The following is a 72,089-nucleotide window of genomic DNA, read 5'->3' as shown; positions in this document are numbered from 1 at the left end:
TAGTTTAGATTAGTTTAGAGATACAGTGCGGAAACAGGCCCATTGGCTCACCGAGTCCTCACGGACCAACATTAACACTATCCTACACACACTAGGTACAATTTACATTTATGCCAAGTCAATTAACCTACAAACCTGTACGTCTTTGGAGTGTGGAAGAAAAACCGAAGATCTCGGAGAACCCACGCGGTCACGGCGAGAACGTAAAACTCCGTACAGACAGCACCCATAGTCAGGATCGAACCCGGGTAAGCGCAGTGAGGCAGCAACTCTACCGCTGCGCCACCGTGCCGTTCTGGCCACTCGCTGTAAAACACTGTACATTCACTCTATTCCCCTCATGATTTTATACACCTCTATAAGGTCAGCCCTCATCCTCCTACTCTCCAAGGAATAAAGTACTAGTTTGCCCAACCTCTCCCTGTGGCTCAGGCCCTCAAGCCTTGGTAACATTTTTTTTTAAATTAAAATGAAAATTTGTTTAATATTCGTTGAAAACGTCAACGGGCATGGTGCCTTACAATGCTATGATCGCAACTTCTACTGAAGTGTGGATGGCCGTTGGCTTGCTTCGAGCTCATCCGCCCTATGACCGGCCTTGTTTTTGCTCCTGCTGGGGGTCCACACCTGGCAAATCAGGTGGGGGAGACGGTTTAGTCGCTGACTATCCAACCATGGAGCAGGTAGCACGGGATTATGGTACCCGTGGCAGGGGGAGCTGAATGGCAGAATAGACTTAATGGGCCAAATGGCCTAATTCTGCTTGTATCACTTATGACCTTATGAACACGAGGATGTAGGATTTATCTTGGATCTCCAAACATCCTTGTAAAAACGGAAGCAATGTTAGCATATATTTTGAGATATAATATAATACAAAATCAGGGATGTAATGCTAAAGTTTTAGTGAGAACTGGGCTGAACGCATTTTGAGTATTGGGAGCAATTTTGGGCCAAATATCTGATGAAGGATGTGCTGGCATTGGAGAGGGTCCAGAGGAGGTTTACGAGAATGACCCCAGGAATGAGTGGGTTAATAAATAATGAGCATTTGAAGGCAATGGGCCTGTACTCCCTGGAGTTTAGAAGGATGAGGGGGAACCTCTATGAAACTTACCGAATAGTGAAAGGACTGGCTAGAGCGGATGCAGAGAGGATGTTTCCATGAGTGGGTGAGTCTAGGACCAGAGGTCATAGCCTCAGAATAAAAGAACATTCATTTTGAAGGCGAAGAGGAGAAATTTCATTAGTGTGAGGGTTGAGAACCTGTGGAATTCATTGCCACAGAAGGCTGCGGAGGCCGTTAATGGATCTTTCGAAGGATGAGATAGATAAATTCTTGATTAGTACGGGTGTCTGGGATTATGGGGAGAAGGCAGGAGAATGGGGTTGAGAGAGAAAGATAGATTAACCATGATTGAATGGCAGAATAGACTTGATGGGCCGAATGGGCTAATTCTGCTCGTACCACTTATGACTTTATGAACACGAGGATGTAGGAGGGATGACTCTATCTTGTGAAGATCTCCAAATGCTGGGGCCAGTCAGTGTAAGTCACCGTCAAATACAGCAGTGAATTTGAGAGAGATTTTCTCACTGAAACAGCAGTGAGAGTGTGGAACGCACTGACTCAGGGAGAGGTCGAGGATGGGGTAGGTGTTCGTGGCCACGGGCGCCGTGGTTGAGGACGGGTCAGCGGTGGGTGCTGGAGATCGGACGGGCCACATGGGTATCGGACGTGCTGCAGAGAACAAAGTGGGTCATGCGGTGGGGGAACCGCAGTGAGGGAGAACAAACGGGGACCCGTTTTGGGGAAACTGCCGGGAACTAAGGGGGACAACATATGGGATGTGTTTGTGTTAAATGGAATATTTTGTGGCTTTGGCGGCACCCTTTATGTGGAGACTATTTACATACCTTGGGTTTGCAAAACAAGGAATCTCACTGTGACTTGTCACATAGAAACATAGAAACATAGAAACTAGGTGCAGGATTAGGCCATTCGGCCCTTCGAGCCTGCACCGCCATTCAATATGATCATGGCTGTTCATCCAACTCAGCATCCTGTACCTGCCTTCTCTCCATACCCCCTGATCCCTTTAGCCACAAGGGCCACATCTAACTCCCTCTTAAATATAGCCAATGAACTGGCATCAACTACCTTCTGTGGCAGAGGATTCACCACTCTCTGTGTAAAAAATGATTTTCTCATCTCAGTCCTAAAAGACTTCCCTCTTATCCTTAAACTGTGACCCCTTGTTCTGGACTTCCCCAACATCGGGAATAATCTTCCTGCATCGAGCCTGTCCAACCCCATAAGAATTTTGTAAGTTTCTATAAGATCCTCAATCTTCAAAATTCTAGCAAGTACAAACCGAGTCTATCCAGTCTTTCTTCATATGAAAGTCCTGCCATCCCAGGAATCAGTCTGGTGAACCTTCTCTGTACTCCCTCTATGGCAAGAATATCTTTCCTCAGATTAGGACATGTGAAAATAAAGTATTATTCATCATCATTCATTCAAGAAAACCATTTACCAGTGCCTGGTTTATAGCCAATAGCCTGAGTGAGAGACGTGATTGGCGTTGACTGCCATTTTTTGTCCGTGTTTCTCTCTCTTGAAAAGATGTCTCAACAGGTAAGGATAAGGAGTCAGCCCAGGTTGAAGGGTCGAATCCGACTAGGCTATTCTTAGTGTGCTTTACAGCCCAGTATTATGATGTGGCTAATGATGGCCATAAAAGCCATCTATAGTAAGAGCTAATGTCATTGATGTAAAATTAACTTAAATTGCACTTGCAGAGAGATTGGGAGGGAGGCTCAGGTCTTTTATCAGAGTACTATTAATAACACGGAAGGTGCAAACGCACAAGGGAGTTTGCATGTCACTTGGACTTTGTTCCAGGCACAGATTTTACGCATTAAAGTTAAGCTTAATCTCAGTAAATTGAAAGATACGACTTTTCCCAGACATGTCCTCTCAAATCCTCTCACGTTTTAATCTGCAGAGCCACACACAGCTTGGAAAGAGGCCATTCGGCCCAACAGGGTCATGCCAATCATAAGTTCATATATCATAGGAGCAGAATTTGGCCCACCAAGTCTACTCCGCCATTCAATCATGGCTGATCTATCTTTTCCTCTCAACCCTATTTTTCTGCCTTCTCCCCCATAACCTTTGATGCCCTGTCAAGAACCTGTGAATCTTTGCTTTAAAAATCCCCATTGACTTGGCCTCCACAGCAGTTCGTGGCAATGGATTCCACAGATTCACCACCCACTGGCTAAACAAATTCCTGCCCATCTCCTTTCTAAGGGCAGGTCACTGCTTTGATCATTGAGCCGCCACAGCTTGGATACAGGCCCTTCGACCCAACAGGACCAGGCCAACCATCGAGCAACTCATTCTTACTCTAATCCCAATTTATTCTCCCCAGATTCCCATCAACTTCACTCATAGAGTTGTCGAGTCATACAGCACGGAAACAGGCCCTTCAGCCCAACTTGCCCATGCTGATCAAGATGCTCCATCTAGGGCTAGTCCCACCTGCCCGCGTTTGCCCACCTATTCCACTAAACTTTTCCTTCCATGAACCTGTCCAAATGTCATTTAAATATTGTTAAAGCACCTGCCTCAACTACCTGCTCTGGCAGCTCGTTCAACACACACATCTACACACAAGGGGGCATTTTACAACGGGTCAATTGTAACCCGCACGTCTTTGGGATGTGGGTGGAGCACCCTGAGGAAACCCACACGGTCACAGAGAGAGCGCGCATACTCCACACACACATTCCCATATACACCCACATGCATACTCACATGCACACGCACCCACTCACACACGCGCGCTCACATGCACATACACACACATTCACGATACCATACGATATGAATGGTTTATTTATCCCAGGAGGGAAATTGATCTGCCAACAGTCATAAAACACAAAAATAAATGAAACATAAAATTAAAGTGACGAGTGGAAAGGATTGTGGATATGCAACACACACCCACACGCTCACACCCACATACACACTCTCACTCATACACTCACTCACACACACACACTCTCTCACTCACACACTCACCCACATACACACTCTCACTCATACACTCACTCACACACACACACACACACACACACACACACACACACACACACACACACACACACACACACACGAGCACATACACACTCTCACTCACACACTCACTCACACACACACACACACACTGACGAGCACATACACACTCACTCACACACTCACTGACGAGCACATACACAGTCTCACTCACACACACACACACTAGCTCTCACTCACACACACACACACACACGGACAAGCACATACACACTCTCACTCACACACTCACTCACACACAGACACACCCTCACACACATGCTCACATGCACCTGCACACACACACTCACTCAATTACCCACTCATAGTCATAGATTCATAGAGTGATACATTGTGGAAATTGTATCGGCCCAACTTGCCCACATCCGCCAACAATGTCCCAGCTACCTTAATCTCACTTCGAAGCCGGAACTCGGCCTCCAAACCTGTCCTAACCTGTCCTATCCATGTACCTGTCCAACTGTTTCTTAAATGATGGGATGGATAGCCCCAGCCTCAACTACCTCCTCTGGCAGCTTGTTCCACACACCCACCACCCTTTGTGTGAAAAAGCTACTCCTCGGATACCTATTATATCTTTTCCCCTTCACCATAAACCTATGTCCTCTGGTCCTCGATTCCCCTACTCTGGGTAAAAGATTATGTGCATCTACCCGATCTATTCCTCTCATGACTTTATACACCTCTAGAAGATCAACCCTCAACCTAATGCACTACATGGAATAGAGACCCAGCCTACTCAACCTCTCCTTATATCTCACACCCTCTAGTTCTGGCAACATCCTCGTAAATCTTCTCTGAACCCTTTCACTCACTCACACATATACACACTTACACACACACACACACACACACTCACTCACATACACACTCACTCACATACACTCACATACACACACACACTCACACACTCACATACATACACACTCACATACACATTCACACACACTCACATACATGCTCACTAACATACACACACTCACATGCACACTCACTCACACACACACTCACATACACACTCACTCACATACACTCACATACACACTCACTCACACACACACTCACATACACACTCACTCACATACACCTACATACACACTCACTCACACACTCACATACACACTCACTCACATACACACACACTCACACTTCTGAACCCTTTCACCCACTCACATACACGCTCACTCACACACATACACTCACATACACACTCACTCACATACACTTACATACACACTCACTCACACACACACTCACATACACACTCACTCACATACACACACACTCACACTTCTGAACCCTTTCACCCACTCACATACACGCTCACTCACACACATACACTCACATACACACTCACTCACATACACTCACATACACACTCACTCACACACATACACTCACATACACACACTCACATGCTAGCATGCACACTTGACCATAAAGGCCCATTGTGTTTCCAGGGTGCAGAGTACATGGGTGATATAGAGAGCAAGGCTATGTTGATATCAGCTCCCATCTCTGTATAAAGATTCACGTGAGATACAGTAAATCATGCCCCAAGAGATTCTCAAAACACATTCTTCCACAGCCTTGTTGTTCCGCTATCTCTGTACAGATCAACTGTGCACCAGCTAAACAGCCCTCCATATCTCCGTAACCATCAGTTGCACTCCAGTTCCATGCCCTTCAATGTCGTTCCAATCCGTTCCAGCTCCATGCCTCTCCCTATCACTGTCACCATCAGTTGTATTGCAGTTCCACTCCCTTCCCTCACTGCAGCCCCTTCAGACACACACACACCCTCCTATCTCTATAACCATCAAATGTACTACAGCCCTATCTCTCCAGCTCCTCAGCTCTACACACCTCCCCATTTCTGTTTGTTCTTCAAATGTCACGCCTGCCTGTCTTGATAATCTTTTCCAGCCCCAACACTCCTCCTCATCTCTACAGCCCTCTCCAAGCCCAACACCCCTCCCTTTCTCTATAACCTCCTGCCCCTACACCCCTCCCTATCTCTGTTACCCCCTCTGCCTTTACCCCCCTGCCTATCTCTGCAACTCTCTCCAGCCCCTACCCCCCTCCACATCTGTGTAACTGCCTCCAGCCCCAATACCCCTCCCTGTCTCTTTAAACCCCTCCAACCCCTACGCCAGAGTAGGTAGGTAGTTGAAATAGGTAGTTGAAGCAAGTACTGGAGCAACATTTAAAAGACATTTTACAGAGAGGGTAAAACACGATCTAGTCTTGGGAAATTGGGATGGGAAAGTAAATGAAGTGTTTGTGCAGGAACCTTTTGGGACCAGTGACCACTGTTTGATTAGGTTTAGATAGTTATGGAAAGGGACAGAGAGGGCCCTCCTTATAAAGTGCTAATTTTGGGGTAAGGCCAACTTTGAGGGTAGGAGAGAAAGTCTCGCTCAAGTTGATTGGAGCAGGTTATTTGAGGGGATAGGAACATCGGCCAAGTGGACCGTTCCCCCTCGCAACTCCCTGGTACCATCAGCCATCGCATACAACACATAATCCTCCAAAATTTCCGCCACCTCCAACGAGATCCCACCACCAGCCGCATTTTCCCATCTCCACCCCTTTCCGCCTTCCTCAGAGAACGTTCCCTCCGCAACTCCCTGGTTAACTCATCCTTTCCCACCCAAACCACCCCCTCCCCCCATACATCATACATCATAACAAGAGGATTTCAGTATTGGAGTAAAGAGGTTCTTCTGCAGTTGTATAGGGCTCTGGTGAGACCACATCTGGAGTATTGTGTACAGTTTTGGTCTCCTAATTTGAGGAAGGACATCCTTGTGATTGAGGCAGTGCAGCGTAGGTTCACGAGATTGATCCCTGGGATGGCGGGACTGTCATATGAGGAAAGATTGAAAAGACTAGGCTTATATTCACTGGAGTTTAGAAGGATGAGGGGGAATCTTATAGAAACATATAAAATTATAAAAGGACTGGACAAGCTAGATGCAGGAAAAATGGGGAGAAGGCAGGCACGGGTTATTGATAGGGGATGATCAGCCATGATCACAATGAATGGCGCTGCTGACTCGAAGAGCCGAATGGCCTCCTGCACCTATTTTCTATGTTTCTATGCTTCGATGTTTCCCCAGGTACCTTCCCCTGCAACCACAGAAGATGCAACACCTGTCCCTATACCTCCTCCCTCAACTCTGTCCAGGGACCCCGACAATCCTTTCAGGTTAGGCAGAGGTTCACTTGCACCTCCTCCAACCTCATCTACCATATCCGTTGTTCAAGATGTGGAGTCTTATACATCGGTGAGACCAAACGCAGACTGGTCGATCGTTTCACGGAACATCTTCGCTCAGCCCGCGTGAACTAACCTGATCTCCCGGTTGCTGGACACTTTAATTCTCCTTCCCATTCCTACACAGACCTTTCTGTCCTCGGTCTCCTCCATTGTCAGAGTGAGGCTAAACGCAAATTGGAGGAACAGCAGCTCATATTTCGCTTGGGCAGTTTACAGCCCAGTGGTATGAATATTGATTTCTCTCACTTCAGGTAGCCCTGGCATTCCCTCTCTCTCTATCCCTCCCCCACCCAAGTCACACTAGCTTCTCATTTTCACCCTGTTTCCTTTATCATCATTATTGTTTTGCTTATCTTTCATTCATTGTTCTTTATCTCTCCACATCACCGTCTATATCTCTCGTTTCCCTTATCCCTAACCAGTCTGTAGAAGGGTCACATTCCGAAACGTCACTCATTCCTTCTCTCCAGAGATGCTTCCTGTCCCGCTGAATTACTTCAACTTTTTGTGTCTATTTTTGGAATATTTTTAAAAGTGTGCTGACAAAAGCTCAGGATATGCACATCCCTTTTAGAGTGAAGGGCAAGGCAGGCAAATGTAAGGAAGCTTGGCTGACGAGAGAATTGAGGAATTGTTCAAGATTAAGAAGGATGCATGGGACAGGTATAGTCAGCTGGGATCAAGTGTATCCCTGGTTTCGGGAACTAAGGAGCAATGTAAAAAATGAAATCAGAAGGGCAAAAAGGGGCCAGGAGTTCTCTCTGGTAGATAGCGTTAGGGGCAATCCCAAGAGGTTATATAAATACATAAGAGGGAAAGGGTAACAGGAGAGAGAGTGGGACCCTCAGGAATCAAAGCAGTCAGCTCTATGTGGAGCCACAGGAGATGGGCAAGGTCCTGAATGAGTATTTCTCCTCTGTATTTACCGAGGAGAAAGACAGGAGGAAGGAGGAACTTGGGGCAGTCAATGGAAGTGTCTTGAGAGCAGTCAATGTGACAGTGGAAGAGTTGCTGAAGGTACTGTCGTGTATGAAGGTAGACAAATCTCCAGGGCCTGATCAGAGGACATTGTGGAAATTGCGGGAGGCTTAGTGGAAATTTACGAGTCGTCCTTAAATACAGGAGAGGTGCCGGAAGACTGGAGGGTGGCAAATGTTGTGCCTCTATTCAAGAAGGGCTGCAGGGAAAATGCTGGGAACTATAGGCCGGTGAGCTTAACATCTCACAGGGGTAAATACAGAGGAGAAATACTCATTGAGGACCTTGCCCATCTCCTGTGGCTCCACACAGAGGAAACCACTTTGATTCCTGAGAGGGTCCACTCTCTCTCCAGTTACCCTTTATCTATCTATCTATCTATCTATCTATCTATCTATCTATCTATCTATCTATCTATCTATCTATCTATCTATCTATCTATCTATCTATCTATCTATCTATCTATCTATCTATCTATCTATCTATCTTCTATACATAAGTAAAATTCTGATCTTGTTATCTTCCGGTTTGGCGGTCATTCTATTTGCGCAAAAATGGTAGGCGATAGCGCTACAATCTTTGGCCAGCTTACTCACCATTCTTCTCTACTGCGATTGCACCACGTTTTGTTCCGGTCAATGGAAACTGGTAAGAGTTATCGAGATTTAAAGATCTTAAAAACCGCGCGTGCGCAGATCGATTGCCTCTCCTGCCATTCAGCGCCGCAGGGATTGGTCCCTTCTACTGTCAGTCCTGCGGGAAGGTCCGCCCCTTCCTGCGCCATCCCGTCCTTACTGCAGCTGCGGGAGGCTCTGGATGGCCGGCGGAGGTCTCCAACTGGACACAATTTTCGGAGGGACCGGAAACGGCCCGAACCATCCCGACCCTGCCTGACCCAGCCCGACCCAGCCCGACCCAGCCCGACCCAGCCCGACCCAGCCCAGCCCAGCCCAGCCCAGCCCAGCCCAGCCCAACCTAACCCAGAGTTGGGGATGGCGCCAATGTCGCCAAACGGAAAGCGGGGACTCTGATCCCGGCGGAGGAGAACAACCAGCGAAGCGGCCAGTGACCAGCGCCCAGCGCCCGCTGTGAATCCCCATCGCACCACCAACCCCTTCCCCTCTGGTCCCGCTCGCAGGCTCCTGCCCCATCCCCCGTGGTACCACACTCTCCCCCATGGCTCTTCCCCCGTCATTTCACCGAGCTCTCTCCCGCCCTGCCGCCCTCCCCCCCACACCCCTCCCCTCTCCCCCACACACACCCCCCTGCCACACACCCACACATTCCTCCCTCCCACACACCCCTCACAACCACCCTTGCCCACACACACCCCTATCCCAAACACCCCTCCCCCCCAGAACCCCCCCGCCCACACACCCCTCTCCCCCACAATCCCCCCTCCCACACATCCCTCCACCCCACAACCCCCCCACCCACTGACCCCTGCTCCCCACAACACCCCCACCCACACATACCCCCTGCCCACACACACACCACTCCCCTTCACACCACCCCTCCCACACATACCTCTCCCCCAAACCACCCCTCCCCCCTACCACATCCTCCCTCCCCCCCACACCCCACCCACACAAACCGCCTCTCGCACATACCACCCCTCATACCTCCTGCCCCCCCCTCACAAACCCCTCCCACCCACAACACACCTCCCCTCCCCCCGTCCCCCCAACGGGTCCCACTTGGTCTAGTATATTTATAAAACCTCTTGGGATTCCCCTCGACATCAGTTTGAAATGTATTTTTCCTCTCTCCCCCCTCTCCTCGCCCCCCCCTCTCCCCCATCTCCCCCCCCTCTCTCCTCTCCCCTCCACACTCCCTACCCTCTTCCCTCCACCCTCGCCCCTCCCTCCCCCTCCCTGCTCCCCACCTCTCCCCCTCACCCCCCTCTCAGCACCCCCTCTCTCTCCCCCTCACTCTCCCCCTCACTCTTCTCCTCCTCTCCACCTCTCCACCCGCCTCTCCCTCTTGCCCCTCTCTCTGTGTCTCTGTCTCTCTCTCTGTCTCTGCCCCTTCTCTCTCTGCCCTCACTCTCTACCCCCTCCCCCTCTCTAGATGTGACTGCAAGTTGGGGTCTATGCGTCAGTAGATAAGGTGGTTATGGGGTAAAAGGAGCAAATTAATAATATTAATATAATATCAAGGGGGGTAATTAGCGTGAGTGCGGGGGGGGGGATAGTTAGCGTGTGTGACGTTGCATGCTGCCACCCCCCCCCCCCCCCCACAACCGCACGTTGGGGAAACAGACCCACTTGGTACAAGATAAAACTTTCATCTTGTTTGTTTCTATGCATGTGTGCATGTGTATGCCTATGTGACCCTGGAACTACGTCAAAACAGTACATGATAGCGCTACAATTTTTGCACCACCTTACTCACAATTGTTCTGTAGTGTGGTGTCTCAAGTTTTGTTTAGATTGATGTTATATTTTACAGGTTTTTCACATTTTTAACTTCACAAAACTCCAATTTGAGAAATATTTCTTCCCTCTGCACTGGCACTTACAGCTATGATGTCACAATGGGATTGTAGCCCTGCTCGCTACAATGTTGCTATCCAAAACACTGAGTCCTGCCAGCCCTAGCAAGCATATTTTTAAAGTTCCCTCCCCCCCCCCCTCCTCTCCCCCCCTCTCAATTTAAAATGAGGGAGGGTGAATAAGGGGAAATGAGCAGCCCCTGTGCAGTTGGGGGCTGTCGGTGACTCGTGGAATTTTGCGTTGGGTGAATGCGTTGCGTTGGGGGAATGGGCGAGTGGTGGAATATTGCCTTGAGGAATGGGTTGTGTTGGGGGACCAGGCCTCCCATGGGGCTGTGGGTGAGTGGTGGAATATTGCATTGGGGGAACGGGTTGCATTGGGGGACCAGGCCTCCCGTGTGACAGGGACCCAATGGGTCCCAATTGGTCTAGTATATATATAAAGCTTTCACATATGTAAAGGTATACATATTTTACTATAGTTATATGTATGTATGTATGTATGTATGTATGTATGTATGTATGTATGTATGTATGTATGTATGTATGTATGTATGTATGTATGTATATTTGTATGTATGTATATTTGTATGTATGTATGTATGTATGTATATTTGTATGCATGTTTGCATGTATGTATGTATGTATGTATGTATGTATGTATGTATGTATGTATGTATGTATGTATGTATGCATGCATGTATGTATGTATGTATGTATGTATGTATGTATGTATGGCAACATGTATGAACTTTATAATATATATTTGTGGGAGGAAGGGAGAGAGAGAGAGAGAGAGAGAGGGAACTATATAGCGTTGTGGGTTTTACCTTATTATGGGCTTTACAGAGTATTATATGGAATCAAACAAACAAACAGATAAATGGACGAATAATAATAGTGCCGTCAAAAATAATGCCCCCCAAATTTTACTAGTTCAGAACCTAATTTGTAGGTTGTAATGTTCAAGAGCCTGATGGTAGCTGGGAAGAAGGTGCTCCTGAACCTGGACGTTGCGGTTTTCAGACTCCTGTACTTTCTTCCCGATGGCAGGAATGAAATGGGAGTGTAGTCAGGGTGAGATCAATCACTTGAATTCAAAAGTCCATTCATTTGAAAGCAATTACTCTGATAATAAACTTTACATAGCAACGTCTGGATGCAAAAACAAACTCCACTATCAGCAGTTTGTGCTACTAACTGGACCGACGGAAATGACTGTCAAATTGAAATGATAATTTTCATCACTTTCCCCATCTGTTTAGCAAGCTCTGTTTATCTTCAAAGGCTAACATCACAGATAGCTCTCCTTCCTCCCATAATGGACAAATAATCGCCCAGAAATGAGAGAGTAAAAATCAGGTAATGATCTTGCCCTGAACCCCCCCCAACCTCTCCAGTCTCTCTCTTCTGTAGTAACGCACGTGAGTAGCATTCAGGCAGAGTAGGCAACAAATAATGGTTTAGAGCGGTATGAACCAAGCGCAGGCTGGTGGGACTAGTCTAGATGGGGCACCTTCGTTTTACATGGGCAAGATGGGCCAAAGGGCCTGTTTCTGTGCTCTGTGACTCTATGAGTCTAAAGCAATTGCAGTGTTGGCCTTCATTGAAAAGGGGATTGGGTCATAGATCCAGACAGGATGGAAACAAGCCCTTCGGCCCAGCTTCTCCATTGCGACCAAGGTGCTCTATCTACACTAGTCTCACCTGCTCATGTTTGGCCCATATCCCTCCAAATCTCTCCTAACCATGTGCTGGTCAAAATGTCTTTTAAATGGTGTTATAGCACCTGCCTCAACGACCTCCTCTGGCAGCTCGTTCCTTATACCCAATACAATACAATACAATACAATATTTATTGTCATTTGAACCTCAGTGAGGGTCAAACGAAACTCTGTTTCTACAGCCATACAAACAAAAAACGATTCATACTAGACACACAAACATCCATCACATTGAACCTCCTCCTCACTGTGATGGAAGGCAAAGTCTCTTCTCTCCCCTGCTCTCCATTTTTCTCCCGATGTTGAAGCCCCAGGCGGGCGATGGTAAGTCCGACGACCATTTTAGGCCGCGCCGGGCGATGTACGGCCCCGCTCCCGGTCTACAAGTCACAATGTTGGAGCCCCTGGCGGGTGCTGGAATATCCCGCGGCCATTAAAGCCGCGCCGGGTGATGTACGGCCCCGCTCCGGGTCGTTCCAACCCCGCGACACGGGCTGGAGAAGTTGCGTTGCGGGAGCTCTGAAAAGCGGTCTCTCACCCGGACCCGCGAGCTCCCGATGTCCCAGTCCACCGGACCTGCGGCTGGAGCCTCCGAGCTCCGGAGTCGGGCCGCAGCAGCGAGTCACCACCGCTCCCCACGCCCCGAGGCCGGCCAGCCCCGTGATGGTAAGTCCGCAGCCCCGCAGGCTCCGTGATTGGAGCCCCCAGGTAGTTCCGGCTGGAGGCCCTCCACAGTGCTAGGCCCCAATGACAACGGAGACCCGACAGGAAATAGGTCGGGTCACCAGTACAGGGAAGAGATTTTTTTTAATTTCCCCCTCCCCCCCCGCCCCCCACATAAACACAGTTAAAAACAGTATTAAAAAATCACAACAACTACATTCAACCCACCACCCTCTGATTGAAAATGTTGGCACTCCAGTTAGTATTAAATCTTTCCCCTTTCCTCACCTTAAGCCTATCTTTTATTTTAGCTTAGTTTAATGAAACAGCATGGAAAAAGACCCTTCTGACCACCGGGTCCGCTCCCACCAGCGATCCCCGCACATTAACACTATCCTACACACACTAGGGACAATTTTTACATTTATACCAAGCCAATTAACCTACAAACCTGCACGTCTTTGGCGCGTGGGAGGAAACCGAAGATCTTGGAGAAAACCTATGCAGGTTCTGGGGAGAACGTACAAACCCCGTACAGACAGCACCCGTAGTCGGGATCGAACCCGAGTCTCTGGCTGTAAGGCAGCAACTCTACCGCTGCGCCACCATGCCACCCACCTCTCCTTTTTGATTCCCCTTCTCTGGGTAAATGACTGTGTGTTTACCACATCTATGTGTAAAAGAGGAGATGATGTAATGGTGCAGTGGTGCAGCGGGTAAACTCACCCCCTCGAACGTTACAGGGGTCACAGTTTAAGGATAAGGGGGAAATCTTTTAGGACCGAGATGAGAAAATCATTTTTCACACAGAGAGTGGTGAATCTCTGGAATTCTCTGTCAGAGAAGGTAGTTGAGGCCAGTTCATTGGCTAGATTTAAGAGGGAGTTAGATGTGGCCCTTGTGGCTAAGGGGATCAGGGGATGTGGAGAGAAGGCAGGTACAGGATACTGAGTTGGATGATCAGCCATGATCATATTGAATGGTGGTGCAGGCTCAAAGGGCTGAATGGCCTACTCCTGCACTTATTTTCTATGTTTCTATGTTACGGGGAGAATGGGGTTGAGAGGAAAATATAGATCAGCCATGATTGAATGGCTGTGTGGACTGAATGGCCTGAATGGCCTAAATCTGCTTTATGTTATTATGGTCTCTCATTGCCCAAGGCTCTGGTTTAGTTCAGTTTAGTTTAGTTTATTGTCACATGATACAGTGCAAAGCTTTCCAGTCAGCAGAAAGACAGTACATGATTACATTCGAGACATTTACAGTGTACATATAAATGATAAGGGAATAATGGATAAGGGGATAAGGGAAGTAAGAAATATTGTTGTGAAGAGTCGATATTTAAGTGTGGAGAGATTGCAGTGTGTGATTGCAGATCCGCTTCTGAAACCAACACACAAATGGTCGCCTGTGTTAGGTGACATCTGTTCAACCCTTCTGATCCATTGTTGGTCTAAATTCTGGAACTCCCTCTCATAGTGGGAGTACGTTCACATGGGTGGAACAGTTGCCTCACAGCGCCAGGGAGCAGCGTTTGATCCGGAACTGAGGCGCTGCCTGTGTGCGGAGTTTGTACGTTCTCCCTGTGACCGCGTGGGCTTCCTCCAAGGTGCTCTGGCTTCCTCCAATGTCTCAAAGGCGTGCGGGTCAGTTCAGTTTAGTTTAGAGATACAGTGTTCAGTTTACAGATACATCTTTGGAATGTGGAGGGAAACCGGTGCACCCAGAGAAAACCCACACGTTCACAGGGAGCACGTACAAACTCTGCACAGGCAGCACCTGTAGTCAACATCTAACATGGGTCTCTGGCACTGTAATGCCCCTGTCCCACTTAGGAAACCTGAACGGAAACCTCTGGAGACTTTGTGCCCCACCCAAGGTTTCTGTGCGGTTCCCGGAGGTTTTTGTCAGTCTCCCTACCTGCTTCGACTACCTGCAACCTCCGGTAACCACCTGCAACCTCCGGGAACCGCACGGAAACCTTGGATGGGGCGCAAAGTCTCCAGAGGTTTCCGTTCAGGTTTCCTAAGTGGGACAGGGGCTTAAGGCAGCAACTGTACAACTGCCCACTGTGCCACCATTAATTGCCTCTGTAAATTGCCCCTAGTGTGTAGGAAGCGGATGAGTATGTGGGATAATATACGTAGCGCTAGTGTGGACGGGTAATCAATGGTCAGCTGAAGGGCCTGGTTCATTGACGACAATGGCACAATGGGCTAAGTGTTCGGCTGGCAACCGGAAGGTAGCTGGTTCGAATCCCGCTTGGAGTGCATACTGTCGTTGTGTCCTTGGGCAAGACACTTCACCCACCTTTGCCTGTGTGTGAATGTGTGTGAGTGATTGGTGGTGGTCGGAGGGGCCGTAGGCGCAGATTGGCAGCCACGGTTCCGTCAGTCTGCCCCAGGGCAGCTGTGGCTACAGAAGTAGCTTACCACCACCGAGTGTGACTAAGGAGTGAATGAATAAGTATTAGAAAGGCGCTATATAAATCCCATCCATTATTATTATTATTATCATTGAACTAAATGAAGCCAAACCAAACCAAACTAAACTACACCAACTAAACTAAACTAAACGACATGAAACAGACATCTGAAGAAAGGTCTCGACCTGAAACATCACCCATTCCTTCTCTCCAGAGATGCATGCTGCCTGTCCCATTGAGTTACTCCAACATTGTGTGTCCAAATAAAACCATGGCACGCAAAACCAAACCAAACTAAACTAAAGCAAACCAAACCAAATTAAATCAAACAAAGTGACATTAAACAAAATCAAACATAGTAATTGTGATTGGGCCTCATCAGCGACAACGGTGAGTCGGCCTATAGGGAGGAGGTCCAGCTCCTAGCAGCATGGTGCGCTGACAACAACGTGGCCCTTAACTCCAAGAAGACCAAGGAGCTCATTGTTGACCAGGAAGTCTAGGGGCGGCACGCACACCCCCATCCACATTAACGGGACGGAGGTGGAACGTGTTTCCAGCTTCAGGTTTCTGAGGGTCAACATATCTGATGACCTCTCTTGGACCCACAATACCTCAACACTGGTCAAGAAGGCTCACCAGTGTCTCTTCTTCTTGAGGAGACTGAAGAAGGTCCATCTGTCTCCTCAGATTCTGGTGAACTTCTACCGCTGCACCATCGAGAGCATCCTTACCAACTGTATCACAGTATGGTATGGCAACTGCTCTGTCTCCGACCGGAAAGCACTGCAGAGGGTGGTGAAAACTGCCCAACGCATCACCGGTTCCTCGCTCCCCTCCATTGAATCTGTCCAAAGCAAGTATTGTCTGCGAAGGGCGCTCAGCATCGCCAAGGACTGCTCTCACACCAACCATGGACTGTTTACCCTCCTACCATCCATGAGGCGCTACAGGTCTCTCCGTTGCCGAACCAGCAGGTTCAGGAACAGTGTCTTCCCTGCGGCTGTTACACAACTTAACTCTGCACCTTGGTGATTGCCAATCACCCCCCCCCCCCCCCCGGACACACCTTCCCCCAGAGAAATTACACTACTGCTACTGTATGTACATATTTATATTTTACTGCTCATTATTCTATGTTCGCTCTTCTGGGGGAGATGCGAACTGCATTTCATTGTCTCTGTACTGTACACTGCGCAATGACAATAAAGATTGAATCTGAATCTGAATCTAAAGTAAAGTAAACTAAACTGAACCATACTTGGCTAAACAAACTAAGCCAAACTAAACTAAACTAAACTAAACCACAGGTCACTCCCACTAAGCGAACCACCACCTCTCTGAGGAGGGAAGCAGTGTTTGGTCTTGACTGTGACCCCTCCATTGATGAATGGTCTTGTTGTGGAGTTTGCAGTGTTACCTCTCTGCCCAGGTGCCACATTCCTGGCTGGGTTGTAAAATCGACCTCAGCAGGATTAGGAAGAGATTAGATAGTGATGAGATAGCACTATCAGATTTGTTTTTATACCCAGACAGAAATAGCTCACTTCCAGCAATGGACCTCTAACTCAAAGCTCAAAGATCCAACCATTATCTAAACTCATCTTGGTCATTGAATTCTCCAATGTTAAACAACTGACAGCACCCTTCTCTCTCACCCCTTTCCCACCCCTCTCTTTCCTCCCTTTACCAGTCTATCTATGGGTCAGCAACTCAAGATTCCGTGCATCAAATCTTACAACTAAAAGGACACAAATTTGAGTCAGGCAGCATCTCTGGAGAACCTGGATGCGTGATGTTTCAGGTCGGGACCCTTCTTTGGACAGTTTGTCAGTGGGGGAGGGGGGGGGGGGGAGAAAGAAAGGGCGAGTGTTTCAAAATCCCTCACCAAACTAAATCCTCCCCTCATTCCCCCAGATTCCACCGCTCACCTGCACACTAGAGGCAATCTATAGACGGCCAATTAACCTGCCTACCCGCACGTCTTTGGATTATAGGTGGAAACCGGATCACCCGAGGAAATCCACACGGTAACAGGTAGAACGTGCAGACTCCACAAGGACAACACCTAATGTCAGGATTGAACCTGGGTCCCTGGAACTGTGAGGCAGTGGCTCTACCATCGTGAGATGCTAAGAATTTCAGGGAATATATGCTTCTTGTCCCATATAAAGGCAGTAAAGGGCCTGTCCCACCAGCATGCGATTGCGTGCGTCTACCGCATCCAAACACGGTGGCTTGAGGCGCACGGCCTCGCGGGGCCGGTCCCACTTCCAACCGCGGAGGCGTATGGAGTTGTGCGGGGCTGGTCCCGACATCATACTCACCAATCAGCTGGGCAGGAGGCGGGCCGACTGAATTTGGACGTCGCACGGCGTCGGGCGGTGACGTCATCGCGCAACGGCATGCCGGACGGTGATGTCATCGCGCAACGCCACGCGCTAGGCATACGGCGTCAAGACGCTGCGTACACCCTCAATGTGGTTGCGGGCCGACAGGCTGTTGGCGCGCGGGAATTTTGGACAGTGCAAGATTTTTGGAGGCCCGCGCGATGTCGGGACCAGCCCCACACAACTCCATACGCCTCCGGCGATCGAAGTGGGACCGGCCCCGTGAGGCCGTACGCCTCAAGCGACCACGTTAGGTCGCGCTAGACGCATACAATCGCATGCTGGAGGGACAGGCCCTTTACTCTATTTTGGAATCATCTTGGTTGACAGAGAGAGAGACGAGAGAGGTGACGGAGAGAGTGAGAAAGAGGTGTGAAAGAGAGAGAGAGAGAGAGAACAGTGTGTGTGTGTGTGTGAGAGAGAGACAGAGAGAGAGTGGAGAGAAAGGAGATAGGGGAGGGAGAGAGGGGGAGAGAGAGGAGAGAGGGGAGGGGGAGTGTAAGAGAGGAAGAGCAAGAGAGAATGGGAGGAAAAAATGAGAGGGAGGGGGGAGAGAAAGGAGAGGGAGGAGGGGAGGCGGAGAGGGAGAGAGAGAGGGGAGAGGGAAGGAGGGAGAGAGGGGAGAGAGAGACAGGAGAGAGGGGATGGGAAGGAGGGGAAGAGGGAGAGAGGAGAGAAGAAAAAGCAATCATTGCAAAGATGAACGGATGGGTAGATTAGTTGTCCCAGGTGTGTGGGTGAGTGGGGGGGAGTTGACTGGAAATGTGAGGAGAATGGTGTAAATTGTCAGGCAGGGGCACGTTGGGCTGAAGGGCCTGTTTCCGTGCTGTTTGCCTATAACCGAGGTGGTGGACTCCCCCCCCCATGGGACCGGGACAATTCCTGACAATCCCACTGTGTGGATTTTCCACAACACTGGCTATTCTCGGTGTTTGAGCTGATCTTTGTCTCAGCTTGTGTCAATAAATTAGCTTCTAGGATTGCTGATGGCAAAGGCACTTCAGATTGTGGACAATTACCTTGTTTGGATTGTGTTTCAACATCAAGCTTTTACAGCCGGTGGCTAGGGCGGCCATGTCTCTATTTGAGATGCAATTACTGACAAGCTAGGATCACCTATTTTGTGTCACCTTCTGCTAAGGATCGCAAGCAAAGATCACCTATTTTGCATACTGCAGATGCTGGTTAACACCAGAGATAGACACTAAGTGCTGGAGTAACTCAGTGGGTCAGGCAGCATCTCTGGAGAAAAGGAAGTGGTGACGTTTCGGGCCGTGACCCTTCTTCAGACTGAGTGCCAGGTGAGAGAGAAACTAGAGGTCAGAAAAGGTGCAGAGAACAAAAGAACAAAAGGTATTAAAAGAACAAATCAAGAATGGTGAAACACACAATGGCCAATGGTCCACAGCCAACAATAGGCGGACTCCATCTACACTTCACACTGCCTCAGCAAGGCCAGCAGCATAATCATGAACCAGTCTCACCCCCTCTTCTCCCCTCTGCCATCAGGTACAGAAGTGTCAAAATGCACACCTCCAGATTCAGGGATACTTTCTTCCCAATTGTTATCAGGCAACTGAACCATCCTATCACCAGTTAGAGAGCTGCCGTGACCTCCCATCTTTCTCATTGAAGACCCTTGGACTGTCTTTGATCGGACTTTACTGGATTTTACCTTGCACCAAACATTATTCCCGTTGTTCTGTATCTGTACACTGTGGACGGTCTGATTGCAATCATGTAGTCTTTCCGCTGACTGAATAGCACGTGACGAAAAGCTTTTCACTGTACCTCGGTACATGTGACAATAAACTAAACTAAATTAAGCTACTGAACAAGTTTGAGGAGATTTCACAATTGAGCAGTAAAATGGATGCACAAGGAGCTGCAATGTTGAAATCTTGAAAATAACTCAATGGGTCAGCATTTGGTGAGAGAATGGACAACATTTTGGGTCGGGACTCTTTCTCAGATGTATTGTAGAATGGGTTGGGGCAAATCTTGGTGAATGTCAGGTGAAGGAGGTTTGATTAGCTATAGTTTTCTGGTGGGTCAGAGTTCCAATGCGCCCTGCACTGTTTTTAATAGTTTAGTTTAGTTTAGTTTAGTTTAGTTTAGTTTAGTTTAGTTTAGTTTAGTTCAGAGATACAGCATGGAAGCAGGCCCCAGGGCCTACCAAGTCCATGTTGACCAGGGATCCCCGCACACTAATTATGCCCCTGTCACACTTAGGAAACCTGAACGGAAACCTCTGGAGACTTTGCGCCCCACCCAAGGTTTCTGTGCGGTTCGTGGAGGTTTTTTGTCAGTCTCCCTACCTGCTCCCACTACCTGCAACGTCCGGCAACCACCTGCAACCTCCGGGAACCGCACGGAAACCTTGGGTGGGGCGCAAAGTCTCCAGAGGTTTCTGTTCAGGATTCTTAAGTGGGACAGGGGCATTATTACACTATCCTACACACGCTAGGGACAGTTTACAATTATACCAAGCCAATTGGCCCACAAACTTGTACGTCTTTGGGGTATGAGATCACGGGGAAAACTCATGTAGGTCACGGGGAGAACGTACAAACTCCGTACAGACAGCACCCGTAGTCAGGATCGAACCCAGGTCTCTGGTGATGTGAGGCAGCAACCTTACCACACTGATGGAATTGCTTTCGATCACACTTGGAATGACTGGGCAATCGTTTCTTTATTGGGACAAGTAGTAAACACTGCCCAGTCCATCATCGGCTCTGACCTCCCTTCCATCGATGGGATTTATCGCAGTCGCTGCCTCAAAAAGGCTGGCAGTATCATCAAAGACCCACACCATCCTGGCCACACACTCATCTCCCTGCTACCTTCAGGTAGAAGGTACAGGAGCCTGCAACAACCAGGTTCAGGAATAGCTACTTCCCCACAGCCATCAGGCTATTAAACCTGGCTCGGACAAAACTCTGATTATTAATAGCCCATTATCTGTTATTTGCACTTTATCAGTTTATTTATTCATGTGTGTATATATTTATATAATGGTATATGGACACACTTATCTGTTTTGTAGTAAATGCCTACAATATTCTGTGTGCTGAAGCAAAGCAAGAATTTCATTGTCCTATACAAGGACACATGACAATAAACTCACTTGAACTTGAACTTGAACTTGACATTGGCATTGTTGGAGGCTGAGGGGAGACCCGATAGAAGTATATAAAATTATGAGAGACTTAGACGGTCGACAATCAGACCCTTTAGCTCCAGATTGGAAATGTCCAAGCTTAAACAGCATAGATGTAAGGTGAGAGGGACAAAGTTTAAAGGAGATGTGTGGGAAAATGTATTTAACACAGAGAGTGGTGGGTGCCTGGAGCGTGTCGCCAAGGGTGGTAGTGGAGACGGACAGGTATATAAGAGGCTTTTAGATATGTTAGGAATGGAGGGATATGGATCACAGGCAGGCAGAAAAGGTTGCTATCTTTAATCAGACTGCAATTTTAATTCAGACTTTACTATACATTATCTTGCACTAAACATTATTCCCTTTATCCTGTATCTGTACACTGTGGATGTAACCATGTATGGTCTTTCCGCTGACTGGTTAACAGGCAACAAAAAAGCTTTTCACTGTACCTCGATACACGTGACAATAAACAAAACTAAATTAAACGCTCTCGGTGGGGCGAGGGCCTGTTTCCACCCTTATCACTAAACTAAACCATACGAAAACTAAACAATAATAAACAAAACTAGACGATAATTCCTTTTCTCGCCTCCACATCTTCACTCTCTCCCTCCTTTTAGTCTGAAGTGTCCCAACTCGAAATGTCACCCACCCTTTTTCTCCAGAGATGCTGCCTGACCTGCTGAGTTACTCCAGCACTTTGTGTCGATCTTCGGTATAAACCAGCGTCTGCAGTTCTTAGTTTGTAAACTAAACTTAGTTTGGCTTGGCATCATGGTCGGAACGGGCATTGTGGGCCGAAGGGCCTGTTTGTGTGCTGGACAGTTCTACATTCTTAAAGTGAATGGAGGAGGAGGAGGAGGTCGCTACCTGCATAATTAGACAATGCTGTGGTTTCCTGAAGGAACCTTTCCTTTCTCACCAACGTTCCTGCCTGTTAACTCATCGCTTGCTGCAGAGCAAAGGTTAAGGCCACACTTTTTATTGTTCCCTGTTATCGCCTGCCGAGCTGTGATTGCAACACCAGTGTTCTAGAATCTTGCTCTCCTGGGTCCGATGGAGGGGGGGGGAGGTGTGACTTGGAGAGGGAGGGGTGGGCAAGAGGGCGTGTGTGTGTGTGTATGTGGGTGGGAGAGAGAGAGAGAGAGAGAGAGGGAGAGGGAGACAAAGGAGGTGGGACTTTCCACAGCAGCGTTGTACTGCGGACAGTCAGTGCAGGTCAGCACTGTTGCCAAACATGAAGAAAATCAGCTGGTTCACCGCCTGGCATGTCCTCGCTCTCACGACTACTGTAAGTACCCCTTGGGCACATTCTGGAGATCCCCCTCTTCTAGCCCACCATCCCCTTCCGTCTGGGATAGGGCGGTGGGAGATGTTGACCCTGGTACTCCTACCGTTGCATTGTGGAATGCCACGGAAAGCAAAGATCGCTGCAGAGTGGGCTTTTATCTACACGTGATTCCCTTGCCCGTCTCACCCTCCAGCCAAGTCTTTAAACCCAAGGCGACAGCTCTGCTGTGAATTAGCAGATGTCAAAAGAAAAACCAGGGAAACAAAAGAGTCAATGATTGAAAACGTGCAGAAGGTAGACACCAAATGCTGGAGTAACTCAGCGGGACAGACAGCACCTCTGGAGAGAAGGAATGTGACGTTTTGCGTCTGAAGCTTCTGAAGAAGGGTCTCGACCCGAAACGTCGCCCATTCCTTCTCTCCGGAGATGCTGCCTGTTACTCCAGCATTTTGTGTCTATCTTTGGTTTAAACTGGCATCTGCATTTCTTTCCTACACATGTAAAATGTGCAGTTCAGTGACTTTATTTTTTACCTGAGATACTTCTGGAGTTATAAAGTCATAGAGTAAGGCGGGATGATTTTGGAAGAAGTAATTTGACTACGCCACCCATTTTTTGCGTGTTGGAATCTTTATAATCCTTACTGTGGTCCTTCCTGGGATTAAATAGATTAAATAGTTGGTTACAGACACAAGTGCTGGAGTAACTCAGCGGGTTAGGCAGCATCTCTGGAGAAAGAGGAGTATATGGCGCAATGGGCTAAGTGTTCGGCTGGCAACCGGAAGGTAGCCGGTTCGAATCCTGCTTGGAGTGCATACTGTCGTTGTGCCCTTGGGCAAGACACTTCACCCACCTTTGCCTGTGTGTGAATGTGTGTGAATGTGTGTGAGTGATTGGTGGTGGTCGGAGGGGCCGTAGGCGCAGATTGGCAGCCACGCTTCCGTCAGTCTGTCCCAGGGCAGCTGTGGCTACAGGAGTAGCTTACCACCACCGAGTGTGACTGAGGAGTGAATGAATAATGCGATGTAAAGCGCCTTGAGTATTAGAAAGGCGCTATATAAATCCCATCCATTATTATTATTATTATTACTGTGTTATAGCATTACAGTCCCAGAGAAAGTGCAGATTTTTTTTTAAAGCGTAAGTGCCACAAGGTAGGTTGGAAGATCATCACTACACCATTGCCTTATGGGTGGAGCGTTATGAAGAAGCTGTCCCTGAATCTGGTGGTGCGCGCCTTTATGCTTTTGTATCTTCCAACCGGGGAGGGACAAATCTTCGATCGTGTTGGCTGCTTTCCCGAGTCGGCGTGAGGAGCAGATGGAGTCAATGGTGGGGACTCTGGTAGGCATGATGGACGGGGCTACATCCACAACTCTCTGTGACTTTGTCTCCTTCGCTTAGGTAACTGCAATGCTCCATCCAGATTGCGACATCGCATCGGAGATAAGGCGGGCGAAGAAGGAATGTTTGCGAAGAATTCGGGAGATTGGAAACTCATCGGTCTCAGGTAGGAAGTTCTTGAGCTCTCTTTCCTTCATTGGTTTGTTGTTAAACATGTTGTATTAGATTAGATTAGATATAATTTATTGCCACACAACCAGGGTTCGGTGGAAATTTGGGTTGTCAGCAGCAGTACAATAATAAAGAACACACAATAAAACTGTAACACAAACATCCACCACAACATTCATCACTGTGGTGGAAGGCACAAACATTTGGCCAGTCCTCCTCCATTTCCCCCCCGTGTACAGGACCAGAGTCCAGTCAGTCCAGGATCGGCTCTTCCTCATCCTCACCGGAGACCGCGGCTTTAGATTGTTGTAGGCCGCAGGCCGGCGGTCGAGATTTAGTCCCAGCCGCAGCCAGAAGCACCGTAGACTGCAGGGCCGGCGGTAGAAGCTCCCCTCCAGGGGTGATGGTAAGTCCATGCCGGCCCCGCGGTAGAAGTTGGCCGCGGGCCGGCAGTGATGGCTTCTTCTTCCCCCGGGTCCCCCACGAGGGATCCCGGGCTGTAGACGCCGCACCAGCTGGAGCTCTGCAGACCGCGGCTTCAGGCTGCGACTTCAGGCTGCTGGCTGCCCCGGGCCAGCGAAACGGAGCGCTCCCCTCCAGCGAGCCCCAGCGAGGGCTCACCCGCTCCACATCGAGAGTCCACGCTGCGCCCGCCCCTGAAGCCCCGGGCGCGTCTCCGGGAAAAGCCGCCCGATCCTTGATGTTAGGCCACGGGGGAGGCGACCTGGAAAAAGTCGCCTCTCCATGGAGGAGGCGACCGAAGCGGTTTCCCCCTTACCTCCCCCACACCACCCCCCACACAAAACACATGAAGAAACACAAAATACACACTTTAAAACATACTAAAAAATAAAAAAATCTCTTAAACATCACTCTCGTACCTGCCTCCACCACCACCACCTAGCAGCCTGTTCCAGGCACCCACCACCCTCTGTATAACATTTCTTGCCCTGCAAATCTTTTTAAAACTTTGCCCCTCTCACCGTAATGCCCCTGTCCCACTTAGGAAACCTGAACGGAAACCACTGGAGACTTTGCGCCCCACCCAAGGTTTCCGTGCGGTTCCCGGAGGTTTTTGTCCGTCTCCCTACCTGCTTCCACTACCTGCAACCTCCGGCAACCATCTGCAACCTCCGGGAACCGCACGGAAACCTTGGGTGGGGCGCAAAGTCTCCAGAGGTTTCCGTTCAGGTTTCCTAAGTGGGACAGGGGCATAAAGCTATGGCCTCTGGTAATTGAATTTTCCATCCTGGGAACAATGTTCTGACTGTCTACCTTATCTATGACTCCCGTCATTTTATAGACTTCTATCGGGTCTTCCCTCAACCTCTGGCGTTCCAGAGACAACATTCTAAGTCTGTTCAACATCTCCCCCTATTATCCTCTAATCCAGGCATTGTTCTGGACCCTCTGCACCCTTTCTCTGGAACTCCAGATGTTGCTGGGACGTGATAGAAGAATATAAAATGATGAGAGGCATGGATAGGGCAGGCAATCAGAACCTTTTTCAAGGATGGAAAAATGCAAGATTAGAGGGCACAGCTTTAAAATGAGAGGGGTAAAGTTGTGCGGAGTGTTTTTTACGCAGAGGGTGGTGGGCGCCTGGCACACGCTGCAGTGGTGTTGTTTGAAGCAGACATGTTAGTGGCGTTTAAGAGACTTTTGGATAGGCACATAGGGGATGGAGGGATATGAGTTGCAGGCAGATAAATGATGGTCTTGGCACAGACATTGTGGGCCGAAGGGCCTGTTCTTGTGCTGTACTGTCCTATGTTCTATGTGAGTCTTGGTCTCCATCTTTACATCCTGAGTAATAGATTCTGACTGGATTTAGACACAAAATGCTGGAGTAACTCAGCGGGACAGGCTGCATCTCTGGAGAGAAGGAATGGGTGACGTTTTTCGGGTCGAGACCCTTCTTCAGACTGATCAGACTGGATTTGGCAGATTTGTCACAGGGAGGAAAGAGAGATCCCTTTGACCTTCCCCAAGAGGTCAAACCAGAATGGATCCCCGTCGTAGAATAGCATGAGAAGAGTCGAACCCCACGCATCCCGTAACAGACAGGAATCAGGGCGAATGCAGGCACAAGCAACACCTTGCGCAAAAATCAAAGAGCTGGAGGAACCCAGCAGGTGAGGCAGCCACTCTGGAGAACATGAATAGGTGATGTTTCAGGTCAGGACCCTTCTTCAGACCTTATTACCATATGGGTGATCGCTGGTGAGCGTGGGCCAATGGTATTTCTTAAAAAAAAAACATTTGCAGGTAAAATGCACTTTTTTTTTCAGACAAAATGCTTTTATTCAGAACAAACAAAAATACAAAGTAGTAACACGATCAGAGAATGCCTATAAAAAAGTTATCAAATTAAAATATTACTGGGAGTGGGTCTTTGCTGTGAGAACAGCTGCTGGTGATGGACTTGCTACTGCCCACACTCCTTGTTCTTTCCGTGTTTACAGGCTGCAACATGACCTGGGAAAATGCTCTGTGCTGGCCAAGTGCCGAACACGGAGAGACCATCAGCGTGTCCTGTCCCGCGGTCTTCCTATACTTCAGTCCCGTGTTAGGTAAGACCTTGGTCGGCATGGACGAGTTGGGCCAAAGGGCCTTTTTCGATGCTAGGTGACTCTATCACTCTACATCTCCACGGCTTTAACTCAGTGGCTCCCTCTGCAGGCTGATCCTTCCTCCTGGCCGCGCGGACCATCACAGTTTGAGGTGGTGGTGCGTTATGTGGGATGGTCTGTGGTTCAGTTTCGTTTAGTTTATAGTCACAGGCACTGAAGTACAATGAAAAAATTATGTTGCATGCTATCCAGTCAGCGGAAAGACTATGCTTGATTAGGAATTTGAATAAGGATCAGGAATCAAAGGAGCCACAGGAGATGGGCAAGGTCCTCGATGAGTATTTCTCCTCTGTATTTACCGAGGAGAAAGGCAGGAGGACGGAGGAACGGGGCAGTCAATGGAAGTGTCTTGAGAGCAGTCAGTGTTGCTGTTGATGAGATGCTGAAGGTACTATCGTGTATGAAGGTAGACAAATCTCCAGGGCCTGATCAGATATATCCGAGGACATTGTGGGAAACTAGAGACGAATTTGCGGAAGCCCTGGATGAAATTTATGAGTCATCCTTAAATACAGGAGAGGTGCCGGAAGACTGGAGAGTGGGAAATGTTGTGGTTCTATTCAAGAAAGGCCACAGGGAAAATGCTGGGAACTATAGGCCGGTGAGCTTAACATCTGTAGCTGGAAAGTTACATGAGAGTATTCTGAGGGATAGGTTATACGGGCATTGGGATGGGCAAGGGCTGATTAGGGATAGTCAGCGTAGTTTTGTACATTGGAGGTCGTGTCTCACAAATCTGAATGTTTTTTGAAGATTTTTCAAAGCATTCAACAAGGTTCCTCATGGTAGGCTAATTTGGAAGGTTAGATCGCAAGGGATCCAAGGAGAGATAGCTGAATGGATATAAATTTGGCTTCATGGAAGGAAGCAGAGAGTGATGATGGAAGGTTGTTTCTCGGACTGGAGGCCTGTGACTAGTGGTGTGCCTCAGGGTTCGGTGCTAGGCCCGTTACTGTTTGTCAATGATTTGGATAAGTTCATACACAGCAAGATTGGCAAGTTTGCAGATGATACACAAGTGGGTGGTTTTGCGGACAGTGAAGATGGTTGTGAAAAATTGCAGCAGAATCTTGATTGATTGGGCAGGTGGGCTGAGGAATGGTTGATGGAATTTAATGCAGAGAAATGTAAGGTGTTGCATTTTGGGAAGTCTAACATGGGCAGGACCTACACAGTGAATGGTAGGCCTCTGGGGAGTGTTGTAGAGCAGAGGGATCTAGGAGTACAGGTGCATGGTTCCTTGAAGGTGGACTAGCAGATAGTGTGGTGAAAAATACTTTTGGCACATTGTGTTTGGTTTGGTTTAGTTTAGTTTAGAGATACAGCAAGGAAACAGGCCCATTGGCCCACCAATTCCACACCAACCACCGATCTACTGTTTACACTGGTTCTATGTTATCCCACTTTCACATCCACTCCCTACACACACTGGGGGAAATTTTGCAGAGACCAATTAACCTATAAACCTCCAGAAGTGACATCGCTCTGATCGCCCGACCGCCCCTGTGTCCCTAGGCAGCCTCCCCGGTCAAAGGAAGATTGACTGGTTAGCACGCAACAAAAGCTTTTCAATGTACCTTGGTACACGAAACAATAAACTAAACTGAAACTCGGATGGGTTTCTGGAGGTTTTCTGGTGTATAAACGCCTGGAATGACTGTTTCTTTGATGCGTTTGGCAGGGGTGTTCTGGAGAAACTGTACCAGTGAAGGTTGGTCGGAGGCAACACCGTCAGGCATGGCATCCTGCATACTAAACGAGACCTCTCATGCCGAAGAGGTGAGTCCCTTTTTCACAAAGAGAACCACGTTTTCCACTCAGCTCAAAAACTGGAGCGCCCGGAGAAAACCCGGGCAATCTCAGGGAGAACGTGCAAACTCCACACACAGATCCGAGGTCAGGATTGAACCCAGGTCTCTGGCACTGAGGCTGCAGGTCTACCAGTTGTGCCACTGTGCCATCCTGCCACTCCCCAGCTGCCTCAACCACATCCCAATTACTATTAGAGATGTGGAATTCCATTACTTCTCTAACCCTATTGCTCTGACATATTTAGACATTACTGTAGACTTTAAAGATACCGTGTGGAAAAAGGCCCTTCGGCCCACCGAGTCAATGCTGACCAGCGATCACCCCGTACATTAGCACTATCCTACACACTGAGGACAATTTTACAATTTTACCGAAGCTAACTCATCTACAAACCTGTACATCTTTGGTGTGTGGGGGGAAACCCGGAGCACCCGGAGAAAACCCACGCGGTCACAGGGACAATGTACAAACTCTGTACAGACAGCAACCGCAGTCAGGATCGAACCCCGCTCTCTACTGCTGTGCCACTGTGCTGCCCTGTGTCTCTGTGATGCACACAGAATCGAGGAGGCTAGCGTTTAAGTAATTGCATCTGAAACAGAAACCTACAGGTAGGCACTCCAGTCGCTAATTGCCACCTCCACTCTCCCAGCTTTCTCTACCCCCCCCCACTCCTGCATAAACATCCGTGTTCTCCAGGGACGCTGCCCGACCGGCAAAGAATTTCACTGTGCGTTTGCACAGGTGATAATAAAAACACAATTGAACGATTAGTGGAAGAAGATACTATTGCAACGTTTAACATTGAGACAGGTACATGGGCAGCATAAGGTTAGAGGGATATGGGGCAAATGGGCTGATGTGGGTAACTTGCCCACACAATAGGTTGGTGTGAACAAGTTGGCTGAAGGGGCTGTTTCCACACCCTGACCATCACTCTCTCTCATTAGCCTGGAGGCCCTGCTGTTCAGCCTTTTACCCAACTCCCTATACTTACATTGCAGTACCTCATTTAAAGGTGGTGTACTTCTCGTTTAAAACAGTTTCTGTGCTGGAGGGAACTGCAGATGCTGGTTTACACCGAAGATAATAATAATAATAATAATAATAATAATAATACATTTTATTTATGGGCGCCTTTCAAGAGTCTCAAGGACACCTTGCAAAAATTTAGCAGGTAGAGGAAAAACATGTAAGGGGAATGAAATAAATAGTAGAGACATGACTAGTACACAAAGTAAAGACAGAATTCAACTCAAAACACAATACGAGGCAATTAATGCACAGATGAAAAGGGAGGGGGATGCAGGGCTAAGGATAGGCAGAGGTGAAGAGATGGGTCTTGAGGCGGGACTGGAAGATGGTCAGGGACACGGAATCGCGGATCAGTTGGGGGAGGGAGTTCCAGAGCCTGGGAGCTGCCCTGGAGAAGGCTCTGTCCCCAAAACTGCGGAGGTTGGACTTGTGGATGGAGAGGAGACCGGCTGATGTGGATCTGAGGGACCGTGAGGGTTGGTAGGGGGAGAGGAGGTCAGTGAGATATGGGGGGGGCCAGATGGTGGAGGGCTTTGTAGGTGAGGATCAGGATTTTGTAGGTGATCCGGTGGGAGATGGGAAGCCAGTGAAGTGGTTTGAGGACTGGAGTGATGTGATGCCAGGATTTGGTGTGGGTGATGAGTCGGGCGGCTGCGTTCTGGACCAGTTGGAGTCGGTTGATGTAGGTGGAGCTGATGCCAAGGAGAAGTGAGTTGCAGTAGTCCAGTCGGGAGGAGATGAAGGCATGGATGAGTCTTTCAGCAGCGGGAGGTGTGAGAGAGGATCTGAGTTTGGCGATGTTGAGGAGGTGAAAGAAGGAGGTTTTAATGACATGGTGGATGTGAGGCTCAAGGGAGAGGGTGGAATCAAAGATCACGCCAAGGTTGCGGGCCTGGGGAGATGGGGAGACAGTGGTGCCGTCGATGGGGAGAGTGGGGTTATAGATTTTGCTGAGTGTGGATTTGGAGCCTATGAGGAGGAATTCTGTCTTATCGCTGTTGAGTTTGAGGAAGTTATGTTGCATCCAGGTTTTTATAGCTGACAAACAGGAGTTGATATGGGAGAGGGGGGGTGGGGGGGTTGTGAGGGGATTTGGTGCCGAGGTAGATCTGGGTGTCATCAGCGTAACAATGGAAGTCCAGGTTGAAGTGGCGGAGTATCTGACCAACGGGGAGGATGTAGATGATGAAGAGGAGGGGGCCGAGTACAGAGCCTTGGGGAACGCCTTGAGTGACTGTGGCTGTAGCAGAGGTGTGGTTATGGAGAGAGATGAAGTGGGATCTGTTGGAAAGGTAGGAACGGAGCCAGCTGAGTGCAGAGCTAGATAGATACAAAAATCTGGAGTAACTCAGCGGGACAGGCAGCATTTCTGGAAAAAAGAAATAGTTGACATTTTGGGTCAAGACCCTTCTTCAGGCTGAGAGTCGAGGGAGGGGGAAACATTTCCGTTTCCCTGACTCTCAGTCGTCCCGAAATGTCACCTACTCCTTCAAAAATAGTTCTGTTTATTTATGAACATGAACATAGTTCGAACGATAGGAATTGCTTTACAACCTTCCCTTTGTGCCTGTCTCTCCGCCTCTCGGTAGCATTTCATTGCAGTTTAGTCTGTGGACAATAAGCTCGTTAGTTTTTACCATGTCATTAGTGAGATAATACAAAGCAAACATGGTGAACTTTGGTCTTTCCCTTGTTTGCCAATTCCCTGGTTTCAACGTGCCGACAATCTCAGAAAAGCAAATGATAGTATTAGCTTCAACTGCTCACGTGTTTGCCCCTTTCCTTTGGGATAAACTGCTGTTAAAGGGGCTGTTGGAACAACCAGATCTGACATCAAAAGTCTATCAATGGGAACTTGTGTCTGAAAAATCCTTTGTACCGTGTTTACATTGCCAATGTTAAGCCGTCTATTTAACGTCATAAGTGATCGGAGCAGAATTAGGCCATTCGGCCCATCAAGTCTACTCTGCCATTCAATCATGGCTGATCTATCTATCTCTCTCTCCTAAACCCATCCTTCCGCCTTCTGGGTTCGATCCTGACTACGGGTGCTGTCTGCATGGAGATTGTACGCTCTCCCCTGTGACCGCGTGGGTTTTCTCCGGGTGCCCCGGTTCCCTCTCACATTCGAAAGACGTGCATGTTTGTAGGTTAATTGGACACTTGTAGGTAAATTATCCCTAATATGTAGGATAGAACTAGTGTATGGGTGATCATTGGTCGGCATGGTCTCAGTGAGCCAAAGGAACTCTTTCCACAGTGTATCTCTATACTAATGCTGAGGCCATTCAGTCCATTGCCCCTGTGTTAGCTCACATATCCAAAATGTCACCTATCTACGTCGAAACAAAACTAAAGATGCTGGTTTACAATAAAAGGACACAAAGTGCTGGAGCAACTGAGCAGGACAGGCAGCTTCTCTGGAGAACATGGATAGGTGACATTTCGGGTCAGGATCCGTCTTCAGGTCCTGCGTTACCTATCCATGTTCTCGTAAATTCATAAGTTTGCAAGTCATAGGAGCGGAATTAGGCCATTCGGCCCATCGAGTCTGCTCTGCCATTGAATCATGGCTGATCTATTTTTCCCTCTCAACCCCATTCTCCTGCCTTCTCCCCATAACCCTTGACACCCGTATTAATCAAGAATCTCTCAATCTCCGGTTTAAAAATACCCGATGACTTGGCCTCCACCGCCATCTGTGGCAATGAATTCCACAGATTCACCACCCTCTGAAAAAATAAATTCCTCCTCATCTCCTTTCTAAACTTAGAAACATAGAAATGTAGGGTGCAGGTAGAGTCTATTCGGCCCTTCTAGCCAGCACCGCCATTCAATATGACCATGGCTGATCGTTTAAAATCAGTACCCCGTTCCTGCTTTTTCCCCCCATATCCCTTGATTCTTTAGCCCCAAGGGGCAAATCTAACTCTCTTGAAAACATCCAGTGAATTGGCCTCCACTGCCTTCTGTGGCAGAGAATTCCACAGATTCACAACTCTCTAACTGAAAATGTTTTTCATCTCAATCCTAAATGGCCTACCCCTTATTGTTAACCTGTGACCCCTGGTCCTGGACTCCCCCAACATGGGAACATTTTCCAGCATCTAGCTTGTCCAATCCTTTAAGAATTTTAAATGTTTCTATAAGATGTCCTATCATCCTTTGAAATTTAAGTGAGTGCAAGCCCAGTTGACCCATTCTTTCATCATATGTCAGTCCCACCATCCTGGGAATTAATCTGGTGAACCTACACTGCACTCCCTCAATAGCAATCATGTCCTTCCTCAAATTAGGAGACTAAAACTGTGCACAATACTCCAGGTGTGGTCTCACCAGGGCCCTGTACAACTGCAGTAGGACCTCCTTGCTCCTCAACTCAAATCGTCTCGCAATGAAGGCCAACATGCCATTAGCTCTCTTCACTGCCTGCTGTGCCTGCATGCTTACTTTCAGTGACTGATGTATAAGGACACCCAGGTCTTGTTGCACCCTCCCTTTTCCTAATCTGACATAATTCAGGTAATAATCTGCCTTCCTGTTCGTGCCACCAAAATGGATAACCTCACATTTATTCACATTATACAGCATCTGCCATGCATCAGCCCACTCACCCCACCTGTCCAAGTCATCCTTCATCCTCATAGCATCCTCTTCGCAGCTCACACTGTCACCCAGCTTTTTGCCATTCGCAAACTTGGAGATGTTACATTTAATTCCCTTGTTTAAATCGTTAATATATATTTACAATAAAGGCTATCTAATCTTAATAACTGGGGTCCAAGCACTGAGCCTTGCGGCACCCCACTAGTCACTGCCTGCCATTCTGAAAAGGCCCTGTTAATTCCTACTCTTTGCTTCCTGTCTGCCAACCAGTTCTCTATCCATGTCAATACCCTACCCCCAATACCATGTGCTCTAATTTTGCACACTAATCTCTTGTGTGGGACCTTGTCAAAGGCTTTTTGAAAGTCCAGACACACCACATCCACTGGCTCTCTTATCCATTCTACTTGTTTCATCCTCAAACGATTCCAGAAGATTAGTCAAGTATGATTTTCTCTTCATAAATCCATGCTGACTTTGACCGATCCTGTCACTGCTTTCCAAATGTGCTGCTATTACATCTTTAATAATTGACTCAAGCATCTTCCCCACTACCGATGTAAGGAAAACTGGTCTATAATTCCCTGTTTTCTCTCTCCCTCCTTTCTTAAAAAGTGGAGTTACATTGGCTAGCTTCCAGTCCACAGGAACTGATCCAGAGTCTATAGAACATTGGAAAATGATCACCAATGCATCCACAATTTCTAGGGCCACCTCCTTGAATACTCTGGCATGCAGACCATCAGGCCCTGGGGATTTATCTGCTTTTAGTCCCAACAGTTACCTAACACCATTTTTCGACTAATGTGGATTCCCTTCAGTTCCCCCCTCCCATTAGATCCTCGGCCCCCTGGTATGGGACCTACATTTTACATCTAAAGATATGTCATTTTTTTCTGAGGCCATGGCCTCTGGTCCTAGACTCCTCCACTAGTGGAAACGTCCTCCCCACATCCACACTATCCAGGCCTTTTGCTATTTGGTAATTATCAATGAGATCCGCCTTCGTTCTTCTAAACACCAGTGTCATCAAACCAGTCATCATCAGGATCATTTTTGTAAACCTCCTCTGGACCAACTCTAACGCCAGCACATCCCCCCTCCTCTGAAGAAGTCTGAAGTAGGGTTCCGACCTGAAATCACCCATCCTTTTTCTCCAGAGATGCTGCCTGACCCGTTGAGTTACTCCAGCACTTGTGCCTATCTTCAGTATAAACCAGCACCTGCAGTTACTTTCTACATATCCCTCCTCAGATATGGGGCCTAAACTGCTCACAAAACTCCAAATGCGGTCTGATAAGCACCTTATAAATCCTCAGCATTATATGTGTAGGAAGGAACTGAGGATGGTGGTTTAAACCGATAATAGAGGCAAATAGCTGGAGTAACTCAGTGGGTCAGGCAACATTTCTGGAGAAAGGGAACAGGTGCCGTTTCGGGTTGAGACCCTTCTTCAGACTGAGAGTGTGGGGAAAAGGAAACACGAGATTTAGACAGTGATGTAGTGAGATATAGAACAAAAATACGAAAGATATGCAACAAATTACAAAGGAAACAGGCCATTGTTATCTGTGTGCTACGTGAGAACAGGGAGAGACAATGCTACTGAACAAGATGACATTGAAGCTGGTACGACTTGGGTGGGAGATCAATGGAGATGAGGATGAGATTTACGAGGATGTCGCCAGGACTAGAGGGCGTGAGCTATAGGGAGAGGTTGAGTAGGCTGGGTCTCTATTCCTTGGAGCGCAGGAGGATGAGGGCTGATCTTATCGAGGTGTATAAAATCATGAGAGGAATAGATCAGGTAGATGCAGATAATCTCTTGTCCAGAGTAGGGGAATCGAGGACCAGAGGACATGGGTTCAAGGTGAAGGGGAAAAGATTTAATAGGAATCTGAGGGGTAACCTTTTCATACAAAGAGTGGTGGTGTATGCAACAAGCTGCCAGGAGGTAGTTGAGGCTGGGACTAGAGTTGCCAACTGTCCCATATTAGCCGGGACATCCCATATGTTGGGCTAAATTGGTTTGTCCCATACGGGACCGCTCTTGTCCCGTATTTGACTACTACTACTCAGGTCGAGGGGGCTGTCGGGTTGGAGCGCCGCGTCCAACCCCGCCTCACCTGTCCTGACGTGGTGCAGCCCATGGAGTGCAGCAGCAGCAGTTCCTCATCCGTGGCCCAGTCGATCTGCAGCCCGGCCAGCTGTCCGACCTTCGGACCTTCGCTTACCGCCGACACCACCATCCCACCTTCTCATGGCAGAGTTAGATGGGGTGCCAGACTTTTCGCGCGATGTCGCATGGGCCAAACCTCCTCAGTTGGCCCGCTGGCTGGGCTTTGTGTGCAGTCCAGCACCCGGGCCAACTCATCATTCACCCAGCCACGGCCGAGTTGGTCAACGAATTGCCGTCGGGAATTTGGTCCTTATTTTTACTTTTTGTCCTTTATTTGGGAGTGAGAAAGTTGGCAACCCTAGCTAGGACTATCCCAACGTTTAAGAAACAATTAGACAGGTAGATGGATACGACGGGTTTGGAGGATTATGGACCAAGTGCAGGTAGGCGGAACTAGTGTAGCTGGGACTTGTTGGCTGGTGTGGGCAAGTTGGGCCGAAGGGCCTGTTTCCACACTGTAACACTATGACTATGAGAAGGAGGAAATGCAAGGGTTACGTGAAGTTAGAGAAATCAATATTACATCCTTATCCAGAGATGCTGCCAGACCCTCTGAGTTACTCCGACACTATTGTTTTTTTTAATGTATACCAGCATCTTTAGTTACTTGTGTCTTGTGTCTACTCTCTAATTAAAAAAAATACTACAGAATTCCAGAGCTGCGGAATCTGACAAGTGAAGGTGGAACTACTGATGATGCAGCGATTAGAGTGAATGATACCCAATAGTCTGAAGTTGGATGTGTCAGTGACTTATGTGTACTGTTGATATTGCAACTGAGATACAAGACTGAACATACTTCTCTCCTTGCAGGTCTGGTACTTCATTACAATACAAACAATCTACACTGTGGGCTACAGTCTCTCGCTCATTGTGCTCTCCATTGCCGTGGTCATTTTGCTGATCTTCCGGTAGGTACGGACAACATAGAACAGGGTGGCACTGTGGCGCAACAGTAGAGTGGCTGCCTTACTGCACCAGAGTCCTCAGTTCAATCCTGACCTTGGGCGTCTCCACAGAGTTTGTACGTTCTCCATGTGACCATGTGGATTTTCTCCAGGCGCCCCATTTTCCTCCCACAATCCAAAGATGTGGAGGTTTGTAGGTTAATTAGCCCTCTGTAAATTGTCCCCAGTGTGTAGGATAGTGGTGGTGTACGGAGTGATTGCTGGTGTGTGCGGACTCGGTGGGCCATAAGGCCTGTTTCCAGGATGTAACTCTCAAACTAAAACTAAACCAGTAGACTTTAGAAATACAGCGCGGAAACAGGTTGTTCTGCCCACCAGCGATTACCCCTTACACTAAAACTATCCTACACACTAGGGGAAATTTTACAACTCACCAAAACCAATTAACCAACAGACCTGTACATCTTTGAGAGGTGATTGGAAACCGGAGCACCTGGAGAAACTCCACACGGTCCCAAGGAGAACGTACAAACTCCATACAGGCGGCACCCATGGTCAGGATCGAACCGGTCTCTGGCGCTGTAAGGCAGCAACTTTACCACTGCGCCACTGTGTCACCGCAATATAGCACAGGAATGAGCACTTTGGCCCACAATGTCTGTGCTGAACATGATGCCAAGTTAAATAGATCGGGTAAATGCACAATCTTTTAACCAAGGGTAGGGGGATCAAGAACCTGGGGGCATAGGTTTATAATGAGAGGGGAAAGATTTAATAGGAACCTGGGCCTCGGGTGATGTGAGGCAGCAACTCTACCAGTTGTACCATCAGAATATCCCAAATGTTGTAGCTCGAAGATCCATTGTCAGAAGCAACGAGAAATTATTCTGAGGAAAGGCTTGACCTGAATCATTGCTTCTTTCTCCACAGATGCTACCTGATCTGCTGAGTATTTCCAGCATTGACTACATTTAGTTAAGCCTCTTTTGAGAATGAGTTAAGCTGCAATCACTTAATAACAAAAGGAATGGAAGCCGAGAGAACATTTTGTACAAGCAGGACAATGTCTTTGTGATCTCCCCTGCCCAGAATCCATTCCTAGATAGAGTGGATGTAGATAGGATGTTTCCAGGGAGAGTCCATGACCAGAGGGCACAGCCTCAGAATAAAAGGATGTACCTTTAGAAGGAACATGAGGAGACATTTATTTAGTCAGAGTGTGATGAATCTATGAATTTTACTTCGGAGTCACATGAGTGACTACGTGAAGAACCCGCCAGGACGCATTGCGAACGACAGGCGGGGTGGAGCGTTCCCCCGCAGCGGTAAATTTGAAACCGCGACCGACAGGTAAGTGAATTACTCTGCGGTCATTTTTTGTTTCCCGCGCTGTTTTTACGGGGGGAAACTGGACAAAAATAGAGTCCACAAGGGCTGCGTCTAAAGCTGGCTGGGGAGGACCGCGGAGTTGCGGGCAGCCAGCAGCAGCACCATGAATGGGATCAGCTGTGCCGGACTTAGCACCCGCGCCGGCCAGATCAACACCACGGCCGGGCGGGAAGGCTACACAGATGAGAGCCGTTGACACTGACAAGTTGAAACGGCAAGCGGGGGGAGCATTTCCCTGCAGCGGCAAGTATTTAAAACCAAGACCGACAGGTAAGGGAATTACTGCGGTCGCGTTTGTTTCCCGTGCTGTTTTTACAGGGGGAAAATATGGACAAGAGTCCACAAGGGCTGCACTGGCTGGGGAAACCGCGGAGTTGCGGACAGCCAGCAGCAGCTAAAGGCACAGCATCACCGTGAGTGGGATCAGTTTTGCCCGACTTGGCACCCGCACAGACCAGATCAACACCACGGCCGGGCGGGAAGACTACACAGACAGAGCCGTTGACTCCGACAAGGCAAAACGGCAGGCGGGGGGGAGTATTCCCCTGCAGTGGCAGGTTTTTTAAAACCAAGACCGACAGGTAAGGGAATTACTGCGGTCATGCTTTGTTTCCCGTGCTGGTTTTCACAGGGGGAAACTATGGACAAGAGTCCACAAGGGCTGCACTGGCTGGGAAGAACTACGGAGTTGCGGACAGCCAGCAGCGGCTGACGGCACCAGATCACGGTTAGTGGGATCAGCTGTGCCCGACTTGGCTGACAAGTCGAACTGCAAAGAAATGCCGCGGGGACCAGCGTTACTGGGGCCAAATGGAGCGGCTTATGGAGCACATGCTCCACTGTGACAGACGCTGGGAGATGGAGTCTAGTCACAATGGGTATATAATACACCCATGGCAGCACCTTATCAGGGCTGCACGGTGCATCTCCCTCGACAGAGGGGCGTACTGGGAGCCAATTCTGGGCTGGCTCTGAAGAGAGGTTTTGCTGAAGGAAGAAATCAGTGTGCAGGGGGTGCAAGAACAAGGAAACCTCCTGGAAAAGGAGTCCAAGCTGTAATAGACACTACTGCCAAATATTTGGCACCGGAAAATGGGTATCCCTCAAAAATTTCCCACGGTGAACAGTTACATTTCAAAACACATTGGAACGAGAGTCAGAAGGCAGGATGTTTAGCTAAAATGCTGTGGCATTATTCTGCAATACGGAGTATGAGATTAATAGTCTCAGGAGAACGCCATCCGCCCAGCTTTAAACCCTAAGTTTGCAGAGCTGTGCAGACCTGGAGGGATTAAACCACCAATATTACTACTTGGGGGCAACCTGTCAAAACAGGTAAAAGAGCTCAATAAGGAGGCCAATACCCTGGGGCTCATAAAGGCGGCAACAGGCAGGATCTCCTACACATGACAACAGCACCTCCACGCGCCCACCAGCAGGAAGACACACAGAAGCTGGTGAAAGCTCAAAGGCCGGGCTACAGGACAGAGGTCTTTTAGGCCTGGCCCAGACCGGCCTTCGTGGAAGACATGCAACCCCAAATCCCAAATCCAAAAACCGACGCCACAACCTCTACGGCGACTGCAAGGAAGAAAACAAACTTTCCACTGGTCACCATGGAGGTAGGGGGGTCTGGTCTCTTTCAAAAAACAGGAGGTGTAAATAACACAAATTGGTGTGTAGATTACATTTTCTTGGGAGGCATGAAGTGCAATAACTACTAACACTTATTTTCTACCTAGTGTTCAGGGATATACAATTGAATTTGTGCACAAAATTTCCCGGTTCAGCATGTACCGAACTGAACGTTCGTGCCTTCACGATAAGAAAAACTGGAAGCGCATGCTAAACTGGAGAGGCTAGATGCTAGGGAATCATGGGGAAATCCCAACACGACTCTTTGGAATTCGTGTCAATATCTTTACGAAAAACAAAAAGATGTGGTTACCAATCATTCAGGTCTGACAAAACTGAATACATTGTGCAGTAAATTCATTCGAAATTGGAAACCTTTGTTACTGCCAAACAATTGATTCCATAGGCTACTTTATGGATTGCATCCATTAAACGATGCTTACCATAGGGTGCCTATGCGGAAGGATTATAGACGTTATTAATTCTAAGCTAACACCTTCCACCACTAAGGACTACTTGGGGTTCACCTTTGACTTAGTCTACATGTGGGTAACTTATCAAAGGAAGGTACGTACTTAACTGAGGCCAACACCTCATTGACATCAGTAAACCACCTATTCGACTGGTAGCAAGGGTAATTGGCAATACTGTGGCCTTTCCAGCCACACTGTTTGACCTTTGTATTACCAATAATTACAAGGACAAAGGTATAAGCACTTAAAATCAATACTGGTCATGTGTAGAGACCATTGAGGCTACCAATCTAAGCAATCACGGAATTACAATGATAGGGGAAATATTGGGCATTGTTCAAACCCTATCATTGTCAGCAACCATTCAGTGGTGCTACAAACTGATGCCAGTGTTCATGGTTGGCATGTTACTAACCCCATCTCTAGTTGTGGATATAGATGGGATGCACAAGAAGCATCATTGCTTCAGATACATGTCATAAACTACTTGGAAATGTTGGGTGCGTTCTATGGACTAAAATCATACTGTTCAGAAATGCATCACCTGCATGTTAGACTACAGATTGATTACACCACCATGGTGACATATACTAACTACCTGGGTGGAATCAAATCGGTATCATGTGATAATCCGGCTAACACAATTTGGCAATGGTGTATTCAGAAAAACATTTGAATATCAGCTAGTTACCTATCAGGTAACCTCAAAATTAGTGGCAGACACCAGGTCACGCAAATTCATGACAAACATCGAATGGATGTTGGACCGCAAAGTGTTTGCTGATGTTGTAGCATGATATGAAACACCAGAGATTGATCTATTGCATCTCGGCTTAATCACCAGTTGCCTATCTGTGTTTCTTGGGAATCAGACTGGGGCATCAGCGATGGATGCCTTCTCGCTGCATTGGGGGGGGGGGGGGGGGGGATTTTTATTTATATGCATTCCCTCCTTTCTGCCTCATCAGTCGGGTATTATGCAAAATACAACTAAACATGGCTCTCCGTTCCGAAATAACCAGATTGTTGGTTCATCCCGTAACGGGCGGGAAAATAATCCCTTCCATAATAGGACAAATGTGTTCGTCAGCAGAATCTTAAGTAACCATTTCCGGACCTGGGACTAACGAACCGAACAATGAACATATACAGCGGCTCACAAGCAGTCCACGAAGAAACTATATCGGGTCCACATCAGAAAGTGGGAAATATTGTTCTAGGAACAACATCACTACTGTACGACGAACATAACTCTGTTCTGAAATTCCTGGCTAGCCTCCACTATGACGAGGGGCTCAGTTTAGTGCCACAAACTGCGCCAGTAGTGCCTTTACAGTATTCTGGGGCAAGGATCAGAGCGTCATTCTGTCGGGACTCACCCCCTGGTGACTAAACTCATGAGGGGAATTTTTAATATTATCCCCAAGGACTAGTTTCCCTTATATGGTATATGAGTATAGTCCAACATTACTGAGGAATTGGTCACCAGCTACAGCTCTGTGCCTGCATAGACTTGCACATGACATGGTCATGCTTATGGCATTGGTCTCAGCAAACAGAATTCAGTCTTTACATAAATCAAGGCTGGATAGTAACACCTTTTCTACGAGTAAAATAACTTTTTATATCCACGAGTGAGTTTAACAGAACCAACCGGGATCGTCAGGCCTCATATAGAGTTCAGTGCATACCCAATAGATGATTGCCTATGCATTATGAGACATTTGTTCTTATACATAGAGAACTCTAAACAGCACAGAGGCAATGAGATGTGACATTGCAGAATCAAAATTAGATCTGTATCATGATTACCCCATAAGACAGGAGCTATAATTGTTGTTAATAGTTCATCATGGAATTTCAATGTCGGATTCATGTTTGAATACGTTAACACTATTTCCTCCCTTAGTCAATTAAGGCAGTTGTGAGGTATGGACTCGTTTCCACGGCATGAAATCACAGAGCTTTGAAATCTTCACGTAGTCACTCACGTGACTCCGAAGTAAAATAGTAAGATTAAACGAGAACTTACCAGTTCGAAGTTTGATCGTTATTTTATGAGGAGTAACGTTGAGGGATTACGTGCCCTCCGCTCCCACCCTCGATCATAAAGTTCAACTGGTATCCTTTTTTCTCTAATCTTACTATGTTCAGGTCATTACTGTTATCTGTGATTTCACACCGCTGCTTTGAAGAATGACACGCATGCGTCCTGGCGGGGTTCTTCACGTAATCCCTCAACGTTACTCCTCATAAAATAACGATCAAACTTCGAACTGGTAAGTTCTCTTTTAATCTTACTATTCATTGCCACAGACGGCTGTGTAGGTAAAATTAATGGGTATTTTCAAAGGAGAGATTGTAAGATTCTTGATTAGTAAAGGGCCTGTCTCACTTGGGCGTCATTTGCGCGTCACGCAGATGGCGCGCAAAGATTTTGTACATCCCAAAATTCTGAGGCGCCGTGCGCGACCGCGCCACTGCCTACGTCACCACGCACCATGCGCTCGTAATGCGCATCATGCGCGCATCATGCGCAATTACGCGCAAATGACGCTCGAGTGGGACAGGCCCTTAACGGTGTCAAAGGTTATGTTGCCTCACCAGCTGTGTCTACAGAGGTACAGTGAAAAGCTTTTGTTGTGTGCTATCCAGTCACCGGAAAGACAATACATGTTTACAATCGAGCCATTCACAGTGTACAGATATATGTTCAAGGGAATAACGTTTTGCGCAAGATAAAGCCAGTAAAGTCCGATCAAAGATTGTCCGAGGGTCTCCAATGAGGTAGATAGTTCAGGTCTGCTCCCTATTTGTGGTAGGATGGTGCAGTTGCCTGATCAGACATGATTGACTGGAGGAGCAGACTCTATGGGCCAAATATCCCAATTCTGCTCTTGTGACATGAATATAAATCAGTTAGAGTCATAGTCATGGAGTCGTATAACATGGAAACTGGTCCTTCAGCCCAACGTTCCAATGCTGACCACAAAGTCCCATCAACACTAGTCCCACCTGCCTTTGTTTGCCCATATTCCTCTGAACATTTACTATCCATGTACCTGTCCAAATGTTAAGAAGGTTTCCCATTCTCCTTTTCCAGGAACCTACACTGCAATCGGAATTACATCCACATCCAGCTGTTCATCTCTTTCATCCTCCGGAGTTTGTCTGTGATGATCAAGGATGCCGTACTCTTTGGCAACGCCAACACTGACCACTGTGACCTCTCCACGGTAACACGCCGTTGCTCCCGTTGGCCGCTTTACCCATGCAGCGTGACATGTAGATGGAGTCAATAGTGGGGGTAGGGGGCTGCATTGCGCGACAGAGTGTTTAATTTTGTTTGTGTAGACACAGAATGCTGGAGTAACTCAGCGGGACAGGCAACATCTCTGGAGAGAAGGAATGGGTGACGTTTTAGGTTGTTATTGTGATGTCATAGATTCAGAGAGAGTCATAGAGTCATACAGCGTGGAAACAGGCCATTCGGCCCAACTTGCCCATGCTGACCAAAATGTGCCATCTACACTAGCCGCACCTGGCTGCATTAGCCCCATATCCCTCTAAACCCATCCTAACCATCTACCTATCGAAATGTTTCTTAAACGTTGCGATGGTACCTGCCTCAACTTCCTCCTCCGGCAACTCATACCGAGGTAGAGTGAAAAGCTTTCTTGATGCGTGCTATCCAGTCAGCAGAAAGACTATAGATGATTACAATCAAGCCATCCACAGTGTACAGATACAGGATAAAGATGATGTGTTGTGCAAGATAAAGCCCAGTAAAGTCCAATTAAAGATAGTCTGAGGATCTACAATGAGGTAGATAGTAGCTCAGGACCGTTTTCTAGTTGGTATAATGAAGATTCAGTTACCTGATAACAGCTGGGAGAAAACTGTCCCTGAATCTGGAGGTTGTTCACTGTAGTTTATTGTCACATAAACCGAGGTACAGCTTTTAAAGCTTTTTTTGTCGTGTTTTCGGACTTCTGTACCACTGGCCTGATGGGAGAGGGGAGAAGAGGGAGTGTCAGTGTGCTGACAGTGCTGGCTCGAAGGGCCGAATGGCCTCCTCCTGCACGTATTTTCTATGTTTCTATGACCAGGGTGAGACTGGTCCTTGACTATGCAGCGTGAAGTGTAGATGGAGTCAATGGAAGGGAGGTTGGTTTGTGTGATGGACTGGGCTGCATACACAACTCTCTGGAACATACTGGGCCACATTCACTACTCTCCAGTGATGCTCTGCAACAATAAACCTGTAAATGCCAGCTGCGTCATGCAGAATAATTCAAACACACCAACCCAATCATTAATTGATTTCTGCTTATCTATATTAAGCTTCAAGCCTAACATCCAGAAGCTGTTTTAGTTTCTAATCTCCAGATTCAGGGACAGCTGTTATCAGGCAACTGAACCGTCCTCTCACCAACTGGAGAGCGGTCCTGAGCTACCATCTAGCTCATTGGAGACCCTCGTACTATCTTTAATCGGACTTTACTGGACTTTATCTTGCATTAAAAGTTATTCCCTTCATCCTGTATCTTTACACTGTGGACAGCTTGATTGTAATTGTGTATAGTCTTTCCGCTGACTGGAGAGCATGCAACAAAAAGCTTTTCACTGTAGCTTGGTACACGTGATAATAATAAACTAAACTAAACTAAACTAAACCCTGATCCTGCCTAATTTGCTTGGCTTTAAAGTGGAAACGCAGAAAGATTAGTCGATACAAGGAAGTACAAATACTGGAATTAGGCAAGCTAATAATATAGTCCGAGCAAGCCTAATCTTTCCCTCTAGCTCAGGCACTCGAGTCCTGGGAACATCCTCGTAAAAATTCCTTGCACCCTTTCCAGCTTAATGACATGCTTCCTATAGCAGGGTGAACAAAACTGAACACAATACTCACCGACATCTTGTACAGCTGTAACACAGTGTCCCAATTTCCACAGTCAATAAAAGACACAAAGTTAGCAGGACAGGTGGCATCTCTGGAGGACATTTGGCATACAAAATCATGAGAAGAATAGATCGGGTAGATGCACAGTGTCTTTTACCCAGAGTAGGGGAATCGATGACCAGAGGACATAGGTTCAAGGTGAAGGGGAAAAGATTTAGTAGGAATCCGAGGGGCAACTTTTTCACACAGAGGATGGTGGGTGTATGGAACAAGCTGCCAGAGGAGGTAGTTGAGGCTGGGACTATCCCAATGTATAAGAAACAGTTGGACAGGTACATGGATAGGACAGGTTTGGAGGGATATGGACCAAGCGCTGGCAAGTGGGACTAGGGTAGCTGGGACATTGTTGGCCGGTGTGGGCAAGTTGGGCCGAAGGGCCTGTTTCCACACTGTATGACTCTATGACATGGACTGGAGAGGTTTGGAGGGATATGGGCAATTATGGGCAGGTGGGACTAGAGTAGTTGGGGCATCTATGAGTCAATGATAAAAGGGGGTCGGAGAGAGAGGATTGGAGCTGCCTTGAACAAAGAGGGACTTGTTAGAGTGGGGGCTTGCTGCCACATATGGCAGCAGGCAGTAGATATGACTATTCAATGAGCCTTGGTAACTTTGTCCGCGCCAAAATGTGCAGGCACTTGTGTACTGCCTTGGTGAGGTGTGTTGTATGGTTTTACCGGGTTGTATGAAAAAACAAAGCATTTCACTGTATCTACGTACATGTGAGAATAAAGTATCATTGATCCATTGGATCAATGAATGAACAGGTCATTCAACTCATAAAGCCTATCCTGTCCTTCAGTAATCTTAGAGTCATAGAGTCTTACAGAATGGAAGGCACTTGGGCTCAACTTACCCATCTACGCTAATCCCATCTGCCTGCGTTTGGTCCATATACCTTGTCCTATCCATGTACCTGTCTAAATGTTTCTTAAACTTTGCAAGAATCCCTGCCTCAACGACCTTTTCCGACAGCTTGTTCCATACACCGACCACCATTTGCGTGAAAACGTTACCCCTCAGGTTCCTATTAAATCTCCCCCCCCTTCACCTTAAACCTGTGTCCTCTGGTTCTCGATTCACCTGCTCTGGACAAGAGACTCTGGGCGTCTACCCGATCTATTCCTCTCATGATTTTATACACCTCTATAAGATCACCCTTCATCCTCCTGTGCTCCAAGGAATAGTCCCATCGACTTAGCCTCGCCCTGGAGCTCAGGCCCTGGAGCTGGCAACATCCTTGTAAATCTTCTCTGCACCTTTTACTGCTTGACAACATCTTTCCTATAACATGGTGCTCAGAACATAATGCAATACCCTAAATGTTGCCTCACCAAGTCTTATACAACTGCAATCAGTAAAGGGCCTGTCCCACTTGGCCGTCATTTGCACGTCACGCAGATGGTGCCAGAAGATTTTGTACATCACAAAATTCTGGGATGCCGCGTGCGGCCGCGCGCCACTGCCTATGTCATCACGCACCCTGCGGGCATCACGAGCGTGTCACGACGCATGCGTCGTGCGTCTTGACGCGTAAATTATGTCACGTAAATTACGCGCAAATGAAAGCCAAGTGGGACAGGCCCTTAAGATCACAGCAAAGCCTTGAACAACCTTCACCCGGACTGTCTCTTTTTCCCTGATTTGTCCAATACTAAAATAGGTTCCTAACTGTTGGCTTCGCCTGTGCTTGAAGCACAAGTACGGTGCATCGTATTTGAGCGAGGGCGGAAGTATTCGGCAACACTTTGACCGCTGTGTGCGTTTTCAGGTGGGCTGCAAGGTAGCAGTTGTGTTCTGCTATTTCTCCACGATGACAAATTACTTCTGGTTGTTGGTGGAGGCTCTGTATCTCAACCTGCTGCTGCTGGTCACGTTCTCCTACGACCGAGGTTACATGTGGTGGTGGAGCCTGCTGGGTTGGGGTAGGTATCATAGATCTAAACATCTTACTAAACATTGTCTATTGTCTATTGTCTATTATCTCATGTGATCCCGGCAGCACAGAGTCCATGCTTGGCGAGGCTAAGTCCTCTTTAGTGTGCACTTTGAAAATTGGCACCAAAACATAGCACCTCTTTATGCGGACTCTGTAGACTATTCCTGTTCACTTGCTAATCAGGGATCGGTGTTTTTACATTTTCCCTGTGACCACATGGGTTTTCTCCAGGTGCTCTGCTTCCCTCCCACACTCCAAAGACATGCAAGTTTGTGGGCTAATGGCTTCAATAAAATTGTAAATTGCCCCTTGTGTGTAGGATAGTGCTAGTGTACATGGATCGCTGGTTGGTGTGGACACTGTAGGCTGAAGGGCCTGTTTCTGCTCTGTATCCCTAAACTAAAGCAACCTAAACGTTGAACCATAGACCTTAGAGATACAGAGTGGAAACAGGTCCTTCGGCCCACCGAGTCCGCACAGCCCAGCGATCGCCCCGTACACTTGCACTATCCTACACACGAGGGACAAATTATAACTTACAGAAGACAATTATGCTTCAAACCTGCATATTGGCATATCATTGGCATGTGGGAGGAAACTGGACCACCTGCAGAAAACCCAAGCAGTCACGGGGAGAACGTACAAACTCTGTCCAGACAGCACCCGTAGTCAGAATCGAACCCGGTTCTCTGGTGCTGTGAGACGGCAACTCTACCGCTGTGCCACCGTGCCGGCCTTCTGCTGGTCTGTTTGTAAGATAAGAATTTCACATTTCGTACATCTGACAATAGAAACATCATTGTACCACTGAACGTAGACTTCAGTGATATTGTGTGGAAACTGGCCTTTAGGCCCACTGAGTCCCCACAGACCAGTGATTGCCTCTAACACCAGCACTATCCTACACACCAGCAACAATTTACAATTGTCAGAAGACAATTAACCTACAATCCAACACGTCTATGGAGTGTGGGAGGAAACCGGAGAACCGGAGAAAATCCACACGGTCACATGGAATACATGCAAATTCTGTACAGACAGCACCCGGATTCGATCCTCACTAAGGGCGCTCTCTGCAGGAAGTTTGCATGTTCTCACCGCGACTGTGTGGATTTCCTCTGGGTGCTCTGGTTTCCCCCACACTACAAAGATGGGAGGGTTTGTAAGTTAATTGGCTTGTGAAAATTGGAGTGTGTTGGATGCGAAAGTGGAATAGCATACCATAAAATTAGTGTACGGGTATTAATGGTTGGCATGGATTCAGTGAGCTGTATCTCTAATCACTCCTTTGGCTTATGTAAATTGTCGCTAATGTGAAGGATACAAGTGTACGGATGATTTTTGGTTGGCGCAGACCCAGTGGGCCGAAGGGCCTGTTTCCACACCGTATCTCAAAACTAAATTAAATTTCAAAGTATCTCAGGTAAAAACTAGAAATCACTGAAACTGTAAATCATTTACATTCTTGGTTCCCTGTTTTTGTTTGACATTTGATAATTCACCACTGTGCTCTTGCCTAGGGGTTAATGTCTTGTGAGTTTGCACGTTCTCCCTGTGACACTAACACTGTCCTACACACACACACAAGGGACAATTTACAATATTTATCAAAGCCGATTAACACTCCAAACCAGAGCGTCCAGAGAAAACCCACGTGGTCACAGGGAGAGTGTACACACTCCATACAACCTGCACCTGTAGTCAGGATCTCTGCCGCTGTAAGGCAGCAACTCTACCGCTGTGCCACTGAGCCGTGTGTTTAAGTGTTGCTTTCTGGGGGAGGGAGTGGAGTTGATGAGAATGTGGTAAGAAGGGCAGTCACGGGTGGCACAGCGGTAGAGTTGCTGCCTTACAGCGAATGCAGCACCGAAGACCCGGGTTCTATCCCGACTACGGGCGCTGTCTGTACGGTTTGTACGTTTTCCCCGTGACCTGTGTGGGTTTTCTCCAAGATCTTCGGTATCCTCCCACACTACAAAGGCGTGCAGGGTTGTAGGTTTAATTGGCTTGGTAAATTAAAAATTGTCCCTAGTGGTTGCAGGATAGTGTTAATGTGTGGGGATCGCTGGTCGGCGCGGGCCTGGTGGGCTGAAGGGCCTGTTTCCGTGCTGTATCTCTAAACTAAAACTGAATAAATTAGCGTCAGAAATAGGTACTTGAATGTTGGCATGGACTCAGTGGGCCGAAGGGTCTGTTTCAGGGTGTTGTGTATGTGGAACGAGCTGCCTTCTCCACTAAAATCACGTCTTTAATGGTATGTTTGTGATTCTCCTGGCTGCTGAGAGTTTATAGCCTGAATTGATGTTTGTCTCGCTCTGTAGCTCCTACGCGACTCTAGACAGAAATGAAAGAAACCAATGATCCACTGGGCGGCTAACAAACAATTTCTCTTCTTCAAGGTGTTCCAATTGTGTGCACGGCAGCCTGGGTGGTCACTAAATTGCAGTTTGAGAACACAGAGTAAGTAATAAGGTAAAAGAAGATGTACGGATCGTACTTCAACAAACGGTGGTCTGGCCGTAGAGATGCTGCCGACAGCACCAGAGAACTGGGTTCAATCCTGACTATGGGTGGCCGATGCACAGCATGGACTCAGTGGGCCAAAGGGTCTGTTTCTGTGCTAAAATAAGGGTGGCACAGTGATGCAACAGTAGAGTTACTGCTCACAGCGCCAGAGGCCCAGGTTCGATCGTGATCACAGGTACTGTCTGTACAGAGTGGGTACGATTTCCCTGCGACTGCAGGTTTTCTCCGGGTGCTCTGGTTTCCTCCCACACTCCAAACACGAGCGGGTGTGTAGGCAAATTGGCCTCTGTAACTTACCACTAGTGTAGGGTAGAGCTAGAGTACGGGTGATTGCTGGTTGGTTCAAACCTGATGGAAGGGCCTGTTTCCACGCTGCATCTCAAAATAAAACTGAGTGAAATAATGACTTTCTCGACTCCCCTTTGTTCCTTCAACCAATGAAGTCCAAAGTCCACAGTTTAGTTCAGGGGGGTGGGGTCTATATTGAGTATAGAAGTTGGGAGGTCATGTTGCAGTTGTATAAGACGTTGGTGAGACCGCATTTAGAATATTGTGTTCAGTTCGGGGAAGATATTCTCAAGCTTGAAAGGGTCCTGAAAAGATTTACGAGGATGTTGCCAGGACTAGAGGGTGTGAGCTATAGGGAGAGGTTGGGTAGGCTGGGTCTCTATTCCTTGGAGCGCAGGAGGATGAGGGGTGATCTCATAGAGGTGTACAAAATCATGAAAGGAATAGATCAGGTTGAATGACAGCAGTGAGGCAGCAGTCCCACTGTACCACTGTATCATTGTGCTGCTGTTAGCTGCTGTTATGGAATAACACTAAATATATTGCCAGTGTGGCCATTGTGCTAAGATTACAGTGAATCAATTGCTGCTTAAGAAATATTATTCATTTATATTTTGCTATATTTTTAGGTGCTGGGATGTTATAGAAGACTCTCCATATTGGTGGATTGTCAAAGGACCAATTGTGGCCTCTGTTGCAGTAAGTAAGATGGCTCATTTAAAACCCAGCTTGGAGGAACACACTGCCGTCTAAGGGAGGAGATAGATAAGAAGCAAAGTGGCACAGTGGCACAATGGTAGAGTTGCTGCCATACACGTTCACAGGTTATAGGAGTAGAATTAGGCCATTCGGGTCATCGAGTCCACTCCGCCATTCAATCATGGCTGATCTCTGTCTCCTAATTCCACTTTCCTGCCTTCTCTCCATAACTTTTGACACCCGTTCTATCCCTGCCTTAAAAATATCCACTGACTTGGCCTCCACAGGCTTCTGCGGCAATGAGTTCCACAGATTAAAGGGGCTGTCCCACTTGGGCGACTTAATTGGCGCGTTTAGGAGAGTGAAGATGATCTTTAGAGAAAAAATGTCACGTTGAAGACCTCCTTCGACCTCCTTCGACTATGTTGAAGACTAACTTCGACTAGCTACGACTAACTTCGGGAAAATTGGCCACAGAATAGTGGAGAGTGAAGACGATCTCCTTCGAACTCGTTCGACCTCCCTTCAACTATGATGAAGACCATCTACGACTACGTTCGACTACCTTCGACTACCCTCGATTACCTACGACAAACATGCCGATCTGCTACAACCTACTACGACTAAACCTACGAGTAAAAAAAGTATCGATTTTTTTCCATGGCGACCTTTTTTTACTCGCGGGCATTTTTTTAACATTTTGAAAAAAACGCCGCGACCTAGCTGAGGCATCGAGGACGCGGAGATCACTCTCGAGCATGAAGGAGAGTTACAAAGACCTCCTACGACCTCGTGTCGACCATGCTGCGAGTATAAGTCAAGGGCAAACTTGCCAGAACTCGCGGATTAGGTCGCCCAAGTGGGGCAGGCTCTTACTTATCCTCTGACAAAAGAAGTTCCTCCTTAGTTCCTTTCTAAAATAGCCCCCTTTAATTCTGAGGTTACGACCTCTGGTCCGAGACTCTCCCACCAGTGGAAACCTTTGACATCCACTCTATCTATGCCTTTCATTTTTCTGTACGTTTCAATGAGGACCCCCTCAACCTTCTAATCTCCAGCGAGTACAGGCCCAGTGCCGTCAAACGCTCAACATATGCTAACAAACTCATTCCTGGAATCATTCTTGTAAACCTCCTTTGGACCCTCTCCAGAGCCAGCACATCCTTCCTCAAATATGGGGCCCAGATTTGCTCACAGTACTCCAAATGCGTCCTATTAAAGCCTCAGCATTACATCTCTCTTTTTGTGTTCCAGTCCTCTTGATACACAGTAAATGCTAGCATTGAATTTGCCTTCCTTACCACCGAATTTTGGGAATCCTGCACCAGCACTCCCAAGTCCCTTTGCACCTCCGATTTCTGGATTCTCTCTTCATTTATAAAATAATCTGCGCCTTTATTCTTATTACCAAAATGCATGACTGCGCACTTTGATCTACTGAATTTCATCTGCCACATCTCTGCCCACTCTCCTAACCTGTCCAAGTCCTTCTGCAGAGTCCTTGCTTCCTCTACACTACCTGCCCCTCCTCCTATCTTAGCACCATCTGCAAACTTGGCCACAAAGCCTTCAATCCCCTTATCCAAATCATTAATATACAACGTGAAGAGTAGTGGCCCCAGCACCGACCTTTGCGGAACTCCACTAGTCACTGGCAGCCAACCAGAGAAAGTGCCGTTTATGACAAATATTTGCCATCTGCCATCCAGCCAACCCGCTATCCATGCTGGTATCTTCCCTTTAATACCGTGGGCTCTCATCTTCCCTAGCAGCCTGACGTGCTGCACCTTATCGAAGGCCTTCTGAAAATCTAGATGAACAATATCTACAGCCTCCCCTCTTACTGTCCTGCCATTAACTTCCTCAAAGAACTCCAGCAGATTTGTCTGGCAAGATCATCCCTTCACAAAGCCATGCTGACCAGCCTATTTTATCGTGAACTTCCAAGTACTGCGTAACTTCATCCTTTATAATTGACTCTAAAATCTTACCAACCACTAGTGTCAGGCTAACCGGCCTATAGTTTCCGCTCTTCTGTTGTGCTCCCTTCTTGTACAGCGGGGTGATATTTGCAATATTCCAATCTTCTGGAACCACTCCCAACTCTAATGATTCTTGAAATATCACAACTAATGCCACCACAATCTCTGAGGCCGCCTCCTTCAGAGCCCTGGGGTGCAGTCCATCCAGTCCGGGTGACTAAGGAGGGTTTAAACTAGATTGGCAGGGGGTTGGGATTTCGTACAGGACAGAGGCACGTGACAGATAAGGAAGGTAGTTCAGGAAAGGTTAGTGGACAGAATAGGCAGGTGAATGGTGGAGAGCGAGGAAGGCGGGTTGGTTTAAACTGCTCGTATTTTAATACAAGGGGCCTGACGGGTAAGGCAGATGAGCTTAGGGCATGGATAGGTACGAGCGACTGGGACATTGTAGCCATGACTGAAACCTGGTTAAGAGTGGGACAGATCTGGCAGCTCAATGTTCCGGGGTATAGGGAGCTTCAGGAGGGACAGCAGTCAAAGAAAAAGAGGAGGGGGGGTGTTGTATTGTTGGTTTCCTTGTTGATCACCTTGTTGGGGGTGCACTACAGACCCCCGAATAGTCAACGGGAATTAGAAGAACAAACATGCCAGGAGATTGCAGACAGCTGCAGGTCAAATAAGGTTGTTGTAGTAGGGAATTTTAACATTCCAAATATTGACTGGGAAAATCATAGCGTAAAGGGTTTAGCTGGGGTGCAATTCCTCCAAAGTGTTCAGGAGAGTTTTCTTAAGCAGTATGTGGAGGCCCCCACACGTGAGAGGGCAACGCTGGATCTAATATTAGAAAATTGGGAAGGGCAAGTTAATGAAGTGTGTGTGGAGGAGCCTTTTGGGACAAGTGACCACAGTTCGATTAGGTTTAAGAAAGTTATGGATAGGGACGGAGAGGGTCCACATGCTAAAATGCTCAACTGGGGTAAGGCCAACTTTGAGGGTATGAGAGAAGGTCTCACTCAAGGTAACTGGAGCAGGTTATTTGAGGGGAAAGGAACATCAGCCAAGTGGGATGATTTTAAACGTGGACTGATAATAGCTCAGGATATGTACATCCCCGTTAGAGTGAAGGGCAAAGCAGGCAAACGTAAGGAAGCTTAGCTGATGAGGGAAATTGAGACGTTAGTCTTACAAATCTGATACATTGTTTTGAAGACGTGACCAAAAAGGTCGATGAGGGCAGAGCTGTAGATGTTGTGTACATGGATTTCAGTAAAGTATTTGACAAGGTTCCGCATAGTAGGCTGCTCTGGAAGGTTAGATCGTATGTGGTACAAGGACAGATAGCTGAATGGATAGCAAATTGGCTCCAAGGAAGGAAGCAGAGGGTGATGGTGGAAGGTTGTCTCTCGAACTGGAGCCTGTGATTAATGGTGCCTCAAGGTTCGGTGCTGGGCCCGTTACTGTTTGTCATTTACATCAATGATTTGGTTGAGAACAAACAGGACAAGATGAGCAAGTTTGCTGACGATACAAAAGTGGGTGGGTTTGCAGATTTTGAAGATGGTTGTGAAAGATTGCAGCAGAATCTTGATCGATTGGCCAGGTGGGCTGAGGAATGGTTGATGGAATTTAATACAGAGAAATGTGAGGTGTTGCATTTTGGGACATCGAACAAGGGCAGGACCTACACAGTGAATGGTAGGCCTCTGGGGAGTGTTGTAGAGCAGTGGGATCTAGGAGTACAGATGCATGGTTCCTTGAAGGTCGAGTCGCAGGTAGATAAGGTGGTCAAAAAGGCTTTTGGCACTTTCACCTTCATCAGTCAGAGTATTGAGTATAGAAATTGGGAGGTCATGTTGCAGTTGTATAAGACGTTGGTGAGACCACATTTAGAATATTTTATTCAGTTCCGGCACCACGTTATAGGAAAGATAGTGTCAAGCTTGAAAGGGTTCAGAAAAGATTAATGAGGATGTTGCCAGGACTAGAGGGTGTGAGCTATAAGGAGAAATTGAGTAGGCTGGCGATGAGGACTAATCTTAGAAGTGTATAAAATGAATAGAGGAATAGATTGGGTAGATGCACAGAGTCTCTTGCCCAGAGTAGGGGAATCGAGGACCAGAGGACATAGGTTCAAGGTGAAGGGGAAATATTTAATAAAAATCTGAGGGGTAACTTTTTCACACAAAGGGTGGTGGGTGTATGGAACCAGAGGAGGTAGTTGAGGCTGGGACTATCCCATTGTTTAAGAAGCAGTTGGACAGGTATTATGGATAGGACAGGCTTGGAGTAATATGGGCTAAGAACAGGCTAGTGGGATTAGCGTAGCTGGGACATTGTGGGATGGTGTGGGGAGGTTGGGCCAAAAGGCCTGTTTCCACACTGGATCATTCTATGACACTATGATCCCTAATCAGTCCTTGCCCATCTAAATGCCTGTCTATCCTATCTTTCAGAATACTCTCTGCTAACTTTCCAACTACAAATGTTTTTCTCCCTGGTCTATAGTTCCCAGCATTTCCCCTGCAGCCCTTCTTGAATAGAAGCACAACATTTGCCACCCTCCAGTCTTCTGGCACCTCTCCTGTATTTAAGGACGACTCGTAAATTTCAACCAGGGCTCCAGCAATTTCCTCTCTAGTTTCCCACAATGTCCTCGGATATATCTGATCAGGCCCTGGAGATTTGTCTACCTTCATACACGATAGCACCTCATTGATCGTAACTCTGACTGCTCTCATGACACTTCCATTGACTGCCCCAAGTTCCTCTGTCCTCCTGTCTCTCTCTTTGGTAAATACAGAGGAGAAATATTAATTGAGGATCTTGCCCTTCTCCTGTGGCTCCACACAGAGGTGACCGCTTTGATTCCTGTGGGGGGTCCCAATCTCTTTCGAGTTACCCTTTTCCCCCTTATGTATTTACAGTATATAACATCTTGGGTTTGCCCTTAATGCTATCTGCCAGAGTTATCCCTGGCCTCCTTTTGCCTGTCCCATGCGTCCTTCTTATTCTTGACCAATGCCTCCATTTATTTTCCCTTCATTCTAATGGGGACGTGCATATCCTGAGCTTTTGTCAGCCCGATTTAAAAACATCCCACTTGGCTGATGTTCCTTTCTCCTGAAACAACCTGCTCCAATCAACTTGAGCGAGACCTTCTCTTATACCCATCAAAGTTGCCCTTACGCCAATTTGGCATTTTAACACGTGGGCCCTCTCTGTACCTAACTATATTTAACTTAATCGAAGAGTGGTCACTGGTCCCAAAAGGCTCCTCCACAAACACTTCATTCATTTGGCCCTCACAATTTCCCAAGACTTGCCCTCTCACATGTGGGGCCTCTACATATTGCTGGAGAAAACTCTCCCGAACTGTTTTGAGTAATTGCACTCCATCCAAACCTTTAATATTTATAAAACCTTTATGCACCAATGGAGTGGCAACAACAATTTAGTTGTATGCAGTGCTTACAACGACAAATAAAGGCATTTCATTTCATCCATGGAGAGAAGGAATGGGTGACTTTTCGGGTCGAGACCCTTCTTCAGACAGATGTCAGGGGAGTGGGCGATACAGAGATAGAATGTAGTTAGAGACAGTAAGACTGGTGGGAGAACTGGGAAGGGGGAAGGGATGGAGAGCGAGGGAAAGCAAGGGCTACTTGAAGTTAGAGAAGTCAATGTTCATATTGCTGGGGTGTAAGCTGCCCAAGTGAAATATGAGATGCTGTTCCTCCAATTTGTGCTGGGCCTCACTCTGACAATGGAGGAGGCCGAGGACAGAAAGGTCAGTGTGGGAATGGGAGGGGCAGTTAAAGGGTTAAGCAACCGGGAGATCAGGTAAGTTTAGGCGGACTGAGCGGAGTTGTTCAGCGAAACGATCGCCAAGCCTGCGCTTGGTCTCAGGAGTCCACACCTGGAACAGCGGATACAGTAGATGAGGTTGGAGGAGGTGCAGGTGAACCTCTGCCTCATCTAAAAAGACCATCTTCACTTTTTGCAAAACCACCCACTTTTGTATCATTTGCAAAACTTGCTAATCTTGTCCTGTATGTTCTCATCCAAATCATTGATGTAGATGACAAACAGTAATGGGCCCAGCACCGAACTTCGAGGCACACAGGCCTCCAGTCCGAGAAGCAACTATCCACATCATCCTTCCTGCCTACCATTAGGAACCTTGTCAAATGCGTTACTGGTCCATATATACATCATCCACTGCTCAGTCACTGTGTGACTACAGCTCTATAGCTGCTCTGTACAGTCTGTAGCAAGGCTGTAAATGTTTCTTAAACGTTGCTATAGTAGCTGCTTCAACTGCCTCCTCCAGCAGCTCATGTCATTTTCCTGCCACCCTCTGTGGTAAAATGTTGCCCCTCAGTTTCCTGTTACATTTTCAGTCTGAAGAAGGGTTCCGACCCAAAAGGTCACCCATCCGTTTCTCCAGAGATGGTGCCTGGCCCATTGAGTTACTCCAGCAATTTGTGCCTATTTGTGCAATTTACTAGAACTAGGGGACATAGTTGCAGAATAAGGGGGGGCTCTTTTAAAACGGAGATGAGGAAGAACTTCTTCACCCAGAGGGTGGTTAATTTATGGAATTCACTGCCCCAGGGAGCAGTGGAAGCAGAAACTTTAAATATATTTAAGACTAAAATAGATGGTTTTTTAGCTGCCAAGGGGATAAGGGGCTACGGGGAGAGGGCAGGGATATGGACCTAGGTATGGTTAGTATAGTAAGACCTGAGTGATCTCCTGGACAAGTGTCGATCGCCTGGATTGGGGTCGGAGAGGAATTTCCCGGATTTTTTTCCCGAATTGGACCTGGGTTTTTATCCGTTTTTTTGCCTCTCCCAGGAGATCACGAGGTTTTTGGGGTGGAGAGGGGTGATAGCGGTATAAAGGGGAGGGTAGTGTCTTGTGTTCTGTGTCTTGTGTCTACTGTTTGTGGGTAAGTGTGTCTGTTTAGTGTTCAGCCATGAGCGAATGGCGGTGCGGGCTCGACGGACCTGGTGGTCTACTCTCGCACCTACTTTCTATGTTTCTATGTTTCTATGTTTCTATCTTCAGTATAAACCAGCACCTGCAGTTCCTTCCGACACACCAATCCAGCCTCATTGTTCTGCTCCTCTCACAAGGCCAAGGCAATTTTACCTTAAATCAGCCTGTTCACATATCGATTCTTCTTCTTTTTTTGCTTTTCCAGATCAATTTGGTGCTTTTTGTTAACATCGTCAGGATCTTGGTTCAAAAACTGATTCCCAGAGAGCTGCATCTGGCCAATTCCTTGCAGTACAGGTGAGAAAACTTAACATCCCTGAGATCCTTGAGATTTATCGGGCCATCAGGCTCTTCACCACTACAACCTCCAAATAAGTTCTGAACTACATAGAATCTGGGACATTGACTACATAGACTTTAGGGGTTTTGTCTTTTTGCACTATTATTGTTTTGTTTGTTTTTATGTATGTATATATATTTATATACTGTACATATATATATATATGTGTGTGTGTGTATGTAAATGTGTGCAAATGTATATATACACACTGAGTTTTTTTTCTCATTTATTATATTGTTTACAGTGTTTACATATTGTGTTGTGCTGCTGCAAGTAATCATTTCATTGTTCTATTTGAGGCATATGACAATAAAACACTCTTGATTCTTGACTGGTCAAACCGCATTTGGAGTATTGTGAGCAGTTTTGGGCCCCATATCTGAGGAATGAAGGGCTGGCGTTGGTGAGGGTCCAGAGGAGGTTTACGAGACTGATCCCAGGAATAGAAACATAGAAAATAGGTGCAGGAGGAGGACATTCGCCCCTTCGAGCCAGCAGCGCCATTCATTGCAATCATGGCTGATCGTCCCCAATCAATAACCCGTGCCTGCCTTCTCCCCATCTCCCTTGATTCCACTAGCCCCTAGAGCTCTATCTCTCTCTCTTAAATCCATCCAGTGACTTGGCCTCCACTGCCCTCTGTGGCAGGGAATTCCACAAATTCACAACTCTCTGGGTGAAAACGTTTTTTCTCACCTCAGTCTTATTCTAAGACTGTGGCCCCTGGTTCTGAACTCGCCCAACATTGGGAACATTTTTCCTGCACCTAGCTTATCCAGTCCTTTTATAATTTTATATGTTTATATAAGATCCCCCCCCTCATCCTAAACTCCAGTGAATACAAGCCTAGTCTTTTCAATCTTTCCTCATATGACAGTCCCGCCATCCCAGGGATCAATCTCATGAACCTACGCTGCACTGTCTCAATCACAAGGATGTCCTTCCTCAAATTAGGAGATCAAAACTGTACACAATACTCCAGATGTGGTCTCACCAGAGCCATATACAACTGCAGAAGAACCTCTCTACTCCTATACTGATATCCTCTTGTTGAGTGGACAGGTTGGGAGAGTGGACTGAGAAGAGGCAGATGGAATACAGCCTCTTGTGTGGAGTCATGCATTTTGGTAGTAGGAATAAAGGCATAGACTTTTTTCTAAATGGGGAGAGAATTCATAAAATAGAGGTGAGAAGAGACTTGGGAGTGCTGGTGCAGGATTCCCAAAATCTGCAAGTCATATCGGTAGTAAGGAAGGAATGTATCTTGATGGACCGAATGGACTCATTCTGCTCTTGGAACATGAAGTTATGAACTTTAAAGGTAGTGGACCTAGACTGGATTCGGAGCCCCTGTGGCCAATATCTGACTGCTCTCCTGTTCTCTCCTCCAGGCGTCTGATGAAGTCCACCATGCTGCTGGTTCCTCTGTTTGGGATCCACTACATTGTTTGTGCCTTTCCCCCAAACGGAGCAGTGCTGGCAATAAAGCTTTACCTCGAACTCTGCATCGGGTCATTTCAGGTAGGGCAACCACGAACCGTGCGTGGGCGGTAAACTCACCTAGGGCTTCTTACATTCACGTACATAAGTGATAGGAGCAGAATTAGGCAATTCGACCCATTTAGTCTACTCCACCATTTAGTCTACACCACCATGGCAGAACTATCTTTCCCTCTTAACCCCATTCTGCTGCCTCCCCATAACCCCCGACACCCACTCTAATCAAGAATAGAAACATAGAAACATAGAAAATAGGTGCAGGAGTAGGCCATTTGGCCCTTCGAGCCTGCACCGCCATTCAATATGATCATGGCTGATCATCCAACTCAGTATCCTGTACCTGCCTTCTCTCCATACCCCCTGATCCCTTTAGCCACAAGGGCCACATCTAACTCTTAAATATCGTCAATGAACTGGCCTCAACCATCCTCTGTGGCTGAGAATTCCACAGATTGACCACTCTCTGTGTGAAAAATGTTTTTCTCATCTCGGTTCTAAAAGATTTCCCCCTTATCCTCAAACTGTGACCCTTTGTTCTGGACTTCCTCAACATCGGGAACAATCTTCCTGCATCTAGCCTGTCCAAACACTTAAGAATTTTGTAAGTTTCTATAAGATCCCCCCTCAATCTTCTAAATTCTAGCGAGTACAAGCCAAGTCTATTCAGTCTTTCTTCATATGACAGTCCTGTCACCCCAGGAATCAGTCTGGTGAACCTTCTCTATACACCCTCTATGGCAAGAATGTCTTTCCTCAGATTAGGAGACCAAAACTGTATGCAATACTCCAGGGTACACAAAAATGCTGGAGAATCTCAGTGGGTGCGGCAGCATCTATGGAGCGAAGGAAATAGGCGACGTTTCGGGCCGAAACCCTTCTTCAGACTGATGGGGGGTGGGGGGGAGAAGGAAGGAAAAAGGGAGGAGGAGGAGCCCGAGGGTGGGGGGATGGGAGGAGACAGCTCGAGGGTTAAGGAAGGGGAGGAGACAACAAGGGCTAGCAAAATTGGGAGAATTCAACGTTCATGCCATCCGGACGCAAGCAACCCAGGCGGAATATGAGGTGTTGTTCCTCCAATTTCCGGTGTTGCTCACTCTGGCAATGGAGGAGACCCAGGACAGAGAGGTCAGATTGGGAATGGGAGGGGGAGTTGAAGTGCTGAGCCACCGGGAGTTCAGGTAGGTTATTACGGACTGAGCGGAGGTGTTCGGCGAAACGATCGCCCAACCTCCGCTTAGTCTCACCGATGTAAATCAGCTGACATCTAGAGCAGCGGATGCAGTAGATGAGGTTGGAGGAGATACAGGTGAACCTTTGTCGCACCTGGAACGACTGCTTGGGTCCTTGAATGGAGTCGAGCGGGGAGGTGAAGGGACAGGTGTTGCATTTCTTGCGGTTGCAACGGAAAGTGCCCGGGGAGGGGGTGGTACGGGAGGGAAGGGAAGAATTGACAAGGGAGTTGCAGAGGGAGCGTTCTTTGCAGGGTGGGAAGACGTGTAGTCCAGATAGCCAAGTGAGCCAGTTGGTTTGTAGTGTATGTCGGTCAGAAGTCTGTCCCCTGCGATGGAGATGGTGAGGTCAAGGAATGGTAGGGAAGTGTCGGAAATGGTCCAGGTGTATTGGAGTGCCGGATGGAAGTTGGTGGAGAAGTGGATGAAGTCAGTCAGTTGTGTGTGGGTGCAGGAGGTGGCCCCAAAGCAGTCGTCAATGTAACTGAGGTAGAGGTCGGGGATGGGGCCCTGGTACGTATTGAACAAGGATTGTTCAACGTACCCAACAAAGAGACAGGCGTAGCTGTGGCCCATGCGTGTGCCCATAGCTACGCCTTGTGTTTGGATGAAATGGGAGGAGTCAAACGTAAAGTTGTTGAGGGTGAGGACCAACTCCGCTAGGCGGAGGAGAGTGTCAGTGGCTGGGTATAGGTTGCTCCTCTGGTCGAGGAAGAACCGGAGGGCTTTGAGGCCATCCTGGTGGGGGATGGAGGTGTAGAGTGACTGGACATCCATGGTGAAGATGAGGGGGTGAGGGCTTAGAGAGTGGAATGCGCGGAGGTGGCGGAGAGTGTCTGAGGTGTCTAGAGCATAGGTGGGAAGGGATTTGAAAAACCACAAACCCGGCTCTCCCGGCAGACCCATTGTCTCTGCTTGTTCGTGCCCCACCGAACTCATCTCCACATACCTTGACTCCATACTATCCCCCTTGGTAAAAAACTACTCCACTGCAATACTCCAGGTGTAGTCTCACCAAGGCCCTGTACAACTGCAGTAGAACCTCCCTGCCCCTATACTCAAATCCTTTTGCTATGAATGCTAACATACCATTCGCTTTCTTCACTGCCTGCTGCACCTGCATTCCTACTTTCAATGGCTGGTGTACCATGACACCCAGGTCTCGTTGCATCTCCCCTTGTCCTAATCGGCCACCATTCAGATAATAGTCTACTTTCCTGTTCTTGCCACCAAAGTGGATAACCTCACATTTATCTACATTATACTGCATCTGCCATGCATTTGCCCACTCAACCAACCTATCCAAGTTCCTGTCTATCTATCAGAGATCTATCTATCTCTGTCTTAAAAATAACCATTGACTTGGCCTCCACTACCTTCTGTGGTTTCTTTCATTGTAGTGGAGAAAGCCGAGAGGTGACCTTACTGAGGTGTACAATATTGAGGTGTACAAGATCATGAGGTGTACAAGATCACGAGGGGTATGGATAAAGTGAACGCTTCACATCCTTTCTTCTCCAGGGTAGAGGATTCTAAAACTAGAGGGCACAGATTTAAAGTGAGAAGAGAGAGATTTAAGAGGGACCTCAAGGACATATTTTACACTGTATCTGGAATGGGCTAATGGATGACGTTATAGAAGTGGACACAATTACCAGTTTTGTGTTCCAGAAGTGTAGGGTATTGTCACGTGTATCGAGGTACGGCGAAAAGCTTTTGTTGTGTGCGAACCAATCAGCAGAAAGACAATACGTGATTACAATCGAACCATCCACAGTGTGCAGATACATGATAAACGTGTGAATGACGTTTAGTGCAGTCAAGTCCAATCAAAGATAGTGCAAGGGTCTCCGATGAGGTAGATAGTAGTTCTGTTGAGTAGAGCTTTGAGCATGTGGCTCAAAGACTGGTGTGGAAGAAGTGTGTTTGAATTTGTGGGACATTGACACTAGCATTGGGGAAGCAGGGAACTGTTCCGACGGGACAGACTCCACTTGAACCCGGCTGGGACCAGATTCTTGGCACACGGTAAAACCAGGGCCGTATGGGGCTTGAAACTAAATAGTGAGGGTGAGAGGGGGGGGGGGGGTGTAAGGGTGGAGATAAAGGGAAAGAGTGTGCAGGAAAAGTTACAGAAGTTTCCAGAAGTAATAGGATGGCAAGTTTAAAAAGCGATAAGAGAGTAAGTCTGGGTAAAATCGGGACCGTGAAATCTCCTCCCGTAAGAGGAGGTGAGGTGAATACCGAATTAAAGGTGTTGTATTTCATATGTGCGTAATATAAGGACCAAAGTGCATGAGCTTGTAGCACAGTTAGAAATTCGTAGGTATGATGTTGTGTGAATTACAGAGAAATGGCTGCAAGAGGATCGGAGCTGGGAGCGGAATATTCAAGGTTCCAAGTCCTATTAGAAAGACAGGTGGGCAGAGGGGATGGGGTAGCTCTTTTGGCAAGGAATGAAATTCATTCCATAGCGAGGGGTGACAGGATCAGAAGATGTAGCGTCATTGTGGGTAGAGCTGAGAAATTGTAAGGGAATAAAGACCCTAATGGGAGTAATTACAACCCCCCAAACAGTGGTCAGGACATAGCTTACAAGTTACAGACAATCGGCATGTAGGAAAGGTGAAATTTCAATGGGAGATTTCAATATGCAGGTAGACTGGGAAAATCAGGTTGGTACTGGATCCCAAGAAGGGGAATTTGTAGAATGCCTCTGAGATTGTTTCTCAGAGCAGCTTGTAGTGGAGCCTACCCAGGAAAAGGCAATTATGGAATTAGTATTGTGTAATGAACTGGATTTGATAAGGGAACTCAAGGTATAGGAACCAAAGATCTTATAGCGAGCAAGATGGCCCACTCGACGAAAAAGACGTAGTACGGTCATGGGTAGTTTCACGGGTAATTTTCGGTCCCACTTCCGTAACCGGCTTCCGTCTCCGCACCAAAGATCCCATAGTGGAGCAAAGATACTAATGCGGAGACGGAAACCAGTTACGGAAACATCCTCGTAAAAATCAAAGTTCTTTGGTAAAAATCTTCTAATTTTCAGAATTATAATTTATTAACACAAACTGTTCCCCCGCAACGTTGATTACACTGCGAGTCGGGTCGGGTCGGGTTACTGAAATGGATGAAAAAAAGGCCCACGTACCGCTCCATTGCGTACTGCACGTCAGCCCATTGCAGTTAGCAGGAGTGGTCTATCTTGCTTCGCTATAGGATCTTTGATAGGAAATACTTGGATGTAGCTGTAATAGCGCCACCTTTGGTCAGAGGATTGTAAATGATTGAATAAACCACATTACACTGTGCAATCGATTTCCGGTCACCAATGAGTCAACTCGTGTGCGGGTGTTCGTGCAAGTCCAGTTGAATGGAGCTCATGTTAGCATGGAAGTCGACACAGGAACATCTGTGAGCATGATTCCAGAATCTGTGTATAGGGGGAAGCTGAGTCAAATTCCAGGCCGTGCTCTATGTACTTAAGGACAAGGTTGCGAAAGAACTGAAAATACTTGAGGCTGAGAACATTATCAGTAAGGTAGAAAGTAGTGAATGGGCAACATCCATTGTAGTTGAACATAAACCTGATGGTAATGTTAGACTTTGTGGGATTATAAGGTGACCGTAAACCAGGTACTTGAAGGTAGCAAACCAGATACCCTACCAATGGCAGAGGGTTTGTTTAGCACCCTCACAGGTGGCCAAGTCTTCACAAAAATGGATGACAATTGCCTAATTGCAGTAAGGTGTATATGACAAATCTATATCCAAGCTGACTATCAACACGCATTTGGGATTTAGACACCCATTTGGCATATCATCAGCCCCAGGGATGTTGCAAGGGGGTGATGACACAAATTCTAGAGGGAATTGAAGATGTGGTGTGTTACTTGGATGACATCCTCAGCTCAGCCCCTGACAGGCAGACACATGATGAAAGGTTGGAGGTGGTACTCAAACGCCTTGAAACACACATTGTAAAAGCCCTGTCCTATGGTACGAGTTCATTCCAAGAGTTCTCCCGAGTTTGCCTGATTCGAACTTGGAGATTTACGGTAATGGCCACTCGTCGGTACTCGGAGCTCTCGTGGACATTTTTCATCATGTTGAAAAATCTTCATGAGTCTTCCCGTGCTTACCTGCCGTTAGCAAGTCTTCCCGAGTATCTGCCGTTAGCGCTAAGGGATGTCCCCGAGCTCCGACGTACCCGCTTACCACGAGTTTGATTTTTTTAATACTCAGGAGAGATCTTGGAAAGAACTCGCACCATGGGACAGGGCTTTAAGAATGAAGGCACAGAAGTTTGAGTTCTTTCAGAACTCCGTAGAGTACTTGGGTCATAAAATAGACAAGGATTGTCCACACCCCACCAAGGGTAAAGTTGATGCGATCAAGAATGCGCCCACTCCCAGAAACATATCTGAGATACAATCCATTTTAGGATTAGTGCATCATTATGGGAAGTTCGTGCCAAATCTTCACAAGAGTTTGCATAATTCATGAAAGGGAATGGTGTAAAACACACTAAAGTCGCTCCATACCATCCCGCTTCAAATGGAGCAGCAGAACGCACAGTGCAAATTGTGAAGCGTACATTAGTCAAACAACTGCTGGATCCAAATCCAAAGAAAAGACAGTTGTCTCTGCCTTACAAACTGGCTAACTACTGATTACATATCGAAACACACCTCACACCACTACTGGTCAAACGCCAGCTGAACTGTTCTTGAAGAAAAAACCAAGAACAAGGTTTTCACTGTTGAAACCAAACTTGGCTCAAACAGTAGAAGAGAAACAAAAAACATATAATGACAGAAGTAGAGTAAAGGAAAGGAGTGTTGAGTTGAATCAGAAGGTAAAGGTGAAAAACTATCATCGCAAGTGGGTAAAGTGGTTACCTAGAAGAGTAGTGAGAAAGTGCGGATCACGGATATACTTGGTCAAGATGTTTGGAAGTGGGAAGGTGAGAAAAGTACACATTGACCATGCCTATGCAAGCTCAGACAGGTTTACAACCAGATCAATTAGACGAGTCAGATAATTTGGTTACCACTAAAGTACAGGTACCAACGGATGAACCAGAAATGGTACAAGAAGGTACACAAGATAGTGAGAGATTGAACCAGCCTGGAAATGGAAGTTCAAGTGTGGTTGACAGTCAAACAAAATTGACTGATGGACTGGAATCTATGAATGTAGATCAAAAGGAAGGCTTGACTCGATCAAAAATGAGTCCATGTGGTTCTGAACAGTCAGAAACGTTTGGTCGGGGAAGATATCCAGAAAGAAGGAAATATCCAGTGGTTAAGTTTAATTTGTGAAGTTTAGTTTGTGAAATGCACATATCATTATATATGCAACATACATGCATGATGCCCTCATTTTATTCAGATTATATACAACTATCAGACAGATTGTAATAAATTCATACCGCTTTATTATATTCAAAAATGTCAACAAAGTTATATTCAAAAATGTCAACAAGGCGCTAACCTTTTCATTAAGGTGGGAGGATTTATAATAGCGCCACCTTTGGTTGGAGGATTGTAAATGAGTACACTGTGCAGTCGATTTCCAGTCAACAGTGAGTCAACTCGTATTCTGTGACTGAGCTTAAGATATCACAGTAGCGAACAGAATATGATAAGATTTAACCTGCTATTTGAGTGGGACAAGGTGTAATCGGATATATCGCTATTACAACTGAACAACTGACAGAGGCATGAGGAGGAGCTGGCCAAAGATGACTGGAAAGGGACCCTAGCAGGGATGATGGTGGGACAGCAATGGCAGGAATTTCTGGGAATAATTCGGAAGATGAGGGATCTTTTTATTCCAAAGGGGAAGAAAGATTCTAGGAGGAGAATGAGGTGACCGTTGCTGACAAGGGAAGTGAAGGACAGTATAAAAATAAAAGAGAAGGCATATAGCATTTGCAAAGATTAATGGGAAGCCAGAGGATTGTGAAGCTTTTAAAGAACCACAGAAGGTAACTAACAAGGCAATACGGGGAGAAAATATGAAATACAAAGATAAGCTAGCCAATAATATAAAAGAGGATAGCAAGAGTTTCTTCAGTTATATAAAGAGTTAGGAAGAGGCAAGAGTGGGTGTTGGGCCACTGGAGAATGATGCAGGAGAATTGAGAATGAGGAATAAAGAAATGGCAGTGGAAGACACCAGCAATGTGCCTGAAATTCAAGAGAGTCAGGGGGGTGGAAGTTAGTGGAGTGGCCATTACTAGGGAGAAGGTGCTTGGGAAGCTGAAAGGGCTGAAGGTGGATAAGTCACCTGGACCGGATGGACTGCACCCTAGGGTTCTGAAAGAGGTGGCGTTAGAGATTGTGGAGGCATTGACAGTGATATTTCAAGAATCATGCGAGTCAGGAGTGGTTCCAGATGATTGGAAACTTGCCAATATTACCCCGCTGGACAAAAAGGAAGTAAAGATTCAGATTCAGATTCAAAACTTTATTGTCATTGTGCAGTGTACAGTACAGAGACAACGAAATGCAGTTCGCATCTCACCCAGAAGCGCGAACACAGAATAATGGAACAGTAAAATATATATATATGTATATACAGTAGCAGTAGTGCAATTTCCGGGGAGGGAGAGAGATCAGTCACTGGGAGAAGGAGTATCCGGGGGGGGGGGGAGGTCCGGGAACGGAGAGACCTGTAGCGCCTCCCAGATGGGAAGAGGGTAAACAATCTGTGGTTGGGGTGAGAGCAGTCCTTGACGATGCTGCGCGCCCTTCGCAGACAACGCTTGCTCTGGACAGCCTCTATGGAGGGGAGTGAGGAACCGGTGATGCGTTGGGCAGGTTTCACCACACTCTGCAGTGCTTTCCGGTCGGAGTCAGAGCAGTTGCCATACCATACTGTGATACAGTTAGTAAGGATGCTCTCAATGGTGCAGCGGTAGAAGTTCACCAGAATCTGAGGAGACAGTGGACCTTCTTTAGTCTCCTCAGGAAGAAGAGACGCCGGTGAGCCTTCTTAACCAGAGTTGAGGTATTGTGGGAGTTGAAGTAAAGCAGAATAGTGTGAACTATAATTAGACTGACTGCAGTTGTTGGTAAGATTTTACAGTCCATTATAAAGGATGTTATGGAGTACTTAGAAGTTCATGATAAAAGAGGCTGAAGTGAGCATGGTTTTGTGAAGGGGAGGTCTTGCTTGACAAATTTGCTGGAATTCTTTGAATAAGTAAATAGCAGGACAGACAAAGGAGAGTCAGTGGATGTTATTTACCAAGATTTTCACAAAGCCTTTGATAAGGTGTTATACGTGAGGCTGCTAAGGAAGATGAGAGGCCACAGTATCAAGGGGCAGATACTAGCATGGCTAGCAGGTTGGCTGGATGGCAGAAGACAAAGAGTGGCAATAAAGGGGGCTTTTTCTGGTTGACTGCCAGTGACTAGTGGAGTTCCGCATGGGTCGGTGCTGGGGCTGTTACTCTTCACAATGTATATTAATGATTTGGACAAGGGGATTGAAGGCTTTGTGGCCAGGTTTGCGGATGATATGAAAATAGGTGGAAGGGCAGGTAGTGCAGAGAAAGCAGGGACTCTGCAGAAGGACTTGGACATTTTGGAAGAGTGGGTAGAAAAGTGGTAGATGGAATATAGTGTAGCAAAGTGTGGAGTCATGCATTTTGGTAGTAGGAATAAAGGCATAGACTATTTTCTAAATGGGGAGATAATCCAGAAATTGGAGGTGCAAAGGGACTTGGGAATGCTATGGGGAGAAGGCAGGAGAATGGGGTTAGGAGGGAGGGATAGATCAGTCATGATTGAATGGCGGAGTAGACTTGATAGACCAAATGCCCTAATTTTACTTCTATTACTTATGACCTAATGACTTTTTTTCTGTGCTGTACAACTCTTTGATCTAACCCCATTCCTCTGATAATCCATCTTCACACAGTGTTACTGTTTTGGACCGGTTTAGTTAAGAAAGAATATGCTATTATTGGAAGAAAAAATAGAAGAGTATTTGTGCATCTGACAGTAAACATTACTTAATTGTACTTGTTTTGAAGAGATTCATTTGACTTATTCTTGAAATGTGAGAGTTGTGTAATCACAAGCAGCAGAAGAAGTCGGATCTGTATAGGAAGGATGACGTTAAGCTGGAAAGGGTGCAAGAGAAAATTTCCGAGGATGTTGCCAGGACTCAAGGGCCTGAGCTATAGGGAGAGGTTGAGCAGGTTAGGACTTTATTCCCTGGAGCGCAGGAGGAATAGAGATAATAGTCTTTTAACCAGATTCGGAGAATCAATAACCAGGGGACAAAGATTTAACATGAGAAGGGAAAGACTTAATAGAAATCTGAGGGACAACTTTTTTACATGGAGGGTGGTGGGTACGTATATGGAACCAGCTGCCATAGCTGGAAGTTGAGGCAGAAACTATTGCATTTAAAAGGCATTTGGACAGGTACATGGATAGGAAAGGTTTAGAGCAATACGGGGCAAATACGGACAGCTGGAACCGAAATATCATAAGACCATAGAGTAGAATTTGGCAATTCGGAACATCGGGTCTGATCACTTGATCTTGGCTGATCGAATACTTTGGTGACTACAGGTGCTGTCTGCACAGGGTTTGTACGTTTTCCCTGTGACTGCGTGGGTTTTCTCTGGGTGCGCCGGTTTCCTCCCACACGCCAAAGACGTGTGTGTTTGTAGGTTTTGGTAAAGATTGTAAATTGTCACCTGTGTGCAGGAGAGTGTTTTGTGTGGGGTGGTCGCTGGTCGGGGTGAGCCGAAGGGCCTGTTTCCACGCTGTATCTCCGGTCTAAAGTACAGTCTAACTAATCTAATTTGCCTGTACGTGGTCCATATTGCTCCTTTTGTTGCATATCCATGCATCTCTTAAATTCCACTATGATATCTGCCTTCACCACCACTCCTAGCAGTGCGTTCCATGCACTCGCCACACTGAGTAAAAAAAACCTGCCTCGCATATCTACTTTCAACTTTTCTCATCTAACCTTAATTCGGTGCCTTATGGTTTTTTGACATTTCAACCTTGAAGGATAGTTTTACCCGATCAATAAATTGTAGGTTTATTAAATTTTATCAGGTGTTCCCTCGGCCTTTGACATTCCAGAGACAACAATCCGAGTTTGTCCAACCTCTGCTGCATTTCATACTCATAGTGATATAGCATGGAAACAGGCCCATTGGCCCAACTTGCCAATACCGACCAACATGCTCATTTACACTAGTCCCTCCTGCTGCCCATACCTGCTGCCCATACCTGCCCATATCCCACTAAACCTGTTCTATCCATGTACCTGTCTAAATGTTTCTTTAGGCCCTGGCCCAAATGCCCTCTATGGCAGCTTGTTCCATACACCCACCACCTTTGCGTACAAACTTTACCCCTCAGTTTCCTACTAAATCTTTCCCCCCTCACCTTCATTCTATATCCTCTGGTTCTCAATTCCCCTACACTGGGCTGGAGACTCTGTGCGTTTACCTTTCACGATTCCTCTCACGATTTTATACACTTCTATAAGATCACTTCTCATCCGCCTGCGCTCCAAGAAATAACGTCCTCAACCTCTTCCTACAGCTCAGGCCCATGAGTCAAGGCAACATCCTCGTACATCTTTCCTGCACTTTTTCCAGCTTGACACCATCTTTCCTATAACATGGTGCCCAGACCTGAACGCAATATTCTAAATGCAGCCTCACCAGCATCTTATATAATTGCAACATGACCCCCCTATATCTATACTCAACGTAAAAATGCTTCATGTGGGACTGATCGCATTCTGTTTGTTTCTTCACAGGGTTTGACAGTAGGAATCCTGTACTGTTTTATGAATCAGGAAGTAAGTGGAAGTAATGTGTTAACTAACCTCCTCTCTTCCAGATGGCATGCAAAGTAATTCCTAGCGATGGTAAGCAGGTGATGAAAAGTGGCCATCATAGAATCATACAGCACGGAAACAGGCCCTTCGGCCCAGCTTGCCCATGCTGACCATCACTACACTAAAGGAGGTAGTTGAGACAGGAACTATAACAACATCTAGACAGAGGACATTTAGACAGGTAGTGCACAGGAAGGGTTTAGAGGGATATGGGCCAAATGTGGGCAGGTGGGATTCATGATGGATCGGGCACATTGTATGGTATAGGCAGGCAAGTTGGGCCGAAGGGCCTGTTTCCATGCTGTATGATTTTGTGACTATGACTCGAAGTAGGAGGAGGAGTAGGCCATTTGGCTCCTTGAACTTGCTGCCACATCCAATTGGAACATAGAACAATAATTATTATTATAATAGTCATTATTTATATACTTCCATCAGGATTCCCCTCAACCTTCTGACAATCCCATCTTGACCAACCTCTCTTTACAGCTACTTCCCTCTAAACGAGGCAGCATCCTGGTAAACCTCTTCTGCATCCTCCCAAAGCCTCCACACCATTCCTGTAAGGGGGTGACCAGAAATAAACACTATGCACCAAACTGGACTTTGGTGCGTTGTATGGAACACAGAGGATTTGCATAGTACATCGAGCATAGCACAGTACAGCACAGGAACAGGCTCTTCGGCCCACAATGTCCGTGCCCAACATGATGCCAAGTTAAATTAATTTCCTCTGCCCACATGTGAACCATATCCCTCCATTCCATGTATATCCATGTGCCTATCAAAACGATTCTTAATGACCACTATCGTAACTGCTTCCACCACCACCCGGCAATGTGTTGCAGGCCCCCAGCACCCTCCATGTGAATAAAACTGCTGCGCACATCTCCTTTAAACTTTGCTCCTCTAATCTTGGAGCTATGCCCTCTAGTATTTGACATTTCATAAGCTCATAAGTTGTAGGAGCTGAATCAGGTCATTTGGCCCATCGAGTCTACTCCGGCATTCAATCCTGGCTGATCTAAGTTTTCCCACTTCTCCTGCTTTCCCCCCATAACCCCTGACACCAGCACTAATCAAGAGCCTGTCAGTCTCCGCCTTAAAAATATCCAATGACTTGGCATCCACATGCATCTGTGGCAATGAATTCCACAGATTCACTAAATCCTGAATAAATGTCCACCCTGGGGAAAAAGGTTCTGAGCGTCTACCGACGTGTTTTGCTGGATGAAGTCGTGTTACTAACGCATTAAAGGGTTGGTTCTTCCTCGGCAGGTACAGACTGAGATTCATCGACGGTGGTTGCGGAGGCAGTTGGACAGTTATGGTGCTGTGCCCGTCATTGGGAAGAGCCACATGGACACCTCCTGCTGAGCTCTGGGCCAAAGGTCTAACCAACCCCCTCCCATCGATCCCGCTGTGCTTTTCCTGCTACCTCACCACTCTCACAGTTGACGGATGACTACACCAGCCTTCGCCGCCGCCCCCCCTCCTCCCAGCGACGACACCCCTCATCCCCCCCTCCTCCCGACCCCCACGCAGGCCACTGTGGTAAGAAACCACTCTGGTGCCTCACAGAAGAACGTCTTCCACGCTGGACAAACTACTTGGATGCACCTAATCCCACAGGGTGAGTGATGCATGACTTGTCCATCTTTACTTCCTACACCTTCAGGGCGGTAGAGTTGCTGCCTTGCAGAGCCAGAGACACAGGTTCGATTCTGACTGCCGGTGCTGTCTGTACCAAGTTTGTAGATTCTCCCAGTGACTGTGTGGGTTTCCTCCGGGTGCTCCGGTTTCCTCTCATACTCCACATCCCACTCCGTTTTATTTGTAGGTTAATTAGCTTTGGTAAAATTGTAAATTGTCTCTAGTGTGTGTCGGATAGTGTTAGTGTGTGGGGATCATGGTCGGCATGGACTCGGTGGGCCGAAGGGCCTGTTTCCGCGCTGTATCTCTTAACTAAATTGAGCACAGTT

General features: G+C 47.2%; 1 protein-coding gene across 1 annotated transcript; it reads left to right on the top strand.

The window, feature by feature from the left end:
- The first annotated feature begins 22,507 nt into the window (after positions 1–22,507).
- On the top strand, positions 22,508–61,752 carry LOC116984552 (growth hormone-releasing hormone receptor-like). Its single transcript, XM_033038736.1, has 11 exons — positions 22,508–22,561; positions 23,966–24,071; positions 26,542–26,649; positions 36,123–36,252; positions 42,850–42,982; positions 46,484–46,637; positions 49,051–49,111; positions 50,095–50,164; positions 57,353–57,444; positions 58,879–59,008; positions 61,738–61,752. Exons 1-11 carry the CDS (start codon positions 22,508–22,510, stop codon positions 61,750–61,752), a joined length of 1,053 nt encoding a protein of 350 aa, XP_032894627.1.
- Positions 61,753–72,089: the final 10,337 nt, after the last annotated feature.

Source organism: Amblyraja radiata, chromosome 2, assembly GCF_010909765.2.
Source record: "Amblyraja radiata isolate CabotCenter1 chromosome 2, sAmbRad1.1.pri, whole genome shotgun sequence".
In the NCBI taxonomy this organism is placed as follows: domain Eukaryota; kingdom Metazoa; phylum Chordata; class Chondrichthyes; order Rajiformes; family Rajidae; genus Amblyraja; species Amblyraja radiata.
This window is presented reverse-complemented; position numbering and strand designations above follow the sequence as displayed.

Bases quoted from the DNA above. Each gene is read 5' to 3' on its own strand.
- LOC116984552 (XM_033038736.1), top strand. From the start codon at position 22,508: ATGAAGAAAATCAGCTGGTTCACCGCCTGGCATGTCCTCGCTCTCACG. The intron at 42,983-46,483 runs GTAACACGCCGT...GTGCGTTTTCAG, and splicing joins ACCACTGTGACCTCTCCACG to GTGGGCTGCAAGGTAGCAGT. The intron at 49,112-50,094 runs GTAAGTAATAAG...CTATATTTTTAG, and splicing joins TTGCAGTTTGAGAACACAGA to GTGCTGGGATGTTATAGAAG.